The sequence below is a fragment of the Atractosteus spatula genome, unplaced genomic scaffold, assembly GCF_055471065.1.
Source record: "Atractosteus spatula isolate fAtrSpa1 unplaced genomic scaffold, fAtrSpa1.hap1 Scaffold_2, whole genome shotgun sequence".
Taxonomy (NCBI): Eukaryota; Metazoa; Chordata; class Actinopteri; order Semionotiformes; family Lepisosteidae; genus Atractosteus; species Atractosteus spatula.
In genome coordinates, this window is record NW_028296763.1 from 224,746 (window position 1) to 295,984 (window position 71,239).

Sequence of the window (71,239 nt, forward strand, 5' to 3'; positions counted from 1 at the left end):
CTTGGAGCACCCTGAGTGCAGGCCTCCTTCCTCTTCTCCATGGATTATACCATCTGCTTGGTCAACGTCAGGGGCCTGAAAAACAAGATCAAACGCATTGCAGTCTTTAAAGACTTGGCCGAGAGACACTTTAGTTTTTGTTTCCTCCAAGAAGCACACTTGGGGTCGGGAAGGGATGTTCTCGATTTCAAGAGTGACTGGCGCAAAGGGGACTCTTGGTGGAGTGTGGGGGGGGTGCATTCTTCAGGAGTGGGGCTTCTCAGCGGATCGCCGAATTTCGTGGCTAGTGAGGCCACATCGGTTGTTCCCAGACGCCTCCTAGTGGTAGACGGGGTATGGGACACAATGCGGGTCCGGTTGATTGCCGTATACGGGCCGGCAGAAAGGCACCTCCAGGCGTCCTTTTTAAAAGAACTAAAGCCTCTGCTCTTCACTAATCGCTCCATTCTAGTGGGGGGTGATTTTAACATCGATGTGAGTGATGTGCGTGGCTCGGGTGTGAGTGTGTTGTGTGAGTTAATACACCGGTTCAATTTGCAAGACTGTTTTGAGGGAATCGGTCCGGCCTCTAAGGTTTATACCTGGAGCAACGGGCGGGACAGCTTCAGGCGGCTGGACTACATTTTTACCACCTTAAAAGGGGCAGTCCAGTGCAGGCGGGTTGTTCTGGTTTGGTTCTCTGATCACCTCCTGCTGTCTGCAACCGTGATCCCTGAGGCTTCCACTTTCAAAACCCAGTACTGGAGGCTGAACGTGCAGGTTCTGTCCGAGGCAGAATACCTAGCCCGGATAGGGAACCTGCTGGGCAGCTTCCAGAGGAAGAGGTGGAGTTTCCCGACAGCAGTCCTTTGGTGGGAAGCCTGCAAGAAGGCCATAGCCAAGGCCTCCATAAGTTATTGCCGGCACAGGCAGTCTGTGGGTAGGGAGACTCTGGCCCGTTTACAACGAGAGCTAGAGGCGGTGTACGTGGCCTTCAATGGTGGCGGTTCCTTCGATGCGGCCAAAGCCGCGGAGATCAGAACTTGTTTAAAAGAGACTTGGTCTTCGCGGGCTAAAGACTTCCTGTTTAGGCTGAAGGGCGACCTGATTGAGAACGAGGAAAAATGCTCATCCCACTTCATCCGCTTGGTCCGGGCGAGGCAGGCAAAGACCAACTTCGAGGCGCTACGCCAAGCAGACGGCACGATGACGAACGACGGGCCACAGATGGTCCGAGTTCTATAGGTCTTTGTTTGCAGAGAAACCCGTAGACTCGAGCCGGTGGGAGGACTGGTTGACGGGCATTGGAGGGAGAACTAAGGTCGCCCCAGACCTGGAGGGGAGTCTGACTGCCGCCGAGCTAAAAGCTGCGGCAGCCGGTCTGCACAGGGGAACCGCCCCAGGGGTCGACGGCCTGCCCACAGATTTCTACATCGCCTTCTGGGATCTGCTACAGCCAATGCTTATGGAGGTCTTTGGTGAGATACTGCAGGTAGCGGAGATGGGGACAACTATGAAGATTGGGGTGTTGTCCCTCATCTTCAAGAAAGGTGAGAAGACCGATCTGGAAAACTGGAGGCCGATTCAGTTACTTTGCACTGACTATAAGATCCTTGCTAAGGTGCTAGGTAATCGACTGAGGAAGGTTATGCCAGATCTGGTCTGCAAAGACCAGACCTGCAGTGTCGAAGGCCGGAGGATCGTCTGGAACCTCCACCTTATCAGGGACACGGTGGCATAGGTAGAAGACCGCGGACTGGCGCTCATGCTGGTCAGCCTCGACCAGAGTAAGGCCTTTGATAGGGTCCACCATGCGTTCCTCTGGGAGGTGCCGATACGGCTGGGCGTGGGCCACGCCTTCGTGAGGGGATCCAGACCCTATACAATGGAGTTGTGTCTCGGGTAAGTATCAACGGGAGATTGGGGGCCGGAGTGCCGGTTGGGTGCAGGGTGAGGCAGGGGTGTCCCCCGTCTCCCCTGCTCTACGTCCTCTACTCTGAGCCCCTCCTCCACGTGATACGCAAGGATCCTCTGATTGAGGGCGTGGTAGTCCCAGGCAGCAGGGGTGAACAGGTGAAGGTCGCGGCGTATGCCGATGACATCACCCTGTTCCTAACGTCTGACAGAAGCATTTGCCGGGTACTTAAACTGATGGAAGAGCATTCAGCCAGCACTGGGTCCCGTTTAAATAGGGACAAGTGCGCAGTCAAGTACTTCGGCAAATGGAGGGACAGGAGAGAAGAGGTGGGAGGCCTTCCCCTGGAGTCGGGCCCAATAAAGATCTTGGGCATCCGTTTCCACTCGGGCGATTCCGCCAGGTTGAATTGGGAGGACAGGCTGCGGAAAGCAAACCAAAAACTGGGCATGTGGCAGGACAGGTCACTGTCCTACACTGGTAAGGTGCTGGTTTTGAAAGTGGATGTCCTGCCAACGTTACTGTATCTGGCCAAGGTGTTTCCGGTGCCTGTCGGCCTAAGAAGAGACCTGGTGAGAGCCGTCTTCCGCTTCATTTGGGGCGGAGGCTACGAGTACATCGCCCGGGTGGATATGTGTAGACCGATTGAAGAAGGGAGGAGAGCTGTCCCGGATTTGCCGGCTAAGCTGGACACCTTATTCGTGGCGGGTCTGTGTAAGACCCTCCACGAAGACCCCGACCACCTGTGCGTCCACTTCATAAGGCTGTGGCTGGCTGCCACTGTGAGGCACCTAGTGGTCTGGTCAAACAGGACACCTAGCGCCGAGCGACTGCCCCCGCACTACGGGCACGCTAGGAAGTGGCTGAAAAGGCACCCCGAAGCCAGAGAAGGACAGGCCCTACTAGACCACAGGGCCTTGTACAGGGCAGCGGTAGCAAGGACAGCCCCAGCTTTGGTTGGGGTCTCAGAAGGGGCTTGGCGGCAAATCCAACCCGCGGCCCTGGATAACAGACTCAGAGACCTGAACTGGCTTACCGTCTGGAACCGCCTGCCTGTTAGAGAGACCCTCCATAGCCATGGTCTCTCCAGACAACAGGTGTCCCCGCCCGGATTGCTCAGAACCTGAAACAGTCTTGCATGTGTTCTGGGGATGTATGTTTGCACAAAGGGTGTGGGGTCGGTGTGGGGATCTGTGCACACGGGTGATGGGTGACTTGGTGTTGTCCAGCCACACAGTCCTTAAAGGAGTCCCGGGACCCCACAAGTGGAACCGCGGGTTCCTAGTGTGGCTGGTAATCAGTCTTGTCAAGTTTTACCTTTGGGCTTCCCGGAAGGACCTGGTCGAACATGGAAGGGGGGACTCGGCAGACAGCATCGCCTGGAAGGTGCGGCATGACATCGCAAGACGCATCCAATGGGAAGTTCCAAGAACGTTGGAAGGGACTGTTTTTGTTGGGGTGAATTCTGGGATACAGTTTGAGTTCTAGGGGTTTTGTTTGTCTGTAATTTTGTGTTTTTCTAATAAAAAAAAAATCTGTTCTTATCAGTTTAATATCTGATACGTCCCCCATTGGGGGACCACATATTAAACGGATTTTTGGAACAGGGAGCTGGATCAGGAGCTTGCTCCGTCCTCTCCACGCATCGGCCCGGTATTGCAGCGCCTCCGGGAACGGTGCACTACCTTCTCTCAGCGGTGAAAAGACAGACGTAGCTAGCAAGCAAGCAGGCAAGCAAGCAAGCAAGCGAGGTGGACTGGAGCTCCTTCTTCTCCGGTCTCGTCTCTCGTCCATCTGTGTGTCTCTGTGTCCGTCTCTCTCTCCCCCTCCCTGTCTCCGTTCCCGTGCTCCCTCTGTGCACTTTCCCGCGTCTCGACTCTCTCGGCAAGCAGGCCGGCCCCCTTTTCGGCTCCCATGCGTTTTCCCTCCAAAAAAGGTTTTTCATCCTTTTTCCAGGGAGGCAGGCATGGCTTGTGTCCGTGTGTGTCCGTGTGTGTCCGTCCCCGTCCTTGCAGGCGGGCCACTTTCGACAGCCGGGCGTTTTCCCTCCAAAAAACTTAGTATATACACCTTTTCTTTCTTTTTTTTCAGCAGGCAGGCATGTGTGCGTGCGCGCTCATGTCCCCGTCCCTCCCTCCGGAGAGAGAGCTGCCCCTTGCCTCTGCCCGCAGGTGCTGGCGGTCGGCTTTCACTTGCAGCTGGTTGGGCACAGCTGCTGCCGGTGGGAGGGGCCTAAGCTAAGGAGGCTGGGCGGCTGGCACCCACCGCGGCGGCGGTCGTTGTCGGGCTGTTGACAGAAGATCAAAGAGCAGGGCCCCCGCCCGGGACTGGCAGGAAGGCAGGCAGGCAAGAGAGAGGGGGAGCAGAGTCAGGCGGCAGGCCTCTGGCTGCAGGGAGGCCGGCAGCTGCGTGGGTCCCGGGCTCCAGAGGAGAGTCGGCCTGCGCCACTGTGCGCCAGTGGAACGCCCGCACATCGGTCCGCGCCTTTAGGGGCATCGCTTCTCGGCCTTTTGGCTAGGATCAAGTGTGTGGATTGTCCGCAACTTGCGTCTTAGCCAGGAGAAAGGGAGAGACGGATCGTTTTTTTCGGGGACATTCGAAGCCTTTTTTTGCGTGGCGAGACGACGGGGAGAGGACGGAGTTCATTTCGAGGAAGAGGTGATCAGCAATGCCCTGCACCTGGAGCCTGAGGACGTTTTCTGCTTACAAGACTTCCCGGGTAAGAGGCGTTTTGATCTTTTGCTTATTTCAGAGGACCTTGTTAGGAACATTTGGGCAGTAGTGAATAGAGGGAAAGAGGAAAAACCCTTTGTGGATTATTATGTGGAACCTTTGTTTGCCAGGGAGTTAAGATCTCTAACAGTGGCAATGTTCAACCCCTATGTGCCTGAAGAAGACAGTCTGTTTTTTGAAGCGCTTTGTGGATATTCAGGGCATAGGGGTGAAGATAATGGACAGGAAAAACTTTTGGACAGGGAAGAGGCGTTTGAGTGCGTTTTAGAGCGAATGGGTCAGCTCTGGACAGACTTTTGCACCCACCTGCATCGTTTGAGATAGGCCCCAACAGGGGGTACTTGTTTTATTACGGACAGCCCTCGGTTTGCAGGAGATGTAGGAAAGAGGGGCATAATGTGGTGGACTGCAGGGAGCGAATCTGCAGAAGATGTGAGGGAGTCGGTCACCTATCTTCAGAATGTAAAGAAGAGAGAAGATGTAATTTGTGCGGAGGTGCAGGACATGTATTCAAAGAGAGTATGTGCATACGAAAAAGGTCTTTTTCAGAAGTCGTTAGTGGTGCTGCAGGTGTAAGACCAGGTGCTGCAAATGAAGAGGGGAGACAAAGAGAGGTGGATGAAGTTTTGGAAGGTGCGGGCATTGTTATTGGTGGGAAGGCTGACAATGGAAAACCTGGAAAAAAGGGAAACTGAAGGTTTTCACAAAGTGGAAGCTTCTTAATGGAAGGCCAAGAAGGGGAGAAAACTGGAGAAGTGGTGAGAGAGGCAGAAGCGGGGGCGGGGCTAAATGTGCATATGCAGATTGAGCCTACAGATGGAAACCTTTCTGAAAGGGATGTTTTTTCTGAAATTTCAGAGATGCCAGGGCTAGACCTTTTAAAAGCAGTTGTGAAAGAAGTGGGGCAGGAGGTGCAATGTGTCCAGGAAGCAGGTTGGGGAGAGAGGATGGAGGAAGAGGAAGAAGAAGGGCCATCTTTGTCAAAAAGGTCCATAAAGAGGAAGGCACAAGGCTCAGAGGCTTTAGTGGCTAAAAAGGCAGACAGAGGTACTGAAGATTTATCACTGAGTGATATACCTGTCTCAGAGGCTCTGGAGGCGGTCTACACACCTGAAGAGGGTGAAGTCCATGATGAGGAACTTGTTGTGTCCCAGTCCGGAGATTGCTCAGTATCATCAGGAGCTTCTTGCATACCTGAGACGGATGAGGGCAACCAGGCCCTTACCGGAGGTGGGGGTGTCCAGGCTGAGCAGAAGCTGGGGAGTGAGGAGGGCCTTTGGCTTGACTCGGACCTCCCCAGGATTTCATCGACCTCTGTGATGAGAAGAATAGAGAAGTTTATTGGCCAGCCGGGTTTGAAGAACAGGATCTGCAGAAGAAAGGAATTAAGTACAAGTGTGAGTGCGTTGGCAAAGAAGTGAGGCGCATTCAGGTATATGGAAGAACTCACTCAGAGATAGTTTCAAAAAAGTGCCTTTTCTCTGATTTAGTAAAGCAGTGGAGGAACAGTGCTGGGAAGGCAAAGGAAGCCTTCGCTGCGGGGGTTTACAGAAAGGATGGAAGGTATGTGAAAAAGTTGGATGCCTCATCAGTTTTTTTAAAAAAGTGTGAATGGCAGAACGGAAATGTGAGGTTCCCGAACAAGGCGGGTGGACTTAAAAACATACCCAGAAGATTTCCGGGAGTGAAACTTGAGAACGACGGAACGGCTAGGAGAATCACAAAATTGTCTGTGAGTGGTTATCAAGAATCGGAAGTGCGGGACGCTTATATAGCGGCGATGGCCATCATAGATAAATGGGAGGAAAAAATGTGGAGTGGCCACTTGTGGCCGTGGAGATCCTTGCGTCGGGCACCGGGGGGCGGGGTGAGGGGGACGGCGGTCTTTCGGTCTTTGAGGACTTTTGATTTTGGTGTCTGTCTTTTGCAGGAGGTTCACCTGAAGAGTGGTGGGGATGTGGTTGGTTTTGCGCGTGAGTGGGATAGAGGGGATTCTAGGTGGAGTGTGGGTGGGGTCCACTCATCGGTGTGGGTGTGTTTATTGGAAATCGGGATGTTTTGGTTGAAGGGAGTGTTGTAGTGGTGCCGAGGAGAGCTTTAAGTGTCGATTTGAGTTTTGGCAATTGTAACTTTAGAGTTGTATGTGTCTATGCTCCTGCTGTAGGGTCAATGAGGGCGGACTTTTATAAGGAGCTGTTCCCATTGTGTGCCACGAATAGGATTCTGGTTATTGGTGCAGATTTTAATGTTGACCTCATTAATAAGGAAGAGGCGGGGGCAAAGCAGCTTCGCACACTTTTGACGCGCTTTAATCTAGTTAATAGTGCAGTGCGATTTCAAGCAAAAGGAGTGGTGCCTACCTGGAGAAACACAGCAGGTGTAGTGAAACGCCTAGATTATGTTTTTGTGTCCAGGGAGGTGGCGGTTGGTGGAGTAACTACTCATCCGGCCTGGCTTTCAGATCACGATATTGTGGAAGTGGATTTGAGCTTGGCAAGCGGAATGTATGGGAAGAGTGTTTGGAGAATGAATGTTGAGGTGTTGGAAGAGAGAGTATGTGCATCGTATGGGTTTTAATTTGAACAGGTGGCGGGAAGAAAGACGACAGCGTCTTTCCACGTTGGATTGGTGGGAGCAGATTAAAAGGAAAATTAAAAGAGAAACGAGGTTATATTGTCTTGAACGTCAGAAAAAGGTGAGGAGAGAGGGGAGGCTGCTCCAGGAAGGGCTGAATAAGCTCTATGCTCTCCTTAACGAAGGGGTGCCAGTGGATATGACTGAGGTGGCAGCCTCTAAAAGAAAATTGAGGGTGTATCATGAGGAGAGGGCTAAAAATGTTATTTTTAAGACCCGAGTAGACTCCTCCCTGCAACAGGGGACCTGTGTCTCTTATCTTTTTAAACAGGTGAGAAAGCAACAGGTTAAAAGAAGGTTGGATGGGATACGAGTGGACGCGAACACAGTAGTAGCAGACAGACGGCATGTTGGAGGCAGTGTTTGCATATTATCAGAATCTCTTTTCTGAAAAAGAGATGGGAAGGGAGATAGATTTCACCTCCCTGGATTGTATTGTCTCAAAGCTGCCGGAGGAGAGTAGGGCCCTCTTAGAAAGGCCTTTTACATTAGAAGAGCTCAGGTTAGCCTTGGCTGACACAAAAAATGAAAAGGTGCCTGGAATTGATGGTTTGCCATCGGAATTTTACAGGTTTTTGGTGCATACTGGGACCAATCTTGCTTGAGGTAATGAAGGAGGTTTTTGGCAAGGACATTTTGGGAAGATCGATGCGAGAGGGGGTTTTTGACTCTGCTGTATAAAAAAGGCTAACCGACGGAGTTAGCAAATTGGAGGCCTTTAACTATGCTCTGCTCGGACTATAAGTTGTTCGCAAAGGTGTTAGCTAACAGGCTGAAAGGGGTTTTGGATACAGTGATTGGGAAAGATCAGACATGTGGGGTCCAGGGAAGGAAAATTACCTGGTCATTGCAGTTGGTTAGGGACACAATAGCGTGGTCTGAGCAGAGGAACATCCCCCATGCATTGGTGAGCCTTGATTTGGAGAAGGCATTCGATAGAGTGTCACATAAGTTTTTGTGGGCCGTGATGGAGAGGATGGGTTTCGGTCTACTTTTTATCAGGTGGCTAAAGACTTTGTATAAGCAAGTAGGGAGTAGAGTGGTGGTGAATGGATACCTTGGGAAATTGGTAGAACAGAAGGTGGGTGTGAGACAAGGATGCCCGTTATCGCCACTATTATTTGTGCTTTATTTGGAACCTTTTGTTAGGATGGTATACGCGAGCCCACGTGTAGATGGCATAATGTTGCCTGGGAGTGGTGGTGGGAGAGTGAAGATGACTTTGTATGCTGACGATATCACTTTGATGGTAGGGTCGAAGGAAAGTTTGCAGGAGACACTGGGGATTTTTGACAGCTTTGCCCAGATATCTGAAAATTGAACTGTGGGCTGCGAGAAATTTGTTGGTGAAGAAGGGAGTGACGTGATGTGGGAGGGGTGTGGAATAAGGTATTATGGGATGTCAGATGTATGGTGGCCGTTGATAAAAGGAAGTGGAGTTTCCATGCAGTTAAAGAAAAGTGGAAGGTATTGGCAGATATCTAAATACTGGTGTCTTGTTTTATTGTAATCTTATGTCATGATTGGTTTCCTGCAGTTGTTTTGTTTCGCTATTTTGTGCTTCTGTATGTTTGTTTTTGGTGATTGACGAAGTTTCTGTGAACTTTTTTTGTAACCTTTTGATAATAAACAAAAAAAAAAATCTGTTCTTACCAGTTTAATATCTGATACGTCCCCCACCGGGGGACCACATATTAAACGGATTTTTGGAACAGGGAGCTGGATCAGGAGCTTGCTCCGTCCTCTCCACGCATCGGCCCGGTATTGCAGCGCCTCCGGGAACGGTGCACTACCTTCTCTCAGCAGTGAAAAGACAGACGTAGCAAGCAAGCAAGCAAGCAAGCAAGCGAGGTGGACTGGAGCTCCTTCTTCTCCGGTCTCGTCTCTCGTCCATCTGTGTCTCCGTGTCTCTCTCTCCCCCTCCCCGTCTCCGTTTCCGTGCTCCCTCTGTGCACTTTCCCGCGTCTCGACTTTCTCGGCAAGCAGGCCGGCCCCCTTTTCGGCTCCCGTGCGTTTTCCCTCCAAAAAACGTCATCCTTTTTCCAGGGAGGCAGGCGTGGCTTGTGTGTGTCCCCGTCCTTGCAGGCAGGCCCCTTTCGACAGCCAGGTGTTTTCCCTCCAAAAAACTTAGTATATACACCTTTTCTTTCTTTTTTTTCAGCAGGCAGGCGTGTGCGTGTCCCCGTCCCTCCCGAGAGAGAGAGCTGCCCCTTGCCTCTGCCCGCAGGTGCTGGCGGTCCGCTTTTGCTTGCAGCTGGTTAGGCACAGCTGCTGCCGGTGGGAGGGGCCTAAGCTAAGGAGGCTGGGCAGCTGGCACCCCCCACGGCCTGCGGTCGTTGTCGGGCCGTTGACATAAGATCAAAGAGCAGGGCCCCCGCCCGGGACTGGCAGGAAGGCAGGCAGGCAAGAGAGAGGGGGAGCAGAGTCCGGCAGCAGGCCTCTGGCTGCAGGGAAGCCGGCAGCTGCGTGGGTCCCGGGCTTCAGAGGAGCCGGCCTGCGCCACTGTGCGCCAGCGGAACGCCCGCGCTTCTCGGCCTTTTGGCTGAAATCAATCAGTACATGGCCTGACCGTGGCTGTGCGACTCACCAAAAGACCGTTGAAGAGAAGACCGGAAGGACTACCACCCGGAGAGGACTGCGCTGCTGGATTGCTGGATTGGGACCTTGGATTTCGCCTGGACTATGCTTTGGATTTCGTTTTCTTAGATTGGACGTTTGGATGCTCGAAGACCCCGGCTTTGGTGAGAAGGCTACTTTGGCAGCCGCAAAGGTTGGGTAACGATGGCTGCGGACCCCGGGGCGGCGAGGAAGGCAGAGGAGGGTCCCAACATCCGAAGACCATCTGCTTCATTTGGAAGTCGGATGGAGAGATGCCAGGGAGGGATGCTTTTGAAGAAGAGATCCTCTTCGGGAATCGGGTGCAGCGCTACATGGATTTCTCCTTTGTGGAGGAAAAAGGACACCGCAGCGCCTCGGAGAAGATCGCGAAGGCTATTGAAGGTGGCAGGCTGGGTAATTATAAGTGTGTGGGGTTGCAGAACAACAACGAGAGGTCAGTAATCCTACACGTTTGACCCGTTCATCCCTGACAGTGACGTCACGACCTTTCTCCGCTGTTACGTCGACGTGTTAGAGCCGCCAAGGATCATCATGGACCCGTACAAGGTTTGGACGGGGAAGCAGTACCACGTCAAGTTGCGGCCGGACGGCAGAAGCAAGGAAGGGTTTGCCCACCCGCCTGCCACTTTTGTGATCGGTCCAGGTAGGGGGTACCTCTTCTATGGGAATCAGCCGATGTTTTGCCGTAAGTGTCGGGGGTTCGGGCATCGGGAGGCGGATTGTACCACGACTGAATGTGGGAAGTGCCATCAGCGGGGCCATCAGGCACACAGCTGCCCGGTAAAAGAATATTCCTTGTGTGGCAATACCGGCCGCTTATATCGTAACTGCCTTCTCAGGAATGCCGAGTTCGCCAGAGCCATTCATGACGGAACAGGTTTGGCGGTAGGAGAGACGGAGTCAGAAGGCAGTGAGACGGGAGACCGCGAGGATGAACGCCAGGACAGTGGTGGAGGAGTCCCTGGAGAAGCCGAGAAGGACAGTGAGTGGACAGTAGTGGCAAAGCCGAGACGGAAAGGGAAGGGGAAGGTGAGACGGCAAGAGAAGGGCGACGACGACCTGCAGGAGGGACCATCATGGGTAGCAGGTGGGGTCGTAGGGAGCTAGGCGGATGTCGTTAAAGCTGGACCTTCCCCAAAGGACGCAGGGCCACCCGCAGCACCAGGGCTGGGTGAGGAGAAGGGGGTGACACACCATATGCCCATACTGAAGAAAAAGCCCAGGAAGAGGTCGCAGGCATGCAAGGGACAGACGGAGCTGGGTGATAAGAAGAAGAAAACGTCCAGGGAGTACTACCAGGAGGCAGAGCTGGTCCCGGAGGCGGTGATAGCTCAGGTGGCGGCGCCAAAGTGGGAGGTGACGGCAGACCAGGAGGCGATGGAGGAGGGGACAGCACCAGAGACGACGCAGGACGACCAGGAACTGGGAGACACCGCAGGCTCCCTCCCCCCCAGGCAGGGAGACAGAGTTGTAGCTTAGGCCTTTCTGCGTCGTGCCGAGCCTTTCGGCTGATGGTAGCCCCGTGGTAACGTGCCAGGTTGCCACCCCGGACCGCGACTATTCGCTCCGGCCCTACCTGGGCTCCAGCCCCGACCCCGACCCCGGTCCCGGCCCCGTTCTCGATCCCAGGCCCGATCTCGTCTCTGATATGGAGGTGGCCTCGAGTCCAGTCCCTTCGGTCGCCTTCATTGACGAGACAGACACCGACAGTTCGACCTGGGGGACTCGCACGGTGAGGGTGCCCACTTGTTGCGGTCCATGATTGCAGATTTCGGCCTGCGGGACGGATTCCATAACGTCGCACACCACACTTGGGACAACGGAAGGGGAACCTTCAGGAGACTGGACTACGTTCTCACTACGGCGAGCTGGATGACCCTAAGCAGGCAAGCGACCCCTATTTGGTCCTCGGACCATCATATGCTGATGGCTTCCTTTGGTGTTGAGGACCCTCATTTCCAGACAGGTTACTGGAAACTGAACAGACAAGTCCTGCTGGAGGCGAGATACCGAAGGAAGATCGCTACAGTGCTGAGAGACTGCACGGAGAGGAGGGAGGCCTTCAGTTTGGCAGTGCACTGGTGGGAGTCCTGCAAGCATGGAGGAACGCCAGTGCACCAAGCTCCAGGAGGAGCTCGAGGCGCTGTATGCTCAGCTGAACCGAGGGGGCGCTTACGACGGTGAGAAGATTGCCCAAATCAGGAGCCTGCTTAGGGGTAAGTGGCTGCAGTGAGCCAAGGATTTTCTTTTCAGGCTACGGGGAGTCTGGAGGGAGAATGATGAAAGCTGCTCGTCCCAATTCTTCGGCGCCGTGAGGAGACAACAAGACCGTGGTCTCTTTGAAGGCGTTCGGAGGCCGGACGGGTCTGTAGCCACTTCCATACCCGGGATGTTGGAGTGTGCCACAGAGTACTACAGCACCTTGTTTGATGAAAAGAAGACCGATGCTGGCATCAGGAGCAGGCTCCTGGACGGAGTGGAGACGGCGGTAGATGACCCCGCTGCTCTGGGCGGGGCAGTGTCAGGGGCAGAAATCAGATCTGCCCTGTTGGGTATGAAGAAGGGCACTATCCCTGGCATAAACACTCTACCGACTGAGTTCTATCTCACCTTTCTTGACCAGCTGGAGCCATTCCTGGTGCAGGTGTTCAATGAGGTGCTGGATTGTGATGGGCTTGGTTCCACCATGAAGATCGGTGTCATCTCCCTCGTCCATAAGGGAGGTGACAAGGCAGACCTGGGCAACTGGCAGCCAATTCAGCTCCTGTGCACTGATTATAAGATCTTGGCCAGGGTGCTGGGCGGCCGCCTGAGAACAGTGATGCCGGCCTTGGTGCAGGCTGACCAGACGTGTGGCGTGGCAGGCCGCAAGATCAGCTGGACCCTGCAGCTGATCCGCAATGTCATCACATGGGTAGAAGACAGAGGCCTGCCGCTCATGCTGGTGAGCCTCGACCAGATCAAGGCCTTTGACCGGGTTCATCATGAGATTCTGTGGGCACTCCTGAAGAGGAAGGGTCTGCCGGACAGGTTTGTCGGCTGTATCCAGACCTTGTACAACGGGGTGACATCCCGGGTGTGCGTCAATGGAGCGTTGGGTGAGCGTATTCCAGTGCGGTGTGGTGTGCGACAGGGCTGTCCCTTCTCGCCCCTGCTGTACGTGATCTTCATCGAGATGCTCCTGGACCAGCTTAGGAGGGATCCGGAGGTGGATGGGATCCTGGTGCCAGGTGGAGGAGGGCAGGTGGCGAAGATCGCAGTGTACGCAGATGACGTCACGCTCTTCCTGGGCTCTGAAGGAAGGGAAGGGCGCTCAGCATCGTGGAGGATTTCTCGAAAGGTACCGGCATCCGACTGAACAGGGCCAAGAGCCTGGTGAAGGTATTTGAGACCTGGCCGAGCGAGCCGAGGGACTTCGGCGGTCTGTCACAGACGACTGGGCCGCTGAAGATCTTAGGGGTTGGCTTTCATACCAAAGATCCCGGAAGTCTCAACTGGGAGGCCAGGTTCCGGAAAACCAACCAGAAGCTGGGCCTTTGGCAGCAAAGATCGCTGACCTGGATTGGGAAGGCGCTGGTCCTGAAGACAGAAATCCTGCCTCTGCTTCTCCACCTGGCAGTAGTGTACCCCCTACCGGTCCGGAAGAGGAGAGATCTGGTAAGGTGCATTTTCAACTTCGTCTGGGGTCACACCTACGAGCGTGTCAAGAGGTGTGACATGTACAGACTTCCCAGCGAAGTTGGATTGTGCCTTTGTAGCGAGCCTGTGCACGGTCCTGCACAACAACCCGGCCCACCTGTGCAGCCGGTTTGTGAGTCTCTGGTTGGCAGCAAGCATGCGGCACCTGACTGTATGGACCAACACGACCCCTAAAGCCGAGCGGCTCCCGCTGCACTACTGCCACGCAGTGCGGTGGCTGTGGACGGACCCAGAGGTAAAGGAAGGAACAAGATCTGTGAACCACAGGACCATGTATAAGATGGTAAAGACGGAGGAAAAGCCGGCGATCCCGGGTGTGTCCAGGACCATCTGGCAGCGGGTCCAGCCGAAGGGCCTCGATAACAAGCTCAAGGACCTGAACTGGCTCTGCGTCTTGACTTTCTCGGCAAGCAGGCCGGCCCCCGTGCGTTTTCCCTCCAAAAAACTTAGTATATACACCTTTTCTTTCTTTTTTTTCGGCAGGCAGGCGTGTGTGTTTGCGCGCACGCGTGTCCCCGTCCCTCTCTCTCTCTCGAGAGAGAGAGCTGCCCCTTGCCTCTGCCCGCAGGTGCTGGCGGTCCGCTTTTGCGTGCAGCTGGTTCGGCACAGCTGCTGCCGGTGGGAGGGGCCTAAGCTAAGGAGGCTGGGTGGCTGGTGCCCCCGCGGCTGTGGTCATTGTCGGGCCTTTGACAGAAGATCAAAGAGCAGGGCCCCCGCCCGGGACTGGCAGGAAGGCAGGCCGGCAAGAGAGAGGGGGAGTATAGGCCGGCGGCAGGCCTCTGGCTGCAGGGAGGCCGGCAGCTGCACGGGTCCCGGGCTCCAGAGGAGAGTCGGCCTGCGCCACTGTGTGCCAGCGGAACGCCCGCGCGTCGGTCCGCGCCTTTAGGGGCATCGCTTCTCGGCCTTTTGGCAAAGATCCAGAAAGTACGTGGCTTGACAGACTGCTCAAAAGGACGAGAAGGGCGGCGGCAGAGCGACGGAGAGCTGACCTGCAAAGAAGGAGACGGTACCGGTAGAGGAGGAGTCCAGCTGCTTGGAGGAAGAACTGCGGGGAACAGCACTGAGCCACCACTGGAATCGCTCTGGGTTGAGCCCAGGGGGTGAAGGTGGGGCTCCCAGATGACTTCAGGAGCTGGTAGGAAGACGTCGGGGATGGCGGCCGGACCTTCTTTGTCCCACAAGGGGACAATGAAGGATACGGTGCGTTTTGTACTGAAAGCAGAAGGAGATAGAGAAGGATGGATGGATAGGAGTGTTTTTGAGAAAGCCAATTTGTTCAAGATCTTGGGCGTTAAGAAGGAAAATGTTTTATGCTTGCAAGACTTCTACTGGAAGGGCACGTATGATATCACCTTGCATACTGGTAGTCTTTGTGACGAATTCTGGTCTAAGACTCAAAGTCTAAAAGAGCAGGCGCCTCTTGATAAGTTCTATATTGAACCTTTGTTTGCCAGAGAAATGCGCACCTTGACTGTGCATATGTATAACCCCCGCATGCTAGAGGAGGACATTGTTACTTTTCTGAGGCGGTATGTCGACGTGCAAGGGGCAGGCAGGAAAATCATTGATGCCGAAGGGTTCTGGACGGGAAAGAGATCATATGCAGTCCATTTGAGGCCAAGCCCCAGGGTATAAGGGGGACTGTCGCATCCGCCCGCCTTCTTTTCCATCGGGGCAAACCGTGTATATATGTACTACCCCGGACAGCTGTTAATGTGTCGAAACTGTGACGGGCATGGACATGTTCAGTCCAAATGCAAGGAAATAGCCTGCAGGAGGTGCGGGAAGCTTGGCCACCTAGCTAAGGATTGCAACAGCGCCCTAGTGTGTAATCTTTGCAGGGCTACAGGGCATGTATACAAAGACTGTGCAAAAAGAGGCAGAAGCTTTGCGGACATTGTCAGGGAAAAAACTTACCTGCCAAGGATACAGGGACGTCTGGCGGCGGCCCATGGCATCCCGGGGGATCGAAGAACCTGCGAGAGGAGAAAAGACAATTTCACCAGCAGAGGTGGCACCTGGACTTCTGGAAAGGAACAGCTAGGTGACTGAGGTGGAAAGAGCCGACACTGATGAGTGGTCGACAGTGGGGTCTCGGAGAAAGCGGGGGGGAGGTGCAGGGAAAGGTCTGGGGAGGAGAGGGTACCTTTTGAGACGGACTAATCGATACAATGCTCTGTTGTCCTCCGATGAGGAGGAGGGACCCAGTGCAACTATGGGGAAAGGGTTAGAGGAATCTGTTTCCTCGAGTAAGGAGAATGAAGGTGAGGATGGTTTGAATGACAAGGAGAGTGAATGCGAGAGTGCTTGTGGTTCAGGAGATGATGTGGGGGGGACAGCTGGGCCCAGTAAGGTGGAGACAGGGATCATAAAGCCTACTGAGCCTAGGAAGAAGAAAAAAAAGAAGTCTCAAAGGTCAAGCTTTTATGAATCTGCTGCGGAAGTCGCAAAACGGGTAAGAGATAGCTCAAATGATGAGTTTGATTTTCATGAGGAGAAGAGAAGCAAGGAAGGGATTTCCACGTTATTTGAGCTGGGACCATCCCTTCAGAGCTTCGTAGAGCATGAGATCCCGGCTGTAACCCAGGAGAAGAAAAAAGAGGGGGAGAAAGAGGGGGAGGAGTTAGGCAAAAAGCAGGAGGGGGCAGGAGAGGGGGTAGGTAAAGGAAAGAGGGAGAAGGAGAGGTTGAAAGAATCTTCCGGCCAGATAGTTGAGGAAACAAGCCTGGAGATGCATTCTCCAGGGATTTTGTCAATCCCTTCCTTTATGATCACAAGCCCAGTCAGCTCTGTTGGTGGTTTAACTCCAGAGCCCTTTGCAAGTATAGAAGAGAATAGCGATTTAGATCATTTACTTAGTCCTAATGGATAGTTTATCCATCTGTACTATTAATGTGAGGGGACTTAGGAAGTACAGCAAAAGAGTTGCAGTTTTTGATTTTTTGAAGGGCTTGAGGGCAGATTTTTATTTCTTACAGGAAGTCCACGTCAAGGGTAAGGGGGACAGTAAACGTCTCTCCAAGATGTGGGGGGAGAAGGCCTCAAGATGGAGCTCTGGTGGAGTTCATTCGGCTGGACTAGGAACTCTCATTGGGAATGAAGGTTTTGATTTGATTAATTCCTTTGTTATCCCAGGCAGAGTGTTAGTGGTTGATGGACAAATAGGGAGGGAGAATTTGAGATTAATCAACGTGTATGCTCCTGCACAAAGAGGGCTAAGGAAGGATTTTTTCACAGTACTGGAGCCTTTAATGACTAATAAGAAGATCATTTTGGGTGGTGATTTGAACGTGGACCTTTCTTGTACTAAGTTGGTGGGGACAAAGAATTTGTTCTTTGTTTTCCAATTCTGATCTAGTAGACAGTGTCAAGTAGGATAGTGGAGAGGATAAAAGACCGACTTGGAGTAACAGTCAAGGTGTGGATAAAAGGCTTGATTATGTTTTCCTATCAAGAAGCTTGGAAGTCATTTCATCTACAATTATTCCAGTCTGGTTTTCTGACCATGATCTGGTTAAGGTTGTTTTTAAGGGTGATAAGGTCCTTTTTGGTTCTGGTTTTTGGAAACTGAATATTAAGATTTTAATAGAGGATGATTACAAACGTTTGATTACCTCTTGTTGGAAAAAGTGGGAGGTGAGAAGGGTCCTATATGATAATACTATAGATTGGTGGGAGGATGTTAAAAGACGTATAAAGAGGGAAAAAATTAGGTACTGCAGGCGTAGGAAGAAGAAAGAGAGGGAAGGAATTTCTAACTTACAACGCAAACTGGAAGATATGTACGAAAAGAGGAGTAGTGGGATGGGAACAGACAGGGAGGAAATTCGCAAACTGAAGTGTGAGTTAAAAACTTTATATATGGAGAAAGCCAGAAGTTGTCTTTTTAGGTTAAAGAACTTTTCCTTTGATTGTAGCGAAGGAAATCCGTCTTGCCTTTTTAAAATGGTCCGGAAGGACCAAAAAAAGATGGCATTTGAGGGTATTCAGATGAAGGACGGCGGTGTTACTATGGATGCTAGGGAGATGGTGGAGGAAGCCACTAAATTCTACAAAGAATTTTTTAGGGAAGAACCAGTCTCAGGAAACAGATGATGTTTTGAGTGTATTACAGGTTAAGATCTCAGAAGGGAGTAGGACGAAATTAGAAGAGAATTTGACTCTTGAGGAAGTTGAGGTAGCACTTCATAGCTTAGGTAGGAAGAAAGTTCCCGGACTAGATGGACTCTCGGTTGAATTTTATGAAACCTTCTGGCCCCTAATTAAGAACGCGTTGTGGGTGGTTTACAAAGGTATACTGGGTGGGGAAGATCTAGGACCAACAATGAAGACCGGTGTGTTGTCTCTGTTACATAAAAAGGGGGATAAGACCTGCTTAGGGAATTGGAGACCTATTCAACTGTTGACAACCAATTATAAGATCTTAGCTAAAATGCTCCGTTTAAGATTACGTGAGGTTTTAGCTGAAATTATTGAAAACGATCAGACGTGTGGTGTAAAGGGTAGGTCTTTGCTATGGAATTTACATCTAATAAGAGATACGATTAGTTGGGTAGAGGACAGGCACTTGCCCCTGATTTTAGTAAGCCTTGATCAAGAGAAGGCTTTTGACCGGGTAAGCCATGAGTTTTTATGGAAAGTCCTGGAAAGGTTCGGGTTTGGAGGTAAATTTATTGGCTGGCTGCGACAGCTGTATTCCTATGTTGGTACCCGTGTCAATATCAATGGCTTCTTAGGGGAATTTATTGACATAAGGAAGGGGGTAAGACAAGGATGTCCGCTGTCCCTGCTATTATACGTAATCTATTTGGAACCTATGTTAGAGCTGATTTGTACACATAAAGAAATAAACGATATAGTAATCCCAGGCAGTAGGGGCCAGCAGGAGAAGCTTGCTGCTTATGCGGATGACGTAGTTCTGATGCTGGATTCAGAGATGGGACTTTTGAGAGCGATCGAGGCTTGTAACTTTTTTGGGCAGGCAACAGGGGCCAAGATTAACACCACCAAAAGTAAGATTAAATATTTCGGTATTTGGAAGACCCGGAAAGAAACAATTGGTGGACTGACTTTAGTGCCCAGGCCAATTAAGATATTGGGGGTGAATTTTGCCATATGTGGGTCGGCGCGTTTGAACTGGAACGAGAAAATCAGTTTTTTAAAGATTAAACTGGGTCGTTGGAAAAATGTACAATTGTCTTACTCAAGTAAGATAATGGTGGTAAAATCAGACGGCTTATCGGCTCTAGTGTTTTTAGCATATGTTTTTCCGTTACCTTCGTCATTTAGGAAAGAGGTTATAAGATCTGTGTTTACCTTCATCTGGAGCAATAAGTATGAGTATATTCAAAGGGTGGACATATACAGGAAAATAGAGGAGGGAGGGAGGGATGTACCCAACATCCCCCTTAAATTAGATGTCATCTTTGTTTCCTGTTTGTGTAAGGCTTTAAAAGCGGACGTAATGCACAAGAATCAATACTTTGTCAGGCTATGGTTTAGTTGGACTATGCCACAACTAAGACCGATAAGTAACTCAGGTCCCAAAGCAGATGTAACCCCTTGGTATTATAAACATGTAGGGAAGTGGTTGAAAAATCACCCAGAGGGGAAAAATGAGACCATATGTGAACAGTAAAAGGCCCTTTATAACATGGTGAATGAGCAATCAGATACTGCCTTAATAGGGAAGAAGAAGGAGCATTGGCTAAGGGTCCAGCCAAAAGAACTGGACGGTAGTTACAAAGACCTGAATTGGTTGTGTGTGTGGAATCGCCTCCCGGTAAGGGAGGTGATGTTTGGTTTTAATAAGTTTGTCTAAACATTGTCCATATTCAGATTGTGAGGAAACTGAAACAATAAAACATGTGTTCTGGGAATGCGCAACAGCAAAACGCATATGGGATAAATGTCAACAATTCTTGATGAGTATACAGCCAGGTTTTTTGTTAACCAGTGAGAAAGTCATATCAGCGTGGAAGGGTACAGAACGAAAAGGAACAGCCGATTGGGTGTTATGGCTGGTAATTAGTATTATTAAACATTTTTTGTGGTCTGCAAGATGTACCCAAGTCAAGGACGATATGAGAAAGAGATCAAGATATATATTTTTGAAGTTGTAGTGAATTAAAAGCTCGGATTAAAAGAGACCTTTTAAGATGGAAGTTCCACGCAGCGAAAGATAAATGGAAGGGTTTGATTTCTTTATTTTCTGACTTGGATGTACACTGATTGTTTTTTCTGGTATTTCATGTATTGATTCCCGTATTTGAATTTGTTTTGTATTTTCATAATAAACAAAAAAATCTGTTCTTATCAGTTTAATATCTGATACGTCCCCCATCGGGGGACCACATATTAAACGGATTTTTGGAACAGGGAGCTGGATCAGGAGCTTGCTCCGTCCTCTCCACGCATCGGCCCGGTATTGCAGCGCCTCCGGGAACGGTGCACTACCATCTCTCAGCGGTGAAAAGACAGACGTAGCTAGCAAGCAAGCAAGCAAGCAAGCAAGCAAGCAAGCGAGGTGGACTGGAGCTCCTTCTCCGGTCTCATCTCTCGTCCATCTGTGTCTCTCTCTCCCCCTCCCCATCTCCGTTCCCGTGCTCCATCTGTGCACTTTCCCGTGTCTCGACTTTCTCGGCAAGCAGGCCGGCCCCCTTTTCGGCTCCCATGCGTTTTCCCTCCAAAAAACTTTTTTCATCTTTTTTCCAGGGCGGCAGGCGTGGCTTGTGTGTGTGTGTGTGTGTGTGTGTCCCCGTCCTTGCAGGCGGGCCCCTTTTGACAGACGGGCGTTTTCCCTCCAAAAAACTTCGTATATACAACCTTTCTTTCTTTTTTTTCAGCAGGCATGCATGTGTGTGTGTGTGCGTGCGCGTGTCCCCGTCTCTCCCGAGAGAGAGAGCTGCCCCTTGCCTCTGCCCGCAGGTGCCGGCGGTCTGCTTTTGCTTGCAGCTGGTTCGGCACAGCTGCTGCCGGTGGGAGGGGCCTAAGCTAAGGAGGCTGGGCGTCTGGCGCCCCCCGCGGCTGCAGTCATTGTCGGGACTCTGAAAGCCAACACGAATTACGAAGGAGGGTATTCACACCCCCCAGCTCCGTTTTCCTTGGGCTCGAGCCGGGGGTACCTATACTACCGTGATCAACCCCCTTTTTGTCGCCATTGCTATGAAATCGGGCATCTAGAGAAGGACTGTAAGGCAACAGAATGCACAAGATGCCACGAAAGAGGGCATATGAAAAAAAAGTGCCGTCTCAAACTATGCTCTTTGTGTGGGGCTGAAGACCACGGGTATAAGCAGTGTCTATGGAGAGACCTGACTTATGTCGCAGCGAAAAAAGGACTCCTGGAGGACGCTGTCGAGGTAGAGGACGAGGAGGTGGAAGAGGAACCTGTATGGAGTGGGAAACGCATACAGTCCAAGGAGAGGAGGAAGAGACGCGGGAAGGCGCGAAGGCGGCGGAGGAAGGCCTGGGGACCCGGGAAAGCAATGGCGGGGCGGGAGCAGCAGACGTCCACCCGGCAGAGCACCTGGAGGAGCCGGCCCAGAGTCCTAAAGAAACAGAACAAGAACAAGAAACAGAGTCGGTAAATGAACAGGAGGAGGATGACATCGAGGCAGGTAAAGAAAAGGCTAACTCTAAAAGGCACCGAGGGGACAATGACGAACAAGTTTCGTCTGAGGGCAAGAGGCCCAAAATAAGAACAGGAGCTGGGGCAACAGAAGGAAGTGAGGACAGCCAAGAAGAAGGAGAAGGCAGTCAGGAGGACCCGGAACCTCACCAGGAAGAACAAGAAGATTCGGAGGACATGGAGGGGTCCTTACCACCGGGGCAGCCGGTGCGGGCAACTGGGTCTTGTAACCAGTTCTCCGTAGTGGCTGGTCTGAGAGAGGACGACAGTCCATGTGCCTTGTGGCTACCTGATACGCCGGGCCGGGTAGAAGGAATGGAGATGGAGGTAGGAGAGGTCAACGAGAGCGGGTATCTGGTAGCGACGGGGGTAGACCGCGTCTTGGGGTCGATCAGCCCCTCGACGGGGCCTTCGGAGGATGGAATGGACAGTGAGTTCCAACGACCCATCATGACCCTCACTGTCGCAACCATCAATGTAAGAGGACTGAAAAACAGGGAAAAAAGAATAGCCGTCTTTGAAGAGATAAAGGCAAGGCGTTATGACATCTGTGTATTGCAGGAAGTACATTTAGCTGGATACAAGGACACAGAACAATTCCGGAAAGAGTGGAGTAGCGGAAGATCTTGGTGGAGCGCAGGAGGAGTCCACTCCACCGGAATAGGTATACTCAGCGGCACCAGAGAATTCACGCCTCAGGACGTCAGATCAATAGTCCCTAGAAGATTACTGGTAGTAGATGGGCGGTGGAGGGATTTGCCCTTGTGAGTCATCGGAGTGTATGCCCCTGCAGACAGGAGGATGCAAAGCAATTTCTTGAAAGATCTGGAACCTACACTCTTTACAAATAGAGGCGTGGTGTTAGCTGGAGATTTTAACACTGACTTGACAGACACACAAGGTGGAGGGACTAGAGCACTAGGAAAGATTATAAACGGGTTCAAACTTAAAGACTTAAATCACTACACTTGGGATAACAACAGCGGAATACGGAGGCATCTGGATTACATCTTCCATAATCTATGCCTGGAGATAAGGGACAAAGCAATAGCGCCCTTGTGGTTTTCAGATCATGCCTTGTCGTCTGTGACCTTCAAAGCTGGGAAAGTGGGCTTCCAGACGAGGTACTGAAGGCTAAACCGGATGGTATTAGAGGATAAAGAATATCAGGCCAGTATCATCCGCTTGCTTGGACACCTCGCAGGGAAGCGGGGTAGGTTTGCGACAGCAACGGAGTGGTGGGAGACCTGTAAGCGAACAGTTGCCAAGATCACCAAGAATTACTGCACAGCACGACGACAGAGCGAGAGGGAAGAACTGACTAGCCTCCAAAGGGAGCTAGAAAGGCTTTATGCGGAAGCTAACCAGGGGCGTGGCCTTAATGTGGAAGCTGTTACCAGGGTGAAAGCCTTGCTCCAGGCTAAATGGCTACGAAGAGCCAAGAATATCTGTTTCGGCTAAGGGGCACCCAGATGGAAGGAGAAGAACGGTGCTCATCCCAGTTCTTTAACTCAGTTAGAACACAGCAAGAGGAAACCAGCATGGAGAAGCTGGTGAGCGAAAACAGGGAGGTGGCAGAAAATACTGCTGGAATGCTGGAGTGTGCCTCGAATTATTACGGAGCTCTTTTCGCAGAGAAACAGGTGGACGGGGAAGTGCGGAGCAGGCTGATGGCGAGAGTGCAAAACAAGATCCAGGAAGACACTGGTTTGACTTCCCCTATAACATCTGGGGAATAAGAGGCCTGCGTAAAGGTACTGCCCCCGGTGTGGATGGATTGCCCACTGACTTCTATGATGTTTTTTGGGAACAGCTGGAACCCTTTCTACTACAGGTTTTTACCGAAATCTTAGAGATCAGGGAGATGGGACCTTCCATGAAGACCGGGATCCTGGCCTTGATATATAAAAAGAAAGGCGAAAAGTCTGTGCTGGACAACTGGAGGCCCATCCAGTTGTTATGCACGGACTATAAGATCCTCGCAAGGGTCTTGGTGAGGAGGCTAAGAGACATCATGCCACACTTGGTAAGTGAAGACCAGACCTGTGCAGTGGCCGGAAGGAAGATCTCCTGGAATCTACAGTTCGTAAGAGACGTGGTGGAGTGGGTGGATGACAGAAAGCTCCCATTGATGCTAGTTAATCTCGACCAAAATAAGGCGTTTGATAGAGTCCATCATGCAGCCTTATGGGAGATACTAGCAAAGATGGGAGCGAGTACGAAGTTTATCGAGTGGATAAGAACGCTGTACAGGTCAGTGGAAACAAGAGTGCGCATCAATGGTGCGGTAAGCGGAGGAATCCCCGTCTCTTGTGGTGTGCGACAAGGGTGCCCCCTGTCCCCTCTGCTTTATATTTTGTATTTAGAGCCCTTCTTGGACCAGATCCGGGAAGATCAGGGAGTGAGAGGCGTTACGGTGCCAGGAAGTAAGGGAAGACAGGTGAAGGCTGTCTTGTACACAGATGACATCACCCTGTTCTTGAGCTCAGAAGAGAGTCTGCACCGAGTACTGAGTATAGCTCAGGAATTCGAAGCCGGCACGGGGGCAAGACTGAACAAAAGTAAGAGCACGATCAAGTACTGGGGTACCTGGAGCGACAGAAAGGACAAGATCAGAGGGCTCTCAGTGGTGCAGTCCCCAGTCAAGATCCTTGGTGTCCTGTTCCACACCGAGGGTGCTGCTCGGCTAAACTGGGAGGAGAAAATAAAGGTGAATACAAAACTGGGATTGTGGCAACAAAGATAGTTGTCCCGTCTTGGGAAGGTCCCGATTCTGAAGGTCGAGGTAATGCCACTGCTTTTCCACCTGGCAGTGGTTTACCCTATGCCGGCCAGATTACGGAGGGAACTATTACGTGCGGTCTTTGCTTTCATATGGGGGCAAAAATACGAATACATCAGGCGCACGGATATGTACAGGCCAGTGGAGGAAGGAGGAAGAGGGGTCCCAGACTTACCTTTGAAGATCGATTGTGCCTTCGTCTCCAGCCTCTGTGAAGTCCTGCATGGCAACCCAGCACATCCCTGCAAATTTTTCGTCCATCTGTGGTTCGCCCCTGTAATGAAACCTGGTACAGTGGACAAATACCACGCCAAAAGCAGAACGACTACCTTGGCACTATCGGCACGCTGTACATTGGCTGAGAGACCACCAGGCAGTGAAGGCAGGCTTAACTTCTCTCAGCCACCGGGCAATGTACAAGAAGTTGAGGAAAGACAACAGTGCAGAAGTGGTGGGAGTGTACCGCGGAACCTGGACACGCATACAACCCAAACCCTTGGATAACAGGATGTGTGACTTGAACTGGCTGTGCATATGGGGTAGATTGGCAGTCAGAGAGGTTCTGAATAAACACGGCTTATCCAGACAGAAAGAATGTCCCCGTTTGCAGTGTACCAGAGAGGAAACAGTTAAACGTTTTTTGGGAGTGTGACTTTACACAATGGGTGTGGAGGGAGTGCACAGGGTGGGCGCCATCTTTTTTTTCCCCCAACGGAAAGGTTAAGCTATGAGATGGTGATAAAAGGTTTGATTGGGGTAAAGAAGTGGAATGAAAGGTTCTTGGTGTGGTTGTTGATTAGTATAGTGAAGTTGTATGTGTGGCAAGACAGAAATAATTTGGTGAAACATGGAGTGCAAGGACCAGTGAATGCTGTGGTATAGAGACTGAGACATGATATAGGGAATCAGGTGAAGTGGGATATAAGGAAGCGGGGATTTTCTGCGGCAAAAGAAAGATGGAAGGATTTGTTTGTGTTAGGAATTTCAAGTAGGCCGTTGACAGGAGATCAAAGAGCAGGGCCCCCGCCCGGGACTGGCGGGCAGGCAGGCGAGCAAGCAGGCAGGCAAGAGAGGGGGAGAGCGGAGTCCGGGCGGCCAGCAGCCGCGTGCGGACCGGGCTCCAGAGGCGTCGGCCTGCGCCGCTGCGCGCCAGCCAGACGCCCGCGCACCCGCCCAAGGCCGGCCTCGAGCATCGCTTCTCGGCCTTTGGCTGCGATCTTAGTACGTGGCTTGACCGCGGCTGAGGGAACTCCAAAAGACCGAGGAAGAGAACGCCAGAAGGGATACTACCCGGAGAGGACTGCGCTGTTGGATTTCTTGGATTCTGGACCTTGGACTTCGCCTGATTGCGTTTTGGATTGCGGTTTTTGGATTGGACGTTTTGGACCCTTGAAGACCCCAGTTTAGGTGAGAAGGCTGCTTCGGCAGCCGAAAAGGCTGTGTAACGATGGCTGCGGACCCTGGGGCAGCGAGGAAGGCGGAGGAGGGTCCCAACCTTCTGAAGACCATCCGTTTTCTTTGGAAGGCGGACGGGGAAATGCCGGGGAGGGACGCCTTCGAAGACGAGGTAGTATTTGGCGTATTGCGGTTAGAAGCCACAGAACTTAAATGTTTGCAGGGGAATCGGGCGCAGCGGTTTATGGATCTTTCCTTTGTGACTGAGAAGGGGCACCATCATGCTACAGAGCAGGTAATAACAGCTCTAAAAGGTGGCAGGTAGGAAAATTATAAATGTGTGGGGTTGCAGAGCGACAGCGAGAGGATGGTGATCCTTCATATGTTCAATCCTTTCATCCCGGATTGTGATGTCACCACCTTTCTCCGTTGCTATGTGGAAGTCCTGGAGCCGCCGAAGCTCATTATTGATCGGCGCAAGGTCTGGACAGGGAAGAGGCAATACCGCGTCGAGCTGCGGAGGGATGACAGGTTCTCGGACGGATTTGCCCATCCGCCTGCCACCTTTGCAATTGGATCAGGTAGGGGGTACCTTTACTATGGAAATCAGCCTGTGTTTTGTCGTAAGTGTCGGGAGTACGGGCACCGGGAGGCTGAGTGTCAGGTGACTGAATGCAGGAAGTGTAACAAACAGGGTCATGAGACACGGCATTGTCCAGTTAAGGAATGCTCGCTGTGCGGCGTCACTGGACATCTGTACCGTGACTGCCGTCGTAGGAACACTGACTTTATTACGGATTTTTATGAAGGTGTCGGTCTGGCAGTAGGGGAGAGCAGGTCAGAGGACAACGGAGATGACGGCCAGCCCGAAGCCAGAGGAGCCCCTGGAAGAGGCGTGGAGGAGAGCGAGTGGCAGACGGTGGTGAGACTGAGACGGAAGGGGAAAGGGAAGGCGAGAAAGCAGGAGACTGAGGAAGATCCACTGGAAGGACCATCACGGGTAGTTGGAAGAACCAAGGGGAGCTGGGTAGATATTGTGAAGGAGGGGCCTGCTCTGGTGAAAGCTGGAAAATCTGCAGCACCAGGGCCGATGGAAGAGGAGGGGGCGACGTATCATGCACCCGTGGTGAAGACGAAATCAAGGAAGCGGGTGCAGGCTGGCAAGGGGCAGACGGAGTCAGAGGATAAGAAGAAGAAGAAGAAGAAGAAGTCCGGGGGTGACCATTAGGAGGCGCTGTTGGACCAGGAGGTGGTGGTGGACCAGGAGGAGATGGAAGAGGAGGCAGGACCTGAGCTAGTTCAGGGTGACCAAGAGCTAGAAGGCAGTGCAGATACCCTCCCCCCGGGGCAGGGAGACGGAGTTACATCTTGGAATTCTTACTCGGTTCTGCAAATTGCTGTAGAAGATGGGAGTCCGATGGCGACCTGTCAGCCCAGCACGCCCGGCCTTGTCCTTGACACTGGTCTTGGCCCCGGCCCCGTCCCTGATCCCAGTCTTGTTCCCGACCCCGACCCTGACCCCCACATGGAGATGGGCGTGAGCCCGGTCCCACCAGTCACCCTTATGGGGGACTCAGACAGCGAAAGCTTGGGAAGTACAACGGGGTAGAGCGACTGTCTAGCTCTAGCCCTGGTGACAGTATGGAGAGTGACAGCCCCCCGGAGCCGCTATGACCTTCACAGTAGCCACGGCTAATGTGAGGGGATTGCGGAATCAGGTGAAGAGGGTCGGGGTCTTCCGAGACCTGTCCCAAAGGTGTTTTGATATCTGTTTTGTGCAAGAGGCCCATCTTAAGGACCACAAGGACGTGAAGCTTTACCAGAAGGAGTGGACGCAGGGGCCCTCGTGGTGGAGCATTGGGGGGGTGAACTCCTCCGGCGTGGGCATCGTGTGCGGTTCCCCAGAGTTCTCCGCTCAGGTGGTCAGCTCAGTGGTCCCCGGACGCCTGCTGGTGGTTGACGGGACCCGGACAGGAATTAAGACCAGACTGCTCACAGTGTATGTCCCGGCAGACAGACGGCAGCAGGGTGCCTTCCTGAGAGATCTGGAGCCCCTGCTGTACACGAACAGGGAGCTGATCATTGGCGGGGACTTCAACATTGACCTGGGGGACGCACACAGCGAGGGCGTCCACTTGCTTCAGTCCATGATTGCGGGTTTCGGCCCGAGGGATGGGTTTCGCGGCGTCGCACACCACACTTGGGACAATGGAAGGGGAACCTTCAGGCGCTTGGATTACGTTTTCACCACAGCGAACTGGGCAACCCTAAGCAGGCAAGTGACCCCCACCTGGTTTTCGGACCACCACGTGCTTATGGTCTCCTTCGGTGTTGAGGACCCCCGCTTCCAGGCAGGCTACTGGAAGCTGAACAGGCAAGTCCTGCAGGAGGCGAGATACCGGAGGAAGATCGCTACAGTGCTAAGTGAGAGGAGGAAGTCCTTCAGCTCGGCAGTGCACTGGTGGGAGTCTTGCAAGCGCACCATCTCGGTAGTAACTAAGAAGAACTGTAAGATCCGCCGAAGACTGGATGAACGCCAGTGCACTAAGCTCCAGGAAGAGCTGGAAGCACTGTACGCACAACTGAACCAGGGGGGCGCCTTCAACAGCGAGCGGGTCGGTCAGATCAGGCAAGTGGCTGCAGTGAGCCGAAGACTTTATTTTCAGATTACGGGGAGTCTGGAGGGAAAGTGACGAAAGTTGCTCGTCCTAGTTCTTTGGCGCCGTGAGGAGGCAGCAAGAGCGCAGCCTCTTTGAAGGAGGGCAGACGGGTCTGTAGCCACTGACATACCCGGGATGTTAGAGTGTGCCACAGAGTACTACAACACCTTGTTTGGCGAAAAGGAGACCGACCCCAGCATCAGGAATAGGATCTTGGGCGGGGTGGAGAAGACGGTAGATGACCCCGCTGCATTGGGCGGGGCAGTGTCAGGGGCAGAAATCAGATCTGCCTTGCTGGGCATGAGGAAGGGCACTGTCCCTGGCATCGACGGTCTACCGACGGAATTCTACCTCGCCTTTTGGGACCAACTGGAGCCGTTCCTGCTGCAGGTGTTCAACGAGGCGTTGGACCATGATGGACTTGGGCTTACTATGAAGATCGACATCATCTCCCTGATCCACAAGGGAGGAGACAAGGCAGACCTGGGCAACTGGCAGCCGATTCAGCTCCTGTGCACCGATTACAAGCTTTTGGCCAGGGTGCTGGGCGGCCGCCTGAGAGCAGTGATGCCGGCCTTGGTGAGGGCTGATCAGACGTGTGGCGTGGCAGGCCGGAAGATCAGCTGGACCCTGCAGCTGATCCGTGACATCATCATTTGGGTGGAAGACGGAGGCCTGCCGCTCATGCTGGTGAGCCTGGACTAGACCAAGGCCTTTGACCGGGTTCATCATGGAATTCTGTGGGCACTCCTGAAGAGGAAGGGTCTGCCGGACAAGTTTGTCGGTTGGATCCAGACCCTGTACGACGGCGTGACATCCCGGGTATGTGTCAATGGAGCATTAGGTGAGCGTATTCCAGTGCGGTGTGGTGTGCGACAGGGCTGTCCTCTCTCGCCCCTGTTATATGTGATTTTTATCGAGCTCCTCCTGGACCAGCTGAGGAGAGACCCGGAGGTGGATGGGATTCCAGTGCCAGGTGGAGGTGGGCAGGTGGCGAAGATCGCCGCGTATGCAGATGATGTCACGCTCTTCCTGAGCTCCGAGAGTGGCTTGGGGAGAGCTCTCAGCATCGTGGAGGATTTCTCCAAGGGCACCGGCGCTCGACTGAACAGAGCGAAAAGCCTAGTGAAGGTGTTTGGGACCTGGCCGAGTGAACCGAGGGACTTTGGCGGTTTGACACTGACGGCTGGGTTGGTAAAGATCTTGGGGGTCAGCTTTCACACCGTGGACCCCGTGAGTCTCAAATGGGAGGCCAGGTTCCGGAAGACCAACCCGAAGCTAGGCCTTTGGCAAAAAAGATCACTAACTTGGATTGGGAAAGCGCTGGTGCTGAAGACGGAGATCCTGCCTCTGCTACTACACGTGGCGGTAGTGTACCCCCTACCTATCAGGCGGAGGAAAGATCTGGTAAGGTCCATTTTCAGCTTCGTCTGGGGACACACGCACGAGAGGATCAAGAGGGTCGACATGTACAGGCCCTTGGCCGAAGGGGGCAGAGCGATCCTTGATTTCCCGGCGAAGCTGGATTGTGCCTTTGTGGCGAGCTTATGTACGGTCCTGCACGAGAACCCACCCCATCTGTGCAGCCGGTTTGTGAGCCTTTAGCTCGCAGCAAGCATGCGGCACCTGACTGTTTGGACCAACACAACCCCTAAAGCCGAGAGGCTGCCGCTGCACTACCGCCACGCAGTGCGGTGGCTGCGGGCACACCCGGAGGTGAAGGAGGGGCTGTGCTCCTTGAATCACAGACTGAGCTATAAGATAGTGAAGATGGCGGAGAGACCAGCGATTCCGGGTGTGTCCAGCACCGTCTGGCAGCAGGTCCAGCCGAAAGGTTTGGACAACAAACTCAAAGACCTGAATTGGCTCGGTGTATGGGGTTGAATGGCAGTCAGGGCAGTGATGCATGCGCATGGGCTATCGAAACAGCGCCTGTGCCCGCGACACGGCTGAGCAGGGGAAGAAACAGTGAGTCACGTCTTCCTGGAGTGTGGCTTTGCACAGAAAGTATGGAGCTCCTGCGGGACCCTTTTCGCTCAGGTAAGGCCCGATTCCCGTTACGAGAACAGTCATCATGAAGGGACTACCCGGCGTGCGAGCCTGGAACTGGAAGTTGCTCCTGTGGCTTCCGATCAGCTTGGCCAAGGCCTTCTTGTGGGACTGACCTTATTAAACATGGAGTGGAGAAGCCGGCTTCAGGGATTGTGAGAAGAGTGAAGGAGGAAGTAGCCAGAAGAGTGCACTGGGAAATTCTGAAATGGGGCTTTGATGCCGCAAAAGAGCGGTGGAAGGAGCTGATCACGGGAAGTTAGAGGGATGTTTGTGTAGGGTGGTAGTGACTGGGTAGTTGTGGGTGTTGTGTGTTGTTTTTTAAACCCAAAAAAAAATATTTTCTTATCAGTTTAATATCTGATACATCCCCCATCGGGGGACCACATATTAAACGGATTTTTGGAACAGGGAGCTGGATCAGGAGCTTGCTCCGTCCTCTCCACGCATCGGCCCGGTATTGCAGCGCCTCCAGGAACGGTGCACTACCTTCTCTCAGCGGTGAAAAGACAGACGTAGCTAGCAAGCAAGCAAGCAAGCAAGGTGGACTGGAGCTCCTTCTTTTCCGGTCTCGTCTCTCGTCCATCTGTGTGTCTCTGCGTCTCTCTCACCCCCTCCCTGTCTCTGTTCCCGTGCTCCCTCTGTGCACTTTCCCGCGTCTCGACTCTCTCGGCAAGCAGGCCGGCCCCCTTTTCGGCTCCCGTGCGTTTTCCCTCCAAAAAACTTAGTTTTTTCCTCCTTTTCCCTGGGAGGCAGGCGTGGCTTGTGTGTGTGTGTGTGTGTGTGTGTGTGTGTCCGTCCTTGCAGGCGGGCCCCTTTCAACAGCCGGGCGTTTTCCCTCCAAAAAACTTGGTATATACACCTTTTCTTTCTTTTCGGCAGGCAGGCGTGTGTGTGCGCGCGCGTGTGTATGTGTCTCCCCATCCCTCCCGAGAGAGAGAGCTGCCCCTTGCCTCTGCCCGCAGGTGCTGGCGGTCCGCTTTCGCTTGCAGCTGGTTCGGCACAGCTGCTGCCGGTGGGAGGGGCCTAAGCTAAGGAGGCTGGGTGGCTGGTGCCCCCCACCGCTGCGGTCGTTGTCGGGCTGTTGACAGAAGATCAAAGAGGAGGGCCCCCACCCGGGACTGGCAGGAAGGCAGGCAGGCAAGAGAGAGGGGGAGCAGAGTCCGGCAGCAGGCCTCTGGCTGCAGGGAGGCCAGCAGCTGTATGGGTCCCGGGCTCCAGAGGAGTCGGCCTGCGCCACTGTGTGCCAACGGAACGCCCGTGTGTTGGTCCGCGCCTTTAGGTGCATCGCTTCTCGGCCTTTTGGCCAACATCCTGAGAGTACGTGGCTTGACCGCGGCTCGATGGCTTGCCTGGGGTCGTGAAAGGCGTGGAGGGAGAGTCGGTGGAAGACTACAGGAGAAGACTTTTGCAACATTGAAGAAGGCACTACTGAGGAGTCGTATTTCTGGACATCGGAGGGAGCAGCGGCAGGAAGAAGAGCAGAGCCACCACTGGAATCGCCCTGGGTTGAGCCCAGGGGGTGAAGGTGGGGCTCCCCGATGACGACGACAAGGGGTGAGATGCCTTCTATTGCGGCAGCCATGCGCCCGATGTCCCGTGAGGGACAAATGAGGGACACGGTGCGCTTTGTTCTTAAAAATCGAGACGAGAGAGGGGAGTGGATGATTCGAGGAAGGTTTGAGAAGGAAATTGTGGACAAGGATTTGGGAGTTAAGAAGATTGATGTTTTGGCTATTCAGGATTTCCTGGGGAAGTGCATTTTTGATCTGACAGTTACGTCAGGGGAAGAATGTACTAGAGTCTGGTGCAGGGCGCAATTAATGAAGGAGCGGGAGCCATTGTGCCATTTCTACGTGGAACCTTTGTTTGCGCGAGAATTACGACCGTTGGTAGTCCACATGTTCAACCCTCATGTGCCGGAAGCGGACATTGTCACCTTTTTATAAAGGTACATGGATATTCATGGGGAGGGACAGAAGATTATAGATGAAGAAGGTTATTGGACTTGCAAGCGTCGGTATATGGTGCGTTTCCTTGCATGCTACGTGGAGGTGGGCGGCGTTATGAGCCCCCTGGCTAATTTTAACATTGGGCCAAATAGAGGCTATGTGCTTTACCACGGGCACCCGAGAACTTGTCGCAGGTGTGGACAACTAGGGCATATCTCTGTAGACTGCACTACTGAGATGTGCAGAAGATGTGGGAGAGCAGGGCATGTGGCAGCAGGTTGCAGGAATCCCTTAGTCTGCAATCTGTGTGGAGAACAAGGCCACACCTACAGAATGTGTCCTAAGAAGGCTAGGAGTTTTGCTTCTGTTGTTTCTGAAAGGGAATTTACGAGTGCAGTTTCTGCGACATCAGTAGTCAAGAAAGGCGAGACGGGAATAGGAGACAATACTCACCGGGAGGATCCTCGGAAGGCGACTGACCAAGATCCTGGGGAGGGCCCATCTACACGGAGGGAAGCGCGAAAACAGCAGGCCCCGGACGGAAGATTGAGCCACGAACATCAAGAACTTTTTTCGGTTCCTTTGCCTTCTGTTGCAGCTGTTGCGGATTCGGAAGAGGAGGGACCTTCGACATCCGGATGGACGACCGTGGAAAAAAAGAGGAAACGTAAAAGAAAGGGGAGGCATGCACCAGGAGAGGACAGTCCCGGGAATGAGGAGAAGAGGTCTAAGGAAACTCTCTCAACATCAGGGGAGGAAGGGCTGTTATCGTCAGATATGGAGCATGAAGATCCTAAAACATTGAATGTAGAGGAGGTGGAGTCCGGCTCAGAAGAGGCGCCAGATGGAGAGGGCGCCTCTTCTGAGCCTGAGGAGGAGAGGGCCTGAGGAGGGAAGAGGAAGAGTCTGAGGGGATTGTGGGAACTGAGTTCAGTCAAGAGATGGAAGACTTGCACACAGGTGTGGCTGTGATTCAGGAAGGAGTTTTAGAGAGGGATGAAGCAGCAGAACCCGATCCTCTACAAGAGGTAGAAGGGAAACCGCCAGATCCATCTTTAGAGGATCATGAAGGTGTACCACCCCAGGAAGAAAGTCAGGCAGAGCCTGAGGGACCCAGTGATCTGGACGAGAGTGGGACTCTACCGCTTAATGGTGTCCCTGGAGAGAGTTGGGGTTAAGGGCCTTTTGGCTAAGATCAAGTTCAAGTGGCATGCCCGCACTCTTGTCTTTCCAAAGGTCTAGAAGGCGATCGAAGATCCCTAAGAGTGCTTGAGCTGGTATCGCTCTAGGTTGAGCCTAGGGGGTTAAGGCCAAGCAGCAGCTGAGCTGGGTGGGATCCGGCAGCAACGTTCTCTCTCTCTCTGCTCTCTCCTCTCCCCCTTTCTCTTACTCCACCTCCTTGGCCTCTTGGCTGGGAGTAGGTATACGTGGCCTGCCCGCGGTGCTTGCTTTCTTCCTCGAGACCCGGAAGCACTTTCCGCTCTCCTCTCTCTCTCTCCTCCTGCGCCTGCACCTAGCTGGGCTCTGCCCACAAGGACAAAGGCCAGGGCTCCCTCGCTGCTTCTTTAGCTCTTTTTGCTCTCTCGCTTTCCCTCCTTTTTTTCTCCCTCAGAGATGGCAGACAAGAGGACACTGATCCAGTTCCACTGGACCAAGAAGACTGAGACGATGCCGACTGCAAAGTCCTTCTTTATGACCTTCCTGCGAGGGATCTTGCAGTTGGTGGCTGGAGATCTCTACTGCCTCCAGGACAACAAGGCAGAGAGATACATGGAGGCCTACATGGCCAAGGACGCCTCATACGAAAAGGCAACGAGACTGATCAGGGAAAAAGGTAAGCACCCCGGTTTCTCTGATTTCAGGCCGGAGCCTATGATGAAAACGAATCAAAAGACCATCACGGTTTGCACATACAACCCCTACGTACCAACGGAACGGATAACAGCGTACCTAGGGAGGTATGTAACCGTGGTGGGAAAACCCACAGAGGTCAGGGACGAAGGCGTCTGGTACGGCAAACGCCAGTACCGAGTCCTCCTGAAAGAGGACCCAGAGGGCGTCGACGGTTTCCAGCACCCCCCGGCTCGCTTCAACATCGGAGCCGACAGGGGGTACCTTAACTACCCCAGGATGCTGGATTTTTGCAGCAAGTGCAGACAGTCCGGCCACAAAGCAAACACATGTGACATCGTCAGATGTCACAACTGCAACGAGGACGGGCACCTGGCAAAAACCTGCCGGGCAGCCAAAAAGTGCGACGGATGCGGCGCCGAGGGACACCTCCTTCGCCAATGCAAGGTAAGCAAACCTTCGTTTGCGCAGGTGGTGGAAACCAGCAGGCAGAAACCGGTCTCCAGACAAAGGGAGAGGGGTGAAAACAAAGAACCCGCACCTCCCCCGCTGAGACCCGAAACTGCCAAGGCCACACCCCCAGCCGCATCGGTGCCACAAGATGGCCGCCAGGAAGAAGGACAAAATGGCCGACCAGAGGAAGGGCCCTGGATAACTCCCAGCAAAAAGGGAAAGCGAAAGCAGGAGAAGAGACCCAGGGCGGATCCACCTTCGGAAGGACAGAAAAAGAGTGGTAAGGGAGAACCGTTTCCTTGTCCTAGAGGAAACTGAACTTTCTTCCCTTGAGGCCCAGGAACAACCGGAGGAGGCAGCCCAGGAAATGGAAACCCTCCCCCCCGAGGCCCAAGGACGACAGGAAGTAACAACCCAGGAAACGGAACCCCCCTCCCCCGAGTCCCACGGACAACAGGAGGAGGCAGCCCAGGAAGAGGTAACCCCCTCCCCCGAGGCCCAGGGGCAACAGTAAGAGGCAGCCCAGGAATTGGAGCCCCCCTCCCCCGAGGCCCAGGAGAAACTGGAGGTTCCCCAAACTCCCGGAAAAAGGGAAGAAAGGAGTCTTCCCGAAGCGGTGGCGGAGAGTATCCTCGAGGAAGACGAGGATTACTTCGAAGCCGCCCTGGAGCCCGGACTGATGGTAGGGCTGGACCTGTCCAGCATGTTTACCTTTCAGTCCCCAGCGAGACCTGGAGGGAGCCCAGCATATTCCCCCCAGGACCCGAACGAGAGGAGTTACATCTAGGCTAAACAGTGCCCAGATGTAGACTCCCAAGTTTCAACTGTAAGTACAGAGAGGAGGTTTAACTTTCACCAGTTTAATCATGACTGTGAAACTAACCTTCCTAACAACTAACGTGAGAGGGCTGAGAGACCCAGTGAAAAGACGGGGAGTCTTTCATGATCTAGCCTCAAAGTCTCTCAGTTTGTTTCTTACAGGAGGTCCACCTGAAGAATGAAAGCGACAAGCTGACATTCACCAGGGAATGGACGAAGGGAGAATCATGCTGGAGCGTAGGAGGAGTCCACTCTTCCGGAGTGGGAATCCTCCTCGGAAACCCAGAGATGACGCTGGTTTCCTCCTTCTCGGTGGTGCAGGGCCGGATCCTGGTCGCAGACATCGACTGGAGGGGGCAGGAGTTGAGAGCGATTAACGTCTATGCTCCGACGGAACCCTCTATCCGGAAGGAAGTGTTTGCTGACCTGGCCAGCTGCTGCACCACCAACAGACAGGTGGTGCTCGGCGGGGACTTCAACGTCGACCGGGAGAAGGGGAGCGACGCTAGCTTGGCAGAGCTGGAGTCGCTACTCAAGCGGTTCTCCCTGGTAGATGGCTTCAGACGGTGCCACCCTAACGACGCCGGAACGACCTGGAAGAACTCCCGGGGAGTGTGCAGCCGCCTGGACTACATCTTCCTGCACACGACCTGCTCCCTGGAGTCGGCGACGGTGTCCCCGGCGTGGTATTCCGACCACGAGCGCTTGACGGTGGTGGCTAACACCAGCCTGCCGGCATTCGGTCGTGGTTACTGGAAGCTGAACCGGGAGATACTGGAGGAAGATGACTTCAGGGCACTGTTCTGGAAAGACTACGCGAGCTGGGTCGACCTGAGGGACAGCTACAGCTCCGTGGTGGAATGGTGGGAGTCGGTGAAGGACAGGACCCGAACCCTGGCGCAGACGTACTGCAGATGGAAGGCGGCCAGGGAGAGGAAGGAAGCTGCACGACTCCAGAGGCAACTCGAGGAGGAGTACAGCTCAGCTAACGGGGGAGGAACCTTCAATTCAGCCCGGGCACGGGACCTGAAGGAGAGGCTCCGCAAACTGCACACCGAGAAAGCCAAGGCTTTCCTGGTCAAGGCACAAAGGGAGCATTATGAGAATAATGAAACCTGTTCCTCCTATTTCTTCAATCAGGTCCGAGGAGCCCAGAAAAAGAGGGTGATCCACAGCCTGAGACGGGGAGATGGAGAGGAAGTGCTGGACGAGAGCGACAAAGTAGAAGCGGCCACCGCTTTCTACAAGGAGCTCTTTTCAGAAAAGCAGACGGAGGTGGAGGCAGGCGATGCTTTTCTGGAGGGGCTGAAGGCACGAGTACCGGAGGAGGTGAGGGAGGACTTGGAGGGTCCGATCACGGCCAAGGAGCTGAAGGCGGCGCTCTTGTCCATGGAGAATGGCAAGGTGCCGGGGCCGGACGGACTCCCCAAGGAATTCTACACCTGCTTCTGGGACACCCTGGTGGCAGATCTGGTGGAAGTGGCGCAGGAGATCTTCCACCGGGGGAAACTCGGAGACACCATGAGGGAGGGCGTCATCTCCCTGCTCTTCAAGGGAGGAGACGCCGCCGACCTCAAAAACTGGAGGCCAATCACGATGCTCTGCGTTGACGTAAAGATCCTGTCCAAGCTCCTGACCGGCAGACTGAGAACCGCCCTCCCCCACATCATCCACAGCGACCAGACGTGCGGGGTGGAGGGGCGATCCGTCAGCTGGAACCTCCAGCTGACCAGAGACGCCATCGCCTGGGCCGAGGACCGGAACATGCCCATGATGGTGGTCAGCCTGGACCAGGAGAAAGCCTTCGACAGAGTGAACCACAGCTATCTGTTCAGGGTGCTGGAACGCTTCGGTTTCGGAGAGAGTACGACAGGGCTGCCCCCTTTCACCCCTTCTCAATGTTCTCTTCACAGAGCCCTTAGCAGAGGCGGTGAGACGGGACCCTGTCATCGATGGCCTGGATATACCGGGAGGCGCGGGGGAAACCCTGAAGATCTCCCAGTACGCCGACGACACGACGCTGTTCCTGAGGTCGGACAGGGGGTTGAGGGGGGCCCTGCAGGTCATGGAGCAATACTCCAGAGCCTCGGGGTCGAAGCTCAACCGCCGAAAGAGCAAACTGAAGTTCTTCGGGCCCTGGAAGCACAGGACAACGGCGCCGGAGGGTCTCGAGCTCTGCACGGAGCCCCTCAGAATACTGGGGGTTTCCTTCCAGAGCCAGGACAACGAGACCAACAACTGGACCGAGAGGATCACTAAGGTGAACGCGAAGCTGGGTCTGTGGAAAACGCGGTCGCTGTCCTACACAGGGAAAGTGATGGTGTTGAAAGCAGACGTCCTGCCGGCTTTGGTTTACCTGGCGGTGGTGTACCCGCTGCCAGCCAGACTTAGACGAGCGCTGCAAGGGATGATCTTCGGCTTCGTCTGGGGCGGCAAGTACGAGTACATCACGAGAAACCGGATGTGTCAGCCGGTCGAGGAAGGGGGTCGAGATGTCCCACATTTCCCCCTGAAACTCGACTGCATCTTCTTCTGCAACCTCTGTCGGGCGCTGCGGGACCCCATCGGCCACAGGTACCAGTACTTTGTCAGGCTGTGGCTCTCCGTCCCGATGAGGCACTTGGTCCAGTGGTCAAACACTGGGCCCAAGGCAGAAAGGCTACCGAAGTTCTACACCCACGCTGTCAAGTGGAGCAGGAGGTACGAGGCCATGAGACAGCCAGAGCTCTGCACCAACCACAGAGCTCTGTACAAAGAGGTGAGGGGGCATCTGGTCGCCGACGAAAGGCTGCAAGTTCCCAGAAAAGTCTGGGAAAGGACGCAGCCTAAAGAACTGGACAATCAACTGAGGGATCTCAACTGGATGGCCGTACACAAGAGACTGGCCACCAGAGAGGTCCTCTACAGAAACTCGCTCACCAGGAACCCGCATTGCCCCCGGGACACGTGTTTCATCGAGGAGACTCAGGAGCACGTGTTCTGGAGCTGCCCCTTCGCCAAGGCGGTGTGGGGCAGAATGGACAACACCATGCAACTCCTGGAGACGGGTGCGGTGCTCAGTTACCAGTACATTCTGCTGGGGCTGGCACCTACCGGATTGGACAAGGGGACGCAGTTCCTGATGTGGCTGCTGCTGTCCCTCACAAAGAAAGGCCTGTGGGACACGAGGAACAATCTCATCCAGCACAACATTGAGTGGGGAGCGAGGGAGCTGGAGGAGAGGATCCTGGCGGACCTCAGGAGGAGGATGAAGCGCGACGTTGCCAAATGGGGTTTCCCCATGGCAAAGGAGCGCTGGAAAGGACTATGGACCCTGTACAGGGATTAATGTTTGACAGCAAGTGGTAGGGTTTGGAGGAACTCTCATAATAGCGCAAATCCGCCCACCCTTGCAACGATTGATAACGGACAATCACCGCTGTTCCGCCGTTGTTTTTTGGAGAGTTAATGTGTGAGGTGTTTACTATTGCGATGTTTTTTTTCTGATTAAAGTATATTTTGTAAGGGCTCCCCTCTCGGCCTGGACTTACCCTTGACCCCTGGAGGGTATCTTTCATCTGCCGAAGGGAGTGGGGTGGAGAGTCCAGCCTTTCGGGATTTCCTAGATCCTGGACTTGATTTCTGATTTTTACAGTTATGAACACCTGTAAGATTGTCTCCAGTAATACACAGGGACTGAGAAATGATGTAAAAAGACTGGCTGTTTTTACGTATTTATCAGATCTTAACCCTAGCCTCTGCTTTGTACAGGAAGCACACATGGGGGGTCCCGCTGATGTTCATAAATTTTCCCAGGAGTGGAAGAAAGGTCCGTCCTGGTGGAGTGTGGGTGGAGTACAATCATCAGGGTTGGGTATTTTATGCGGGGACCCTAGTTTTCAAGCGACTGAGGTAACTTCCATCGTGCCCGGTCGCCTTTTAGTGGTTGATGGGTGCTGGGGGAAAGCCAGGATGAGGGTTGTTGGGGTTTACGTGCTGGCCGAGAGGGCTTTACAGTCCGTCTTTTTGAAAGAACTTGAGCCATGGTTGTATACTAACAGGAGGATTTTATTGGGAGGGGATTTTAATATAGACATTTCTGACCCACAAGGGGGGGGTGCATGTCGCTTGAGGGAGTGTATACGGCAGTTTAATTTAAAGGATTGTTTTACTGATTTCAAACAGGGTTTTAGTAATTTTACATGGGAAAATAGCAGGGGCCACAGACGTCGTTTAGACTACATTTTTACCTCTCTGGACTTTAAAATTCGGGACCTGCAAACCACACCAGTATGGTTTTCAGACCATTTGGTTTTAACTGTGTCCTTTGAACCAGTGGGTTTTAATGGCAGGGCCAGTTATTGGAAATTGAATGTGTGTCTTAGACGACGCTGCTTATCGCCTTTTAATTTCAGACTTCATTGACAGTTTTAAGAACAAGGTTTCAGATTATACATCTAAAACCGTTTGGTGGGAAGCATGTAAGGGCATTGTGGCCCAACTCACGATTGACTTCTGTAGGAGAAAGATACGAGGAACGCAAGGTGCTTGTCACATTGCAAAAAGAACTAGAGGCCCTGTATATTGAATACAACTCCGGAGGCATCTTTCAGGTGGATAAGGCCGCCAGTTTAAAAACAAGGCTAAGAGAGGCTTGGTTTTAGGGTAAAAGGTACATTTCTTGAAAAGGATGAGGCATGCACGGCGCAGTTTTTTGGCTCTGTAAGGGCTAGGCAGGAGAAGGTCCTCTTTAGTGAGATCAGGACTGAGGAAGGGTGCCTCACAGATGATGTAAAGGAGATAGAGGTTTCTGTCACCAATTATTATAAGAAGTTATTTGGGGAGGAAACAGTAAGTCGAGAGCGGTGGGACGATCTGTTGGATGGTGTTGAGTGTCAGTTGGAGGTATCCAAGCTAGAGGAGAGTCTTACGACTGTTGAATTGAAAGATTCAATGCATGGCTTAAAAAGGGGTAGTGCCCCTGGGGTTGATGGCTTGCCTATTGAGTTTTACTTTACCTTTTGGGAGCAGTTGGAACCTGTTACTGGAAGTTTTCCGTGAAATTCTTGCTGGAAACAGGTTGGGTAGCACTATGAAGAGAGGCATCATCACTTTGATTTACAAAAAAGGTGATAGAAGGGACCTAGACAATTGGAGGCCCATCCAATTGCTCTGCTGTGATTATAAAATTTTAGCTAGAGTACTAGGGTGTCGGTTGAAGAAGGTGATGGGGGCAATGGTGGGTGTGGACCAAACATGTGGGGTTGAAGGCCGGAAGATCCTTTGGAATTTGCAGTTAATCAGGGATGTGGTGGAGTGGGTGGAGGATAGAGGCCTCCCCCTCATGTTGGGGAATCTCGACCAAAGCAAGGCCTTTCTTTGGGAAGTGTTAAGATGGTTTGGGTGTGGAGCGATTTTCATTAGTTGGTTACAGGCTCTTTATAATGACGTGGAATCCTGTGTGTGTGTGAATGGCTTTTTGGGACCCAGTTTCGCGGTTCAGCGCGGAGTGAGGCAGGGTTGCCCCCTGTCTCCTCTGCTATATGTCTTATACATTGAGCCACTTCTAAGGAAGATACAGACTGATTGAGGCATTCTAGTGCCGGGGAGTAGTGGTTTGGTAGTTAAAGTCGCCACTTATGCAGATGACATATCTTTGTTTTTAAGCTTGGATTTTAGTCTACACAGAGTCTTATCCATTTTCCATTTAGGGTGGGGACAGGTGGCTTTTTAAACATCAACAAATGCACCATTAAATATTTTGGGGTATAGAAGGGCCGGAAGGACGGATTTGGTGGGATCCCAGTTGTAGAAGGACCTGTTAAGGTAGTGGGGATTCATTTCCAATCGACAAATTCTGCGGCAATAAATTGGGAAATCCGCCATCGTAAGATGCATCAGAAGCTGGGCCTGTGGAGACAAAGACCTCTCTCCTTTGTGGGAAAGGTACTAATAATGGAATCAGCCAGAGTTCTGCCAGAAGTGCCGAGCCTTCGGGCACCGAGAGGGGGCGTGCGACGCAGTAAAGTGCGGGAAGTGCCACCGCCAGGGCCACTACACACGGGATTGTCCGGTGAAGGAGTGCTCCCTGTGCGGGGATACAGGGCACTTATACTGGCAGTGCAACAAGAGGGGCGTGGACATCAACAGGGTCGTCGAGGAGTGGGTAAGGCAGGCAGATGAGAACAGTGAGGGGGAAGACCGGCCGGCGGGTAGCAGACCCCCTGGTAAGGGGGAGAAGGATGGAAGACAACGGGGACGGGAACAGGAGGAGGAGGAGCGACAGGCGGGAGTGGACGGTGAGCAGCCGGGAACATCGTGAGGAGCAGACGGTGAGAGCGGATCCTGGGCGGAGGTGGTAAAAAAAGGGCGCCCCCTGAAGTGGAGGGGAAGAACTGCAGCGCCAGCACCAGCAGAGGAGGAGGGGATGGTAACCTTACGGGGTGCAGGAAAGAAGGAGGACGAAGAGACAACAGGGGGAAAAGCGACAGCAGGAGTTGCAGGAGAAAAAAAAAAGAGGATGGCTGAGGAGGAAGACCAGGGAGATCTTGCGGACTCCGAGGGGATGGAAGAGGAGGAGGATTGCCCGTCGGCCTCGAGCGACTCAGAGGCCGGCAGCACCTCGGACTCTCTCCCCCCAGGGCAGGGATCAGGACCAGTAACAATGGGCGTCTACACAGTGGCACCCAACACGATGGAAGACGGCAGCCCTGTAGTCATCTGTCTGCCGGAAACGCCCACCCTGGAGCAAGAGCCCCATTGTAGCCCCATTGAGGTCCAGTACATGGACACCGAGGATGAAAGCTCGTTGAGTACAGCAGGGGCGGCGAGCTCCCCCAAGCTCAGCCGCATGGAAGGAATGGAGAGTGACAGCCCCCCCCTGGAACCGCCATGACCCTCACGGTAGCAACTTTTAACTTGCTTTATTTGTACTGTTTTCTAATAAAAACATGAAAAAAAAATTCTGTTCTTATCAGTTTAATATCTGATACGTCCCCCATCAGGGGACAACATTAAACGGATTTTTGGAACAGGGAGCTGGATCAGGAGCTTGCTCCGTCCTCTCCACGCATCGGCCCGGTATTGCAGCGCCTCCGGGAACGGTGCACTACCTTCCCTCAGCAGTGAAAAGACAGACGTAGCTAGCTAGCAAGCAAGCAAGCGAGGTGGACTGGAGCTCCTTCTCTGGTCTCGTCTCTCGTCCATCTGTGTGTCTCTGTCTCTCTCTCCGTCTCCGTTCCCGTCCTCCCTCTGTGCACTTTCCCGCGCCTCGACTCTCTCGGCAAGCAGGCCGGCCCCCTTTTCGGCTCCCGTGCGTTTTCCCTCCAAAAAACTTAGTATATACACCTTTTCTTTCTTTTTTTTCGTCAGGCAGGCGTGTGTGTGTGTGTGTGTGTGTGTGTGTGTGCGTGTGTGTGTCCGTCCCTCCTGAGAGAGCGCTGCCTCTTGCCTCTGCCCGCAGGTGCCGACGGTCCGCTTTCCCTTGCAGCTCAGCTGGTACAGCTCGGCACAGCTGCTGCTGGTGGGAGGGGCCTAAGCTAAGGAGGCCGGCCGGCTGGCGCACCCCGCGGCTGCGGTCGTTGTCGGGCCGTTGACAGGAGATCAAAGAGCAGGGCCCCTGCCCGGGACTGGCGGGCAGGCTGGCGAGCAAGCAGACAGGCAAGAGAAGGGGAGAGCGGAGTCCGGGCGGCCGGCAGCCGTGTGCAGACCGGGCTCCAGAGGTGTCGGCCTGCGCCACTGCGTGCCAGCCGGACGCCTGCGCGCCTGCCCAAGGCCGGTGTCGGGCATCGCTTCTCGGCCTTTTGGCTGCTATCGAACAGCACGTGGCCTGACCGCGGCTGGGAGAGACACCAGAAGACCGAGGAACAGAAGACCGGGGGGCTATCGCTTGGACCTTTTGTGGACTGCCTGGGATTTCGACGTCGGAACAGTTTTGGACAACACTTTGGATTTTGGACTGGGCTTGGATGCTTGTGGGTTAGTAGGCCGCTTCGGCAGCCAGCGGGCTGCCGGTTACGATGACGGAGGATCCGGGAAGAAGGAGGAGAGATGATGGAGCGCCGAGCCTCCGTCAGACACTCCGGTTCCTTTGGAAAACTGCCACTGACATGCCAGTTTGAAGACACCATCCTTCTCCAAATTTTTGAGGTAGGACTTGCCGATGTCTTGTGCATTCAAGGGAACAGAATGTCCAAGTACTTTGACGTTACTTTTTCCAACGATTCTATTCATAGATGTATGACAGATCTTTGGGAATCCAACAAAGACAAAGGAATTTTGGCTAACTATGCTTGCAGAGGGCTGGTTAAAGAAAATTTTCGGTCCGTGATCTTACACATGTACGACCCCTTTGTGTCTGACGCGGATGTGACTACTTTTTTGCGACTCTGTGTCGAGGTATTGGAGGAACCTATTAGAATAATGGATAGTAGGAAGTATTGGACAGGGAAGCGGCAGTACAAGGTGGAGCTGCTTGAGGATACGAGAACCACACCCCCCTGCGAGATTTGCGATCGGATCAGCTAGAGGTTACCTTTTCTATAAGAGTCAGCCTTTATTTTGCAAGAAATGTCACGGGTTTGATCACCGGGAGACGGAGTGTCAGACGCCTGAATGTTTGAAGTGCCATAGCCGACAGCACCATACGAGGAATTGTAACATTAAGGAGTGTTCCCTGTGTGGGCGGAGGGGCATTTATATAGGAACTGTAATAGAAGGGATGCTGATTTTATGAAGGCTCTATTAGAAGGCGGCCCTCTGGCAGGGGAGGAAGAGGAACCGGAACAAGATGTTGGAAATGAGCAGGAGCCAGCAGGGAGGGATAAGAGGACCGGAAGAAGGACAGTACCGGAGACTCCAGCTGAGGGAGATGACTGAGAGGGGATGGAGGCAGTGGATGAAGAAGACAGTCCTAGGGAAGAAAGGCACGGATGGAGCTGGACGGAGCGCGTGGCAGGTGAGCCGTCTAAAGCCAGGGAGATGACACCGGTCATGACTGAATCACCCAAAACAGAAGGAGCAATGACTGCTTTCCCTGTGAGGAAGAAAAAGCTTCATAAACGGCTAAGGCAGGGGAACGGGTCACAGTCCCCAGAAAAGGGGAAGAAATGTAAGAAAGCTGAGCAAGAGCAACAAACAGGAAGGCAGGGGTGTGGTTATGGAAATGAGGGAACATTCCAATTCAGGGGAGAGTGAAATCGATGGGTGTGCATCCTGTGTGGTACCCCTGATTTCACTGCCCAGACAGTCATTTCTGTGGTTCCGGGACGATTACTGGTGGTGGATGGGGTTCGGGGAGGGATCTTGACTAGAGTCATCGGCGTCTACGCACCCGCAGACAGGCGTCAGCAAGGGTCCTTTTTAAAAGACCTCGAACCCCTTCTGTATACAAATTGAGAACTAATTATTGGCAGCGATTTTAATATTGATTTGGGAGACACACAGGGAGAAGGAGTACATGCTTTGAGAACCCAGTTTTCGGACTACGGCCTGGAAGATGGGTTTCGGAACATTCAACACCACACTTGGAGTAACAGTAGGGAGCTCCACAGACGTTTGGACTATGTGCTGACGACCACCAGAATGAAGATTTCAAGCAGACAGGTTATCCCCACCTGGTTTACAGATCATGTAGTGCTGTCCATCGTCTTCACAGTTGGCGACCTGCGATACAAAGGAAATTACTGGAAGCTGAACAAGGTAATCCTGCAGGAGGAGCGGTATCGGAGGAGGGTAGAAGCTGTACTGACGGCCTATAAGGAAAAAAGATCAGCCTTTATTTTAGTCACCCACTGGTGGGTCGCACTGGTCGCATATGTGGGTTCATGGGTGAGAGGATTTTGGTGAAACGTGGGGTGAGACAGGGTTGCCCTCTGTCTCCCTTGTTGTATGTTTTATACACCGAACTGCTTCTGGATCATCTAAGGGGAGACCCAGCGATAAGGGGTGTAATAGTACCTGGCAGTGGAGGGCAAAAAGTGAAAGTGACTGCATACGCAGATGACATCACTTTGTTCCTCAGCACCGAAGAGAGTTTGAGCAGGGTCTTGGCTGTGTTGGAGGATTTCACCAACGGCACTGGAGCTCTTTTAAATAAAAGCAAGAGTACAGTGAAGCTCTTTGGGACCTGGAGGATCCAACCGCAGGTGATGGGAGGACTGAGCATGACAACAGGCCCAGTTAAAGTCTTGGGGATCCTTTTCCATCCCGTGGACCCTGAGAGATTGAATTGCGAGGACAGGTTCCGAAGAGTGAACCAGAAGTTAGGACTCTGGCAGACGCGGCTGCTCACTTTTGTGGGGAAGACATTGGTCTTAAAAATTGAAATCTTGCCTTTGCTTCGCCATTTAGCTGTGGTATATCCCTTACCGGTGCAGAAGAGGAGAGAGCTGGTAAGGATGGTCTTCCAGTTTATCTGGGGCAAGCGTTATGAACGAATTCAACGCATAGACATGTATAGACCAACGAGCGAAGGGGGAAGAGAGGTACCCGATTTACCAACTAAGCTTGATTGCGTCTTTGTGGCTAACCTATGTTCGGTTCTGGCAGGGAATCCGGCCCACCCGTGCAGTTGTTTTGTCCGTCTGTGGTTGTCCCACAGTATGTGGCATTTGGTGGTATGGCCCAACGTCACTTCTAAGGCTGAGAAACTACCGCTGCACTACCGCCATGCTGTGCATTGGCTGCAAAAACATCAGGAGGTACAGTAAGGGTTAATGGTGACCAATCATCGGTCTTTGTATGGTATGGTGAGGAAGACAGTTCCAGGAGTGTCCAGTGAAATTTGGGGGCAGGTCCAGCCTAAGGGGCTGGCCAACAAATTAAAAGATCTGAACTGGCTTTGTATGTGGGGAAGACTGGCAGTACGTTTCGTGATGCATTCTCACTGGCTGTCGAGACAAAGCCACTGCCCCAGACAGGGCTGTTTGCAGGAGGAGATGGTCAGTCATGTTTTTTGGGAGTGTTCCTTTGTACAGGAGGTATGGACGCAATGTGAGACATTTCTGAAGGGAGCAGTACTGCTGGCAACAGTTTCACGAGGAGTGGTATTGAGTCTTAAAGGGGCTCGGAAATGGAACGTGATCTTCCTAACTTGGCTGGTCATCAGTTTAACCAAATTTTATGTCTGGGAGGCTCGTAATGACTTAATTAAGCATGGTTCAGAAGGATTGGCCATTTGGGTACTGTACAAAGTTAAGGCAGATGTGGTAAAACGGATCCGGTGGGATATTCAACGTTGGGGTTTCTCAGCGGCCAAGGAGAGGTGGAAGGGACTTACCACGTGGTGTCAGGGGTAGGTTTTTTGTAACACAGGTAGTTTAGGTAGTTTGGAGTTAGAATTTTTACACGAAAAAATCTGTTCTTATCAGTTTAATATCTGATGCGTCCCCCATCGGGGGACCACATATTAAACGGATTTTTGGAACAGGGAGCTGGATCAGGAGTTTGCTCCGTGCTCTCCACGCATCGGCCCGGTATTGCAGCGCCTCCGGGAACGGTGCACTACCTTCTCTCAGCGGTGAAAAGACAGACGTAGCAAGCAAGCAAGCAAGCAAGCAAGCAAGCGAGGTGGACTGGAGCTCCTTCTTCTCCGGTCTTGTCTCTCGTCCATCTGTGTGTCTCTCTCTCTCTCTCTCCCCCTCCCCGTCTCCGTTCCCATGCTCCCTCTGTGCACTTTCCCGCATCTCGACTTTCTCGGCAAGCAGGCTGGCCCCCTTTTCGGCTCCCGTGCGTTTTCCCTCCAAAAAACTTAGTATATACACCTTTTCTTTCTTTTTTTCGGCAGGCGCGCGCGTGTCCCCGTCCCTCCCGAGAGAGAGAGCTGCCCCTTGCCTCTTCCCGCAGGTGCTGGCGGTCCGCTTTTGCTTGCACCTGGTTCGGCACAGCTGCTGCCGGTGGGAGGAGCCTAAGCTAAGGAGGCTGGGTGGCTGGCTCCCCCCTCGGCTGCGGTCGTTGTCGGGCCGTTGACAGAAGATCAAAGAGGAGGGCCCCCGCCCGGGACTGGCAGGAAGGAAGGCAGGCAGGCAAGAGAGAGGGGGAGCAGAGTCCGGCGGCAGGCCTCTGGCTGCAGGGAGGCCGGCAGCTGCGAGGGTGCCGGGCTCCAGCAGAGTCGGCCTGCGCCACTGTGTGTCAGTGGAACGCCCGCGCGTCGGTCCGCGCCTTTAGGGGCATCGCTTCTCAGCCTTTTGGCACGATCAAAGGTCGAGGGAGAGAGGAGCAAGAGGACAACTTTTCCCGGAATGCGCTTTGGATTACCTGGATTTGAACCCGGACTACATTTGGATTTCGCTTTTTGGACCAAGGACCTTGGATTGTTTGCTTGTTTGTACCTTTACACAAAACAAAGGACACAACTTAGATTTAATTATTGCAAATGACTCGTCTCCCACTGCTCTTCTCTTGATCTAGCCCTCTCTGACCACTTAGCAATTCTCTTCAATCTGGAATTACCCGTTTCTAACACTTCCCCCCCCACGCTCAATTTCCCCAACTAGCGATCAATTGATCACCCAAGGTTTGCAAATTCTGCTCTGTCCTCCTTATCTTGTTTCTCTTCCTCTGACCCTCTAGAGGAAGAAATACAGTTACTTGACAGTGCTCTTTTATCTACCCTCAACACCTTTGTTCCTTTAAAAAATTGAATCATCTCCTTCTCGCACCCTGCCCCCTGGTACAACAACCATCTGCGATCCATGAAGGCAGCCTCTCGGAAACTTGAGCGTAAGTGGCATCTTTCTGGCCTAAATGTACATTATCAGGCTTGGAGAGATTACTTATCTGAATATAAGGTTACTACAGAATCTGCTAGATCCACCTGCCTCTCACATCATTGAAAATCACCAAAACAACCCCAGACTTCTTTTCTCCACCATCAACAGACTGCTCAAGCCAAACTGCCCTACCACATTACCTGCCTCATCACAACTCTGCAACACATTCTTAGATTTCTTTAGTTCTAAGATTGTCAACATCCGGCACCACATTCTTTCCACACCTCCTCCCTCCTCATCCAACTACTTTGGTTCCCTTCTCTCCAGCTTCTCTTGACTCAGCATCCCTCAATAAACTAGTTACAAACATGAAACCCACCACATCTATTTTAGATCCCATTCCTACCCGTTTATTTCAGTCCTGTTTCTCTTCTCTCTACCCCATTGTCCTCAATATAATGAATGAATCCATGAGCACTGGCATTGTACCAACGGTCCTCAAAACTGCTGCCATTGCCCCCATCCCAAAAAAGCCTAACATGGCTCTTGACAATCTTAATTTTCACTCCATCTCCAACTTACCCTTTCTTGCTAAAATTCTAGAACGTGCTGTCACACTTCAGTTACATAACCACCTCATGAAAAAACCTTTTCAAACCCCTCCAATCAGGCTTCAGTCAACTTCACAGCACAGAAACTGCCCTGGTCAAAGTCACTAATGATCTTCTAATAGCTTCTGATTCTGGTTCTCTTTCTATACTCATCCTTCTTGATCTCGGTGCTGCTTTTGACACTGTTGACCATAACATCTTACTTTCTCATCTTACTGTGTTTGGAGTTTCCGACACTGCCCTCAATTGGTTTAAATCTTACCTCACTGATCGCTGTCACTTTGTCTCTCTTAATGGGTACAGGTCTGAAATTGGTCTGGTGTTCCTCAGGGCTCACTACTGGGCCCCTTGCTCTTCAGCATTTACATGTTCCCACTTGGTCAGCTTTTAAGATCACATGGCCTCAGCTTTCATTTTTACGCCGACGATCCTCAAATATACATCCATACCAAACCTGACACTCATGTGGCTGTCTCTATTCTAATTGCATGTCTGACAATTTGAATGACTCAAAACTTCCTTCATCTTAACTGCAGCAAGACTGAAGTCATGCTTATTGGTACCCCCCATCAACTTCGTAAAGCCAGTCCTGTAACCCTATCTGTAGATGGTTCTGTACTTGAGCTTCAATCAAAATTGAAAAACCTTGGGGTTATATTCGATTCTGGCTTAACATTCGATCCCCATGTGCAGCATAATGTCAAAACATCTTTTTTTCCACCTTAATAATAGCTAGAATACACCCTATGCCATCTTTAACCGTGGCTGAAAAGATAATCAACATTTGTATTCTCTCAAATTGACTACTGTAATGCTCTACTTCCTAGATCTAAATTACACTGAACAAACTCCAGTACGTCCAAAATTCAGCAGCCAGAATCCTGACCAGGTCTAGTGCAAGTGTTCACATTACTCCCATCCTGGAGTCCTTGCACTGGCTTCTGGTCAAATTCTGTGTAGACTTAAATCCTCATGCTCACCTATAAGGCTCTGCATGGCTTGGCACCTCAGTACCAGTCTGAACCGTTATCACCCTACTCCCCACCTCGCAACCTTCGCTCTAATTCTGCTCTCCTTACTGTCCCCCAAGCCTGTCTACATTGTATGGGTAACAGGGCCTTCCCCTGTTATGCCCCCAAACTCTGGAACTCTCTCCCCAAGGATATCAGAGAGTCGCCTTTTCTAAACTCCATAAAATCCAGACTCAAAACCCTCTTCAGAAAAGCCTTTACTTAACTGGTTCCATTCTTCACCCCTCTGCTTTTCCTAGTACCACCATCTATGGTCTCCTCTATATATTGTGGTTGTGTTTTATCTTGTGTATTCTTATTTATTGTTGTCATCCTGTAAAGTGCTTTGAGAAGCCACCTCTAAAAAGCAATATATAAAAGTTAACTATCTCTTGCAGTAAATGCCCCATCATCTACATTGGAGAAACAGTAAGGAGACTCGGAGACTGCTTCAGAGTCACATTAGGGCTGTGAAGATGAAAGATTTATCCAAGCCTTATGTTTATTTCACCTCTGATGGCTGTGATCACACTAATTTCTCCATCTCTATTCAAGAGGTTTTCCCCAACTCCCACATCAGAAAGACTACAGAAACCAAAATTATCCTACAGTTAGGATCACACCTTTCCTCTTCTCTCAGGCTCATGAGTAAAGGCTACGCAAGCTGGGTCAACATGAAGAATGGCTACAGCTCCGTGGTGGAATGGTGGGAGTTGGTGAAGGACAGGACCCCAAACCCTGGCGCAGATGTATTGCAGACGGAAGGCGGCCAGGGAGAGGAAGGAAGCTGCACGACTCCGGAAACAACTAGAGAAGGTGTACAGCTTGGCTAACGGGGGAGGAGCCTTCAATTCAGCCTGTGCACAGGACCTGAAGGAGAGGCTCCGCAAACTGCACACCGAGAAAGCCAGGGCTTTCCTTGTAATGGCACAAAGGGAGTATTATGAGAATAATGAAACCTGTTCCTCTTATTTCTAGTAAGCCTTGTTCTTTATTTTTTGAAGAGGCCTCTTAAATTGAGCTGTTTTACTAAATAGTAAAATACCTCGAAAAAGTTACATTAAAGTTTAAACTGAACATAATACCACTTTGGCAAATTAACCCCAAAAGGCCAAAGTTGAAGAACCTGTTCCTAAGCAACAACGGGGCTGATTGTCTTCAAAACGTCCTAGCCAGGCGGTCTGTTTGCTTTTCTCACCTGGACCAATTATATTTACAAGAAGCAACATGAGTACAGAGCAGAACACAGCCCCACTGGAGCAGCCCTGCCCCCTCAGCAGAGTACTCCAGTACCCTGAGGACACGAAAACCATTAAGACCAGGAAACAGTACAAAGACATTAATGAAGGAAAATCCTGAGACCCTAATCGCTGACTTCTGCAGGCAGGAGAAAAACCACATTAAAACCAGCCTGCTCTTTTTTATGGAGCATCTGAATGCCTGGCACACAGTTCTGTGCAAGACGTACAAACACCACGAATAGGGACACCAGTAAAGGCAGGCAAACCTCCACAGGGGGCGACGGCAAGGTAGAAGACACTGTCCTGACCGTCAACACATACCACAATGGGACATTGATGATACAGGGCAGTGAGGCCGCTCTGGAGCTTTACGAGGAAAAGTTCACTGACCTGAAAACACAGGCCTACCTGGAGAAACCTCCCCCAGAAATAGAAGAGAGACCCAGCAGCCCTAGGCAACACTGAAACACACCGCCCACACCAACCCCCCTGTGACCACAGCACAATGCACCTCCTGCGAGAGAAACTGTTCTGGAGCTGGACTTCACCGAGTTCAAGAACTGATGTTGGGGAGACTCAGAGGGGCAGACAGCACAACAAGTAAGAGATGGTTAAACACAGAAAGGAATGCAAACCTCCAACAAACAGCTCAGGGCACAGATGGAGGAGGTGCTGCAGGACAACAGGAAGCTGCAGTCAGAAGTAGCAGAGCTGAGAGATGAACTGCAGCTCGTTGAGGGGACAAGCAAGACCCTCAAAGAACAGCTGAGGAAACGCACTACTTCACACTGCAACAGAAAAGCCCTGAGGCCCAGGCCACAACACCCACCCCAAAAAAACACACCCACCTCCACACAACTTGACACCCCTACCACCAACTCCCACTTACCCAGTATCCCACCATAGCAAACACCCCACCCACTGCAGCCCCAATCCCCTCACAACACTACTGCCCAGGAACATCCACCTTGCCGGACACTCAGGGTGACCCACACACACCCAGCCCCACCCAACACCTCCACCTCACACACAGCCCCCCGCCCAGCAGCACAGCGCCCCTTTGGCAGACTGGACACTAGAGGCAGATGCACAGAAGTAGCCCTTCATCGACACCAATGGGAGGTACATCGATGAGCACTAGTTCTTCCTGGGACTACAAACAGCAAAGCTCTGGTGTCCAATGACAGAGAAAGCCCTGCAGCTGCTACCCAGGTCGGTCCTGGGAGCCCCAGAGCACATCATCCACACCGGCACCAACGAACTGAGAAACCAGAGGGAGCAGGTGGCCCAGTCCATCAGGAGAGTGGCAGAGAGGGCCATACAGAAGTTCCCTCACGCCCGCATTGTCATCTCCACCCTGCTGCCGATACAGGACGAGCAGTACAACACCATCCAGAAAATCAATGCTGAGATCTCACAGTGCTGTGCCCTGCTCCCAAACGTCTACCTGGCCCATCACCCCACCTTTGGACCCCAGCACCTACACAACCTCAAATACCTCAAAAAAACAGACCATCCGACTATTCACTTAAACCCTGAAAGACACCATACTGGGCAGACACCCAAACACCATCCCAGAGAGAAATAGGAGGAAGACGAGAGGAACACCCACACCAGCTCAACCCACAAAGAACAGAACCAGCCCCACCCTACAGCCCTCCAACCCAGACCAACGACCGAACGGGACCAGAACCAGACTGGCAGACTTCACCAGCACACAGGGAAACTCATGTATTTGGACAATCCCCTCTGTACCACACACCAGCACCGGGCGTGAGCTGCTTCAGCTCGGTCATGGGCTGGGCCTGTGCATTGTCAACAGCAGGACTAGAGGGGACTCTCTAGGCAGTTCTCCTACAGCTCAGCTCTGGGCAGCAGTATGGTGGACTATGCCACCACTGACCTGGACCCCCTCCTGTATCAGTCCCTTCACTGTCAGGCCACAGACTCCTCTCTCCGACCACAGCCAGATCACACTCTACATGAAGAAAGCACGCCAGCATAGAGATACACTGACACAGCCCAGCCAGCTGTATGAGCTCAACCAGGCGTACAGATGGGACACAGACAGCCTAGATGGATACCAAACTGTACCGTGCGATGAAGAAATTCAGACACTGATGACACATTTCTAAACACTCCTTATTAAACCAACAAATTAGGCATAAACTTGGCCACACAAAAACGAAATCACCTATTTCACAAACTGGCATCAAAATCTATACTAAAAACAATTAAATAAAAAAACTACCAAAAACAAAAGCAAAAGAAAGGTGGTTTGATATGGAGTGGAAAAACATCAGAAATGCACTACAAAAACTCTCAAATAAAAACCACAAACAACCACACAACACAGATCTACGCCTCAGCTACTGTGATGCGGTAAAACTTGACAAACACAAAAGAAAAGAAACGTATACATAAACATCTTGCAGAAATTGAGGAGTCACTGTTTCTGGGAGAAGTTGAACAATTTAAACAAAATCAAAACCAGAAGAATTGGCCATCCAAAATGGATCAATATGGCAAACATACTTTGAAAATCTCTATCTAAAGCTCCCAAATACAAATCAGACCAAAACACCATTCATGAAACTACTGGACAAACTCCAGGCCCTCAGACCACACAGCCTGTGGCCAAAATGGAGTAAACAATGAGATGCTGAGACACAGCAGCCATTACCTCTGGAGCCCTGCAAAGGCACAGCTGGTGGCTTCCCTACAGCAGGTGGTCACCTGGCCTCCACTCCTGCTGTCACCCAGATGCACTGGCGGGAGCCCCGATCTTCTGTCAATGGCCTGACAATGACCAAAGCTATGGGGGAGGTTAACTCATTAGCATAGACCCCACCCACTACCAACCCAAAAACAAATGTACCAATACCTACAGACCTGAAGGAGAAGGGAAGACAGGGGAAGGAAGAAAACTCTGACAAAGCTGGTCTAACGGTATCAAAATCTGTCATTCATTTTGTTTCCAACCCCAAGGGAAAGTAAAAACTTAGGCCTAGGTAGGAATTTTTGCTACCGCCTGAAAATGAATTGCAGTTCATTCTCTAGCAGTTTCTGGAGGCTTTCTATAGTAATTGAAATGGCTATTAGAGCCTTTTATTATTTAATACTTTACAAAATTCCCAGGTATGTGAGCAATACCATTCCAGGTCCTGTCTTTAGAACAAATAAAATTCAACATTTTGTATTTTTTCCAATTTTGTATCCAGGCTGGGAGACACAGGGAAAGATGAAATCTTTTTTTCAGGACAATGTGAAAAATTGATCTTTGAAGAAAAAGATGTTTCTTCTTGTTTTGTCTTTTTCTTCTGGATATTTCTGTCTGGTGAGTGGACACAGTAAGATGTTAGAAACTTACATTTACAATTTACATTTATTGCCCAAGGGGTTAGCTTCAATTTAAGTCCTAGACTAGATCTCTACTATCTGTACTTCCAGCGTTTACAAAATGTTTGATGTTATTTATTTCAGTTGGAAACTGCCTCTGTGACACTAACAGGTTCTCAATCAAGAACCAAGAATTCACATAGGGAGCTGCATCAGCATCCATAGGCTTCTAAAGATCAACTAAAGAGGGAAGATAAATGCATCCAAAGAATACAGAGCCCCAGTTCAATTGCAGACTAAGCATGCCCCCACACTCCCTTCCTCCACTACAGTTGGAATATACACAAAGCACTGAAAGCTTTACAGTATATGGACAGGTGTTTCGCAGACGTGGAGATGGTGATTCTGGCTTTATGAACTCGTTTACACTTGGGATTAGCTTTGAAGAAAGATGTGAAGACGGGGGTTTAAATTAAATCCTTTCTGTATGAGGTTTAGACTTCTAAATCACAAGCTGCAGTTTATGGCAGGAAAGAGGGTTAACCAATAAGGATTCCAGATGCAAGCTAGGAACCCCCTGGGGTGTCATCTTAAACTGACCATTTGGCCAGGATCTCTTAACCGGCCGAATACCATGACCCCCCTCTTTACCACAAGACCGAGTGATGTCAAAAGCGGAAAAGAAAATGCTATATAAACTAAAAGTTTGTACCGGCACATGAAACAATACTTCGGTTTTGTTGTTTCTTGCGGGAAACAAGACTTCATCTTTATTGTTCCTTGCATGCAATAAACTCATCTGTTTAACTTCATCTCAGGATCCAGAACCTTATTCTTTCCATTACAACAATTTCGGCGTAGTCAGCGGACTCCTTTTATTTAAAAGTCCCGACTCTGACCGATTGGGAAATCTCTGCTCCCTGCGAGAATTGCCCGAGATGACGGAGTAAACGGGAAGACACCGGTGTATGTAATGGGTGGTTTACTGTAAGCCCAGAAGTTGGTCTTGCAGACAGTGATTTGCGGTATTGTGTACAGGCGTTCGAAACTGGCGTCAGTTGTATGCCTTAATTGCACGTATGAAACTGGTGTCGGGTGTATGCCTTAATTGCACAGGGTTTTTGAACAGGTTTGGACCTTTACCGTGAGGCTCAGGTGTGGGCCTTAATTGTGCCCGGAAATCTGAGGCTTAAGTGGTGCTTTGAATGCACATATAATTCAGGATTGGGTCCCGAGAGTAGCTACGCCTTGATCGTGCACGGATAGGTGTGGCGTGGTTTTGTTTTAAAGGGAACAGGAAAGACGTAGATGATACATGTATCTTTTTCGCGTTTTCCTCCATTTAAAGGGAGCAGCAGAGACGTAGATATATATGTACGTTTCTGGTGTATTTCTTGTTTGTGAACATATACACACGCACAATACATAAACCATAAACACCTCATAATAAAAGAGCAAAGCACTAAGTAGCAGGATTTAAAGGACGTTGAGACCCGAGAATTGCCCTGATTGAGCTCAGTGTGTAAGTCCACCCCGGGGCAAAAGCAGTGATGCTGGCGTTCTGGGGATGGTGAATTACTGATCAAGAAAGGGGGTTTTCGAGGTCTCGTAAGTCCTCTCTAAAGACTCTGAGAGGCATTTAGATCTGAAGGTAACAGACGCCCTTAGCTGAATGAGTGCAGGAATGCACAGGTTTTTCAAGTGAAAACATCCCCCTACTGTATGAGCTGTTACCTCACACACGAGGAAAGTAAATCTTAAAGAAATCAAACATGTGTGCTAATTGGGTGTTTGAGAAAGTAGTAGAAGTGTCTGATTATATATCGGAAAAGTGTAAGTTAACTGAAAGGGAAGAAAAATATAGGAAAAGGCTGAGTCTATCAGAAGGAGTTTGGGGCAAAGATGCCTGTAAGAAAGTGTATGAACATTGGAATAAACACGAAGATTTAGCTGCAGCCCTGGTGCTCGGCTGACACCTGCAGTGGCAGATTAGCGTAAAAGAAAAATCAGAATGGGATAAAAAAAAAGCTAAAAGAGGCAGTGCAGGAGAATCGGAAACTAAAGGAGGAATTAGTTCCTGGTCGCACTGCCGGCGACTAAGTTATATCCCGCTCTCCCGCAGGGGAACAAACAGGCAGGAAATGAAAATAATTGGGATCAATTCCCACAGTGGCCATATGGAGACGGGGGGTCTGATTGGTATAATACTTGGTATGAGTGTGATAAAGACAGATCAGGGTCTCCCCTATTAGAGGGAAGGCGCCTGCAGATCTGTACTCTCACCCGAAGTGGGAAAGGACTTGATGTAGCAGGGGCTGGTGCCGTTGTTGACAGCGCTATACCTACGAGAGGGTCCGTTCTCGCACCTACCTTCCCTGACCCCCCCCCCCCCCCAATACGATCAAATCCAAAACCAGAGGATATTGACCGGTGGGCTAGAGAAGTACCGCACCCAAAATTAGGGATGCAGCAAACCTGGAGTGCGCTTCAGGAATTAAAAACATACTTATGGTATCACCCCCCTGACTGCCGCTATGATCCTCAGAAGGACAGGGGAAAAGTGTGTCGGAGAACTTAAACAATTGTGTGAGGATAACGGCAGGGGAGGGCGATGGGAATGGGTTTGGCGATGGCTTATACAAAATTATCCACCAAAGACGGATTGGAAAAAGATCTGCGCGTCAGTAGAAAGAAAGCGAGGATGTGGCTGACTTCACTGACCGCTTCGTCACACTCTGGCTGGAATGCTCAGGACTTAGTGACTAAGATGATGTGAATAGCGACACCTCTGCTGTAATTAAACAAATTTGAGTGGTCTTAAGCCTGATATAGCCAAAGCCCTTCAGTTAAAAGAGCCCGAAATAAGGCAAGATACGAACAAGCAGTTCGAGGAAATAGTTAAAATGGCACAACAAATCGAAAGAAATATGTACACCAAGGTGCGAGCAATACAAACAGGGTGGACACCCAGCTCTGACACCGACTTAGTCCAAAAGGGGAAATTACAAATCGGTGCCATTATTGTAGGGGTTTTGGACATTTGCAGAAGAACCTCTACCTTTCAAATTCCAGGATGGGATTGGCACACCCCACAGTTCGGTATAAGCTTATTTTCAGAGGCATGGGGAGTGCCAAATGGAACATACTTCATTTGTGGAAAACGAGCCTACCCATGGTTGCCAGCCCAGTGGTCTGGCTCATGTTATTTAGGATATGTGGTTCCTCATATCCGTGTTATATCCCACAGCCCCTTCAGACTAACCACAGACCACAAAGGAAACTGGCTGATTGGGAGTATTATTTAGGTATAATATTTCCACAAGCCGGCATGAACTTTCCAAGTCGAGAATTAATTCAAATGGCTTCGACTTTAGAGGAATTAGCAAATTCTACCTCATCTAGTCTGAAGGCTGTTAATAATGAGATGGTAGCCCTCAGAACAGTGGCCATGCAGAACCGACTAGCCTTAGATTATGTATTGGCGGCCCAAGGAGGAACTTGTGCAGTAATTGGCACTGAATGCTGCACATATATTCCTGATAATTCTGAGCACATCTCAGATCTGGCCCAACACATTTACAATGAGGGACAGAAATATCAGGACTATTACACTGAAAATTGGGTCTTGGTTAAAGTCTGTTTGGGGCCTGGGGTGGAACTTTATTACAGTGTTTATTTGTAGGAATAGTATTGCTCATATGTATAATTGTAACCATCACGTGCACAAAAACATGTATCACATCTTGCTATAACTGTGGAACGTACAATGTCATGGCAATGCATACCTGTTCACCTAAAAAGGAAAGATCTGCCCTGACATTGTATGTGTAAAAAATAGGCTGCCCTGACATATGTCATATTTTATAAGGGGGGGAATGAAGAAAGATGTGAAGACGGGGGTTTAAGTTAAATCCTTTCCGTATGAGGTTTAGACTTCTAAATCACAAGCTGGAGTTTATGGCAGGATAGGGGGTTAACTGCTAAGGATTCCAGATGCAAGCTAGGAACCCCCTGGGTGTAATCTTAAACTGACCATTTGGCCAGGATCTCTTAACTGGCCGAATACAATGACCCCCCTCTTTACCATAACACCGAGTGACGTCAGAAGCGGAAAAGAAAATGCTATATAAACTAAAAGTTTGTACCGGCACATGGAACAATACTTCGATTTTGTTGTTTCCTGCGGGAAACAAGACTTCGGCTTTATTGTTCCTTGCATGCAATAAACTCAACTGTTTAACTTCATCTCGGGATCCAGAACCTTATTCTTTCTGTTACAACAGCTTTATTCAAGATAATGTTTTTGAAAACGGAACCAGGTACTGGGTGTTTATTCAAAAGTCGAAAAAATGTTCACAAATTGCAGTGGTTTAAATGTCCTGTGTCATTTGTTGGTGGGGGTATTGACATGTGAAGCATCCCATCTCAAAAAGACAACTAACCAACACTTAAGCCAATGTCCCTCTCCAACAGGATTATCGACTACCAAAAGGAAGTGGTATCCATCATCTCCCTTATTAACAGTAAGGAACCACCCCAGGAGGTGAACCAGCTCATCATTGAATATCCCCAGGAATCTCAATTTTACCTCCTCCCCAAAATCCACAAACCAGACACCCCATCGTATCAGCATGCAATGTATTTTGTCAGACCATCTCAGACTTTCTCAAGAGCCTTATGAGACTGCTGTTTAAAGGTCTTCCCTCACACAAATCAAGGACACCAACCATGTGCCCCAACTATTAAATGACTTCCAATTTCAGGGCCACGAATATTAACTTTTTACCATGGACATCACATCTCTTCACACCATCATTCCATATAACGACAGCCTTACAGCCCTCAAGCAAATGCTGGACAAACACACAGTGCTTGATCCACCCACAACCTGGTACACCTCACAGAACTGGTTCTCACACTGAATGCATTCTCATTCAATAACCTTTTTTACCAACAGGTTAGTGGAGGCACCATGGGCACCAGAATGGAACCCAGCTATGCCATTATTTTTTGTCAGCTGGGTAGAAGAACGCTTTTTCACTTCCTATACTGGCTTTGTCCCTGACCTCTACAAGCGATACATTGATGACTGCGGTGGTGCCGCCACATGCTCCAACAACCAGCTTGAGCACTTTCTGCATCACTTCACCAACTTCCACCCATCCCTCAAATATACAGTTAACATACTTTCCACTACTCTTCCATTTCTAGACAACTACCCCCAAATCTCTACTTCGGTCTATTACAAACCCACTGCTTCACACCATCTCCCATATACCTCATTTTACCCCAAAACACTTAAAACCCTCCCTTTTCCATAGTTCCTTTGGCTTCAACGACTCGGTAGCAACATCGATTTCCAGAACCAACCCCACAAAATGTACTCCTCCCTCAATCAGAGGATACCCTAGCAGTGTTATGGACAGGGCCCTTGCCTGAGCAAAACACACCCCTCGGGTCATCAACTCGAGCCGAAACTCCCACTGTAACAACCGCATTCCTTTGGCGCGTCCCCACCACACTTTCTATTCCCAAGACTATTAAAAACTTTTCCCATCCTACAGAATGATCCCTCTATTGTTGCCTTCTTTTCTGACCACCCCATATCATATTCCTAAAAACAGTGTAACTTTGTTCACAGCTTCCTTGACCACTCTCAGTGGGCATCCACACCAGGCACTTTCCTTTGCAACAGAGCTCACTGCATCACCTGCAAGTACATATCCAACACCACACTTATTCAAAGCCCCTCAGGATGATTTAATGGATTTAATGGATTTTAAAATTATTGCAGTGTCTAATTTAGGCAGTCATGAGTTATTGTTTCTTATTTTTGATCCTTTAAAATTGAAAATCAGTTGCCCATCATTCCATATTATCTTTCATTTTTATGAAAGAATCAACTGATGCATAAAGCCTAATGCCTTCTCGCATTTTGAGCTCGCTTATACATGGGACTGGCTTTATTCAAGATTAGGTTTCTAAAAACGCAATTTGTTCCACACAGCATCCGTTCGGGGTTTACGACACTGTTGCTCTTTGGGTTTTGGGGGTTACCGTTTTACGCCACTTGGGTGCCTTGGCGGATTTTTGCCATGCTGTCAGTTACGAGTTATGCACAATAAAGAGCAGACGCCTGTGATATTTGTCCACCTCAGTTCCTGGTTGTCTGCGGTGTAACATTGGCAACGAGGATAGAGCTTTCACTCCCACCACCTCCCCCATTCTGCACCAGTGCCCTGGACTCACTGGCTGGACTCTTGAGACTTACTTGGCTGCACTTGATCTCAGATACGTGCTGCTCGCCCAGAAAAAAAAGCAATCCTCGTACACTGCCTAGGGACAGCGCATTTTCCACTCTCTCAGCTCTGTTGTAACATACGCTGAAGCTGTGGAACTTCTGAAAGCGCAGCTCCTCACCCCCGAGTGTCATCCTCAGCACGATTCTCTTCAGACAGCGCAAACAGCAGCTGGGTGAGTCTGTGCATCAGTTTGTTGCAGACTTACAGGCCTTGGTCTCATCTTGCTAATTCGGCGCAATGCAGGGCAAATTCATAAGAGACCAGCTAGCGGAGCACACAAATAAAGCAGAAGTTGGAGAAAGATTGCTCACAGCACTAGATGACCTAGTGCTGAACAAGGCTATTTAAATAACGTTTCAAATGGAGGCCACCGCTGCCTTGTCCTCTTCACTAGCGTTCATTCCTTCTCCTTCTCCCGCACTCTCTGCCTGCCATGTGGAGCAGCCGCAGCCGCAGCGGCTGGGCAGCCCAGACTCACAAGACACAGACATGCTGCATGAGTCTCCTCCCAGGTGCCGAAAGAATCATGGTTCACCCTCTCATGCCACCAGGGCTGAGAACTACCCTGCCCGAGGGCATCCGTGTAGTAAGTATAATCACTTTGCCAAGGTCTGCCGTTCAGCACCGGCCCGCCTGCGGCACTCAGCATCCTCTGTTCCTACCACAGTTCATACAGTGAACGCAGTGCCCAGAGCTTCCAAAATGTGCACTGTGGAGCTGGACAGTGTGTGAATTACCCTGCTGCTGGACGCTGGGGCCGCTGTTTCCATCCTCAATCTCTCAACGAAGCAGTTCTTCTCACCACCATCCACCACCCTCTGCAGTTATGGCAGTTCTGATTGATAGAGTGGGCTCAATCAGCTTACCAGTGCACTATGGCTCCAGGTCTCTCTCTGCCTTCAATTTCCATGCGTCTCACAATGGCGCCAACTTCCTGGGACTGGACCTTTCACTCGCCTCGGGTTCTCTCTGCTTGAGAGCAGCGGCTCAGCCATTTTCACAGTCAGTTCTCTGTGGCAGTCCCAGCGGCCTGCAGTGTTCCATGGCCTTGGCTGAAAAACCACTTTTAACCACAAGCTGTTTCACACCATCGTGTGCCCAGTCATCCAGCCACTGCGCAGCATCCTGCTGGTCCTCCACAATGAGGTCACTGCCGAACTCCAGAGACTCGAGAAGGCAGGCTTCATTGAACCCGTCAAGGCCTCTCCATAGGTGTCCAACCTGGTGGTTGCGAAGATGTCTGGGGCTTGCAAGTCTGTGTGGACCTGAAGGTAGTGAACAAATCTGTCATACCAGACAAGTACCTCCCCACAGTTCTCTGGTTCCACTGTATTTACAAAATTCAGTCTTCATCAGGGATACCTCCAGATTCCTCTCCACAATGATGGCCGGAACTTCACAGCTGTCGCACACATCGGTGTCTTCTGCTACACAAGAGTGCCCTTCAGATTGAGCTCTGCCCCCAGCTGTTTCCAGAAAGTGGACATCACTTACTTCACCGGAATCCCTGGAATAGTCCATTGCAATGACATTGTGGTTCATGGCCCAACCCGTGCCAGCCATCCACACCCGTGCCAGCACCTCCACAGGGTGTTCAAGGTGCATCACCACAACCACCTCACCCTCAATGGAGAGAAAATGTTATCCGCTGAACACCGAGTTTGTGGTGTTTCGTCTTACAGGTGCCGGCCTCACCCCGCTGCAGTCCAACATTGAGGCCATTCAGCGCATCCCAGAGCCTACCACAACAGCACAGGTCACCTCCTTCCTTGCATTCTCTTCAGACAGCGCAAGCAGCAGCCTATTTCAAACAGCAGCCTGCCATCTCCAGTTTCTGCCACACTACTCAGCTACTACATCCCCACTGTGTCAGCTGCTGCAGGATGCCCCTTGGTTTGGACTCATGCTTGCTCTGAATCATCCGTCTCCTGAAGGCTCAGCTCACCTCACTGTCTGTCCTGGCACACTTCAACCTCTCCAGCCCCACCTTCGTCACTAATGACACCTCCAGCACCCCCATGGGAGCTGTACTGTCCCAACTTCACAACAAGGTGCAGCGTTCTACTGCCTTCGTCCCTCAAACTCTCAGTCCACCTTAACAGAAGTACTTTCTGGGGGAGCGAGAGGCCCTGGCGAGAGGTCTTGGCATGTGGTATTTATACAGTCATAGATTCACGTTAGGTACGGACAACTAGGCCCTCACCTTGCTGCTCACCACTTCAGGAACAGGGCATCGACCACTCAGACTCCACCACTGGTCTGAGAGGCTCCAGCAATAGTTTTGCACTGAAGTTCACTCCAGGACATGAGAACGTAGAGCGGGACAGTCGAGCTGCAACCTTTCCTAACCTGCCTGGAGGTCTTGAATCGGACACACTGGAACCAGATCTCATTCAAATGCTCTACACTCCACTTCAGGCCATAGCCTCTCTCCAGGAACTACAGAAGGCCTTAGAACAGGACCCGGTGCTTGCCCAGCTTTGCACTTTCATATGCTCGGGCTGGCCCTCCAAAGTCTTGGCCAAACTGGGCCCCTTCTCAAAGATGAGCTCTTTCTGGAATGACTCCTGTGTTGCCCAGGGGACCTGCATGGTTGTTCCGGCTAGTCTCCAAGCACATGTTCTCCAGATGGCACATGCAGGCCAACTGGGCCTTGTTACGGTCAAGCAATGGTGCCGGGATCTGGTGTGGTGGCCAGGAATCAACCAGGATATAGAGGCACTGGTCAGAAACTGCAAGGCCTGCCTTCTCTTCAGCCCCTAGACCAGCTGGAGGGGATCCCAGGGATTGGCCAGCCAGACATCTGTGGGGAGCTGCATGGTGTCCTGCCCCATCAGTGACTTCCATTCAAAATGGCCAGAAGTTATATCCACAGGGTTGGTCACTACTCAAGCTGTCACAGACTTCCTGGAATCCCTTTTTGCCCACTCAGGGTTGCCAGCCATCATCACAACTGAAAATGGGCCACAGTTTGTCTAGAAAGTGAGTTTCTTGGCTGACCGAGGCATTCGACATCTTCACACTGCTTTCTACAACCCAATGGTGAACAGGGGTGTGGAACGCCTAAACCACATCACACCCCACCTGTCCGAGGGCTGTTCCTTCTCAGCCATGCTGCTCAGCACTCTCCTTCCCTACAGGGCCACAGAGCACGCCCCGACTGGAAGCTCACCAGCCTTCGTCATGCACGGCCATGAGCTACAAATGCTCCTGGAGAGGTTCCAGGTGTATCCAGTTCCAACCCCTCCAGTGCGCATCCACAACAAGGTGGCAAAATGCCAGCATCACACGAAAAAGGCGGCACGACAGGTCACACAGGGTGAAGCCGCGTGGGATCACAGTCCAGGATTGGGTCCAGATTTGAAGGCCCATCTGCAGCACAATCTCCAGTCTTTTTGCTCTTCTCCTTCACAGGTCACAGAGCTGCTCGGTCCTGGCACCTTCTTCCTTTCTGATGGGTCACGATGGCCATGAGCTACAAATGGCCCTGGACCCCCCAGGAGAGATCGATGTCCTGGTAGAGCCATCCGTTCCTGTGGGAGAGCAGCCCATAGCCCCTTCTCCATGGCCAGCCAGGGTCCAGGCCAGCCTGGCTTTAATTATTGCTTTTATTTTGCTTGCCAGCACTACTTTCAGCAATGCTTTTCAGTCTTCGAGAACTGTGATTGTTTCATTTTCTGAAGGTGTGGGACGCTGTGTGCAGCATAAATTTGGGATTTATGATGCTGTTATGCTTTGGGTTTTGGGGGTCACCGCTTTACTGCACGTGGGTGCCTTGGCAGGTTTTTGCTAGTATTGTGCATAACTTGTAACTTACAAGAGCAGACATCTGTGAAATCACATTGCGTGACTTTAAAAGCTGGAAAACAGGGTTTAGATAGCCACTTGTAAGAGCAAAGTGACTTATTGCTAAGCCATGTTAACTATGAGAGGCATAGTTCTTGCCTGATCTGTCTGCTGCTAAAAAAAAAAAAAAAATCACACCTGGCTTTTCAATGAGCACAAACAGATCAGCTGGACAGGGAAGAAAACAATTATCTGCTGTCTGCTGCTGAGGCTGGGAGAGAAAGTCACACCCGGCTTTTCAATAGAATTGCATTAACTTGCTAATGTGTCTATCACATTTCCTGGCGTATTGTTTTAAATTTGAGTATTTTATATTGTGTTCGAGTTGAGGAAAGAAAAGCTGCCCAGATATTAGCTAGTCAGTATAGTACATGTTTATCTGTACCATTTGTTGGGGCAGACAACATACTGCACTATAGCTTTGGTAAGGAGACAGACTATGGCCAAAATCAAGAAGACTCACACCAAATAATGAAGACGAAAAGAAATGGGAAGTCAACAAGAGACATTGTACAGCTTTTGGCTTCCATGGACATCTTTGTGAAAGCACAGTGAATCGACATTATAAAGGGGAGAGAAGGCAAAGAGAAACTAAGGTAACGATGCAAAGGTAAATAACTTTGTAACAATATTCTATTACATGTGAATACCACTACACATTTTTATAAATGTCAATTTTTTTTAAAAGTCCTATTGTGCGTGCCATTGACAAACTGACAGAGGAAAATGATGAGCTATCAGCAGTGCAAGTTCAAAGACGGCTGTGGGCTGACCTCTGTGCAAGCGTGAGTCCGACATCGATAAGAGTGCGCAGAGGGCTTGGATGGAGATATAAAAAAAAAACAACACATGCCCCATGATAAGGGTAAAAAATAAAGAGGAAAGGCTCAAACAAGTGCTTCAATGGATTGAACAGGGAGAGGCATTTCATGATGTACTCTTCACTGATGCAACAGTGGCTCTGGAACAGTTTTCAACCATGCCATTTTGTAAGGAGGGGAGATATGTGAACAAGCAAAAGGCCAAACATCCACTGAAGGTTCACATCTGGGGGGGATATATCTAGAAGAGTCCTGGGACCACTTACAGATGCAGCCATTCAAAATGGGTGTGGTATTTCGCGGTACACCACGGTGGGCGTGTCACATCAAAACGCAGTATCACGTGGTGTATCGCGTCATTTGACATCATGCCGGAAAGTATCCGGAATCACCTTGTAAAACCGTCAGGAGGAGCCAATAAAGCTTAACCTCTCATGTACAGCATTTGAGCTTTTAAATTTAAACTGTGTATTACAGCATGTTAATCAGTCATTAAAAAGTTGGTATATTTTATGAAAGCAAGATTGCTCAATTGGACAAAAGTACACAACCTACCTTTCTCATAAATATTTTAATTATGCAGAAATATTTTATGCATCAAAGCCTTTACCGAAGATATTACTAATAGTATTAATAATGAATGACTTTGGACAAGCTGTGAACTCAAAGTATTACGCTGCTCCACATTCTTTCCAACCGTCATTTTAAACTAAAAGACTTATTTTTTTCTTTGACAAACACCACAGCATTTCGTTGATCTAACTAACGAGGACAGGACATTAGCTAGCCAATACAATAAAGGAATGACTTTTTTGCTAATTTCTTTAGCACATTTGTACAAGCACTTGGAATCTGTCCAAGCCCTACTTAGTCAGGCATTTTCTTTTACTGTAACGGACATAAAAACTCCCTTGCTTTTAACAGAGCATTTCATAATTTCTAACAATGAAAATTTAAACTGCGACACTTATTCAACCAGAGCTCAAAATATCACAAGGATCCTCAAGAGCACAGCAAAGACTGTATTAAAAGATACTTGTATCAGATACATGAGAATCCAAGCTTTTTTATCTACGCTTTCTTTTCCGCATACCAGATATTATGGTACCACTTCAGTAGGGTGTCAGCCAGTCAGATTCCAGGAATCGGTACTTTAAAGAAAAAATACACACCAGTATTCCATTTTTCCTGAAACAGTTTAAGCATCGAAGTCTTTAACTAACATGTGAAATAGCGTGTAAAATGCTAATATAATATGGAATCACGCATCTAAAGAAATTAATAATGATATAATTATATTCATATACTACAACACAGTAATACACGCTGTACAATGTCTGTTGATTCTGTATGTGTAGGGCTGTTTCACCTCTGCTCATCTGACCTTCCCAGTAGCCTGCTGGTCTACATGCTCGATTAGTAACCCACAGGTTGTGTTCAAATCCAGCCGGTGCTGCAACTTTTTCTTTTATCAAACATTTCTTTGAAAAACTAGAATAGCAATATTATGGCAATTAATTGACTTTTTATATTTCTAAATATCACAACAATCGAATTTAAGTCATTTTTAATAACTATGACTAGTCACCTTCTTTCCTTCTGACAACTGTCCCTGCTTCTGCTTCCTGCTTCTATCGTGTGTGTGTGTTGGGGGGATCCCTTCAGATTTAAAAGGTTATTAATCATATCTTCAGTGTCGCATCTTCCCAGTGTAGCTGATCTTTTGCTGCATGGGTAAACTATCAAAGCGTTAGAGAACTTAATATTCCTATTATCAACAAATTGTAAATACAACGTTTACATTGGCATTATTAATTTTTCACTTGGGTGTATGGAGGATTGTCAGCTGTCACTGAGAGTAGGCCCCCCTCTTAGGCTGCGCAAACGATCTTTTAAATTTTTTTATAGAGAAATGGAGGCTGTACAGTATGCGTTACAATAAACATTTATATTGATTTAAATCGCGTTTTGATTTAAATCGCAAATGCATGTTTAATTATGTGTTTTTTGATACACAATCAGACATGCAACATAAATTGATATATCTTTGTCTAAGTATCTTAAACTTTCAGCATAGCTTTCTCCGTTTAGATTTATTTTTCTTGGGATTTTGGGATCAAATGTGGAAAGATTAGATTGCAATCATTTTTATTTTTTAAATATTTTGGAAAAGTGTAATCTATACTAAAAAGCTGTATTTAATTTTATACCACTCGATACTTATATTAATGGAGTTTAGTTGATACTGTTTATATCAAATAATCAAAAATGACATTCATAATAACGAACAACCAACAAAAACATAAACCACAATATATAAACATAATACCAACCAAAAACATAGACAACCACAATACAAAATCAAATATCAAACCATTAAAGCAAAACCTTCCTCCAATTATCAACAAATCTCAATATGAATTACTTATCCAGTCTCTCGAAATAAAATTATTTTTCAAGCAATGTAACCAACGTCAGGCAATGTGTTTTTTTTAATCCAACATTGACAGCCACATCTTAAATCTTGTCAGTCAGCTCTTTTTTCTCTATTTGAATTGTGGCGATTCAAACAACTTGGGATAACAAGTGGTTAATAGGTGTAAGGGCAGGAGTGGATCGCAGCAGGCATAAATCAGCAAATAACAAGAAAACAAAGAACAGGGCAGGTGAGACGAGTATCCAGACAGTGAGTGATCAGAAAAAGGAAACAATTGTTACGCCCGGGTTTTCGACGCAATTTTTTTTAGCTTGCTAATGCAGACATTTCCTGGCGTATTGTGTTTTAAATAAAACAGGAGTGTCTTTCCCTAGTATTAGCTCATCGGTATGGTGTAAGTTTTATCTGTACCATAATGTATACAGGTACAGACTTCAAGCTGCACCACTGTATCGCTTTGGTGAGGAGACAGACTATGGCCAAAATCACGAAGACTCTCTCACACCAAATAATGAAGATGAAAAGAAACTGGAAGTCAACACAAGACATTGTACAGCATTTGGCTTGGATGGACATCTTCGTTTGTGAAAGCACAGTGAGACGACATTATAAAGGGGAGAGAAGGCAAAGAGGATCTAAACCGAGGACAATTCAAAGGTAAATAACTTTCCAAAAAAAAACTTTCCTTGCATGTAAATACAACTACGCACATTGTTTTTAAAACAAACTGTTGATTTCTTTTTTTTTTCAAGTCCTATTGTGCGAGCCATCGACAGACTGACGGATGAAAATGAGCTACCGGCGATGCAAGTTCAAAGACGGCTATGGGCTGACCTCGGTGTGAGCGTCAGTCCGACATCGATAAGAAGAGTGCGCAGAAGGTTTGGATGGAGATACAGAAAAACCAACACATGCCCCATGATAAGGGTAAAACACAAAGAGGAAAGACTTAAGCAAGCGCTCCAATGGATTGAACAGGGGGAGGCATTTCATGATGTACTTTTCACTGACGAAACAGTGGCTCTGGAACAGTTTTCAACAATGTCATTTTGTAAAAAGGGGAGATATGTGGACAAGCCAAAGCAAAGGGTTCACGCAGGGGGGGCCCGGGGCCACTTCTTATTTTCGAAGGAATTATGGATCGTGAATTCTTCGAGGAAGTCGTGGTGAAACAGCATACCGCCCCATACATCAGGGAGCACTTTGGCACCGTCTCTTTCAAGACAACGATCCGAAACACACAGCAGCAAGGGCGAGGCTTGTAGCAGAAGGAGTGAACTGGGTAAAAACTCCAGCCGAATCCCCAGATCTAAATTCGATAGAGATGGTTTGGCATTCGCTGAAAGACTGTTTGGAAAACTGCTAAACCCAGCACAAAGCAGGAACTGATTGATGCGATCTATAAATGCTGGGATGAAGAACTGACCGAACAAAATTGCAACAATTTTATTAACAGGCTGTTTCGTGTTCTTCCTAAGATTGTTGACCGGGGCGGGGGACATTCGGGAATGTGAGTCTGTTTAAGACAGTCTCACGTTTGAACATTCCTGTTAGACAAGAGGAATGTAAAAAAAAAAGTTACTTTTTGTCAATGAAAACCGGTGTGTGTGTCTCTATCTCTCTGCTGAATGAATAAAAGCATTTTATTAAAAACACGGTTTGCGTTTGTCTGGGTATTTACTTTGTAATCTGTGGTCCTTTTAACATCTACTGTATTGCGTTGAGATGCCACTTTTAAAAGGTGATATATAAAATAAAGGTTTTTTTATTATTGTTGTAGAGAAACATGATCAGATTTTCCCTGGTTCAGAAAACAAAGATCTAAAGTATACTAGTTTGTCACTCTTCTCATTCCCTCTTTGCTAAATGGCTTTAAATACTAATCTGATCAGTTTAACTGCCTATTTTCTGTGCTTTCTCTATCCTTTAAAATAAACTATTATTCCACAATTCAGGGTATTACATGGCCAGTATCACAGGCCAGTTCACAGGTTTGCATGCATAATTTAATTTTGAAAGGCACTGAGACATCAGGTACTACTGTTGCATTTATGAAAAAGAAACAAAACAAAAAGCATACTAACAACTGTGCCATCCTACTCCTTGGTTAATACATTTTATTATTTATAAACAGGTAACATTGTTAGCAAAATATTTTGAAATATATTTTACCCTGTTTTTCTTTAGTTTTGTATTTAACTTACTATATGATAGTCAGATTTAATGTATATTTGAACAATGAAAATATTTTTACAAGATGTGGGGGAAAGTGCAACAACTTATTACAGTGCTAAATTTAATATTATTGATTTCTAATAGTTTACGCTAACACCTAACTTTCTTAATTAGATGTATTAAAAACAGTGAACTAAGTGTAACATAACATTCAGAAATACAATCGAGAATAGTTTTGTGGTGTTTGTAGAGATGAAACGTTTCTAAAATGTATAACATAAAAATAAAGACATTTAAAATCTGTAATCTTTCCACTTGTATGTCATTAGAAAGTACAACAAGCTCCTGCTTTGTCTAAGGATGGTATCAAAAAGTAGTCTAAGTGGTGAGAAAGCTGTGCTTAATGATAATTAAGGGACTTAAAAGTAAAAAGGGATGCTTCATATTGCTTGAATAATTTCAAAAACTAAGTTAAAAATGCAGACACTCTCTTGGTGCTGCTCCAGGTCTAAATATCTAAACAAATTGCAGCACATTTGCCGTGGGCAGAGGCCGAAGAGTACCTGGCTGGGGTGCGCAGTGAGGGGTAGGACAGCAGTGAAAGTGGTCAGGGCGGGGTTTAGGAAGGCCGCTGACCAGTGCGGGTGTCCCACAGTGAAGCGGGCGTACAGTCTGGGGAGGTATCCATTTTCCTTGTAAATCTCTCTCGCTCTCTCGAGAAAGCTGTGCTGAAAGTTTATTAAGATACTTAGACAAAGATATCAGTTTATGTTGCATTTGTCTGATTGTGAATCAAAACACATAATTAAACATGCATTTGTGATTTAAATCAATATAAATGTTTATATTGTAACGCATACTGTACAGCCTCCATTTCTCTATAAAAATTTAAAAGATCATTTGCACAGCCTCAGAGGGGGGTCTACTCTCAGTGACAGCTGACAATCCTCCATACACCCAAGTGAAAAATTAACAATGCCAATGTAAACATCGTATTTACAATTTGTTGATAATAGAAATGTTAAGTTCTCTAGAGCTTTGTGATAGTTTACCCAGGCAGCAAAAGATCAGCTACACTGGGAAGATGCGACACTGAAGATATGATTAATAACCTTTTAGATCTGAAAGGAGATCTGAAGGGATCACACACGCAGGAAGCAGGAAGCATTGTCAGAAGGACAATCTTCCTAAGATTGTTGAGTGGTTGGGCATTCGGGATTCCGTGTTATGCGAGTCAAATTATGAATGAATAAAAGCATTTTATTAACGATTGTTGATAAGAGACGGAAGAGAAATAAGAGTCCTTGTTACCCCCCCACCCATTTCGATTGTAAACACGTTTAATTAAGCGTCTTTGATTCACAAATCTGACAATGCAACGTAAATCATTATCTTGGTCTTCTGCATAATATTTTATTTCATTGCACTTTGACAGATCGTCTTATAATCAACTGTTGTCAGAATGTACCAGCTGTACAGAAATTACTTTCTTCAACTGTCTCTCTCCACCCCCCAAGTTCTATTGTGTGAGCCACTGACAAAGTGATGGAGGAAAATGAGCTAACAACAGCTCACGTTCAAAGACAGCTGTGGGCTGA

At 50.1% G+C, this 71,239-nt stretch overlaps 4 non-coding genes and 2 pseudogenes across 4 annotated transcripts; all 6 read left to right on the forward strand.

Moving 5' to 3' along the window:
- The first annotated feature begins 3,397 nt into the window (after positions 1-3,397).
- LOC148808691 (U2 spliceosomal RNA) lies at positions 3,398-3,581 on the forward strand. The gene has a single exon (XR_016087970.1). It is a non-coding gene; the product is annotated as a U2 spliceosomal RNA (small nuclear RNA).
- A 5,283-nt stretch (positions 3,582-8,864) lies between these two features.
- LOC148808692 (U2 spliceosomal RNA) lies at positions 8,865-9,056 on the forward strand. The gene has a single exon (XR_016087957.1). It is a non-coding gene; the product is annotated as a U2 spliceosomal RNA (small nuclear RNA).
- Positions 9,057-19,852: 10,796 nt separating this feature from the next.
- On the forward strand, positions 19,853-20,037 carry LOC148808693 (U2 spliceosomal RNA). The gene has a single exon (XR_016087969.1). It is a non-coding gene; the product is annotated as a U2 spliceosomal RNA (small nuclear RNA).
- A 10,371-nt stretch (positions 20,038-30,408) lies between these two features.
- Positions 30,409-30,586, forward strand: LOC148808694 (U2 spliceosomal RNA; annotated as a pseudogene).
- An 11,485-nt stretch (positions 30,587-42,071) lies between these two features.
- On the forward strand, positions 42,072-42,263 carry LOC148808695 (U2 spliceosomal RNA). The gene has a single exon (XR_016087963.1). It is a non-coding gene; the product is annotated as a U2 spliceosomal RNA (small nuclear RNA).
- A 4,221-nt stretch (positions 42,264-46,484) lies between these two features.
- LOC148808696 (U2 spliceosomal RNA) lies at positions 46,485-46,657 on the forward strand (annotated as a pseudogene).
- The last annotated feature ends 24,582 nt before the right edge of the window (positions 46,658-71,239 follow it).